Below are 72089 nucleotides of genomic sequence, written 5' to 3' on the forward strand. Positions count from 1 at the left end.
ATCCCGTCGCTTGAGACAATAAAGCTTAGTTCAATATTCAAAAATAAGACTGAATAAGAGGAAAGATAAAAAGATATAATCTCTCTCTGCCACAGCTTAGAAGAGAACGTACTGAAACCCAAACTGCAGATGCCTTATAACCTAAAGGCCTTGTTATTGGAATGGCTTGATAATTGGTGATGTAGGAGAAGTGCTGGTCCTTGCAATCTCATGGGTCTTCCTTCACCATAGGGCTCTGGGTTATGCCCTGTTGGCATATCTGGGTAAACTGAGAGTGCCTCCACTTGAAGGTAATTGAACTGCACCATCATAAACCAGATATATAAATGTAACATAAAAGACAGTCTGAGAATTGATGCCTGGGAGATGGGACTGTGGAACATAGACACAAGGCACCATATGAGCTGTATGGTGTGCAGGGTTAGAACAGCTGGCAACTTATGTAGTGTGGTTGTAGAGCTATTTCAGTACAGCTGTTGGTAGTAAAGTCTGAAGTGTACTTGTCTGAACAGCTCCTGTAGAGATTGATTTTTTTGTTTATCACTTTTCTAAGTGCAAAATTTACACATGAAATTAAAAAAAAATTACAGTAGTCTTTCTAATTGTGGTTGAATAGTCAAACTGCTAATAAGTGCATAATATAACTGTAAACAGATCACAAATCTGGAAACATATTCATTTCTGTTACCTTTGTTCTCATTCCAGGAAATACAAGGATTTGATAAGTTGACATTGATTTAATAGTCTGAAAACTGGAATCAATCTTTCTTTTCAGGCTTTTATTTTCCCTCCTGTTGCAAATTACAAACACATTTCTGCTTCCTGCAAGCTGTGCATGTATTTCCATGGCCATCTTGAAGACCTCTCTCCTTCCCACCCCCACTCCTGCTTAAGCAAGAAATGTCTTGTTAATTGTGGTTGCAAATCAATGTTTAGTGAAGGAAAAGAACACAATACAGTTAAGGAAATTCAGCGTCCCTGTATGTTCATTCTGCAGTGGCTGATTACTGGTGTGATGATGATGATCAGATGTTGCTTGAGAACTGAGATACAGTGATTGGTTTTGATAACCTGAAATTAACAACTGGATTTATAGCTTGTAAATATTCCTTGTGGTGAATTCTCGCATTGCTGGCATAATCCCCTCTTCCTGTACAGACCTCATTTATGAATCCCAAACCAGTGACATTATCCCCAGGATGTAAGACAAGACTCTCTCCTGTAATGTGCACTGCATTTACTGAGTAGTCAATAAAGTGGCAGTCTCAGACTTTTTATGTGGACCGATTAAATTGTATGCGACTGTGACAGTTAAATTTACACACACTGACCTACTTCTCAGTTATAAAACTGTAGGCTTTTACTTGCACAAGATTTCTCATACAGTGTTTCTCCACCATTTCCTCTTTTGTGGTAAAGAAAGATCTCTTATTTTGGGTTTTGTGATATGATACAGATACTCAGTGCCAGTTTGGTGCAATTTGCCTGTAAGATAGTGACAGGATTGCACTATTAAGAGGTGCCCTTCAACAATATTGAGTCAGAGTAATTGCACAGAAGGCACAAAAGGACATCCCTACACCATTGCAATGCTCCTTTTGGCCCTCTGTCAACCATGGACAGCTGGGATAAGCCAAGGCTCTTACACACTACTTCATCCCAGCCTTGTGGAAACGGCTCTGCTGGGCTGCGACTAGAAAAGGGCATGCAAAGATCAAGTGGACGTCATATGCAAGTCCACCAGCCCCTTTCATATCTCCTTTTCCCATCACCTGTCTCTGAGAGCATGGGAATCACATCATGCCAGAAACTCTTGAGTCTGACACAATTAAAAGAGAAAGGGAGCATATTCTTTCTTAACAGAATTATTCTGAAACATTGTAATTCAGTTTCATATTTTAATCAGCTGAAAAATACATTTAAATGTTTCTTCAGTTTTGGTTGCCACAGAAATCAGAAGTTCAAACACTGAAATAAAAGTGCTAAGCCATACAGAAATGAAGACATCTGTTCCATGGGCTCCTGAGATGATGAGGGGAAACAAGCAGCAGTGGTTGGCTTCTGGAAACATTTAAGCCAACACTCAGATCTTTAGTCCTGGACTTACAGTCCTTTATAAGTACTATACTTCAGTATACTTATACTTTAGTACTTGTAGTCCTCCTAACTTTGCTTACTGATGAGGAATGAACCTTTTTAGTCATGAAACTGAAAAGGTCTGACTGGTGCTTCTTTCCCAACAATAGACCCCTTTCTTATTTCTCTATAAATGTTTTTCACATCACCAGAGAAGCTATGCTTGCAAACTTGTTTAAAAATATTGGAGTGATTGGAGCTTTGTTGATGATCCTGAACTTTTTATGCTGCTGAAATTTCCAATTGTTCCTCATGGCACCACCAGAGTGCAAGGCAAATCAGTTTCAGCTTTGAGCTATGCCACATTGCGTTGTGCCAGACAGAACATGGTCGAGATGCAACTAATGTTAACTGGGAAGCATGAGGCTGGAAAAGTGCCTCCTTAGTATGCTACAGAAAGTGTGCTCTCTTTGGATTGCCAGGGACCTGCCGAGGGCTTCCTCTAAATATTTTTGATGTACTCTAAAGATTTCTCTAATGATTTTGATATACTAAAAGATGCTGGTTGCCAGGAGGCTGAATAATAGACAATTCTTCCAGGGAGAGATGGTCCTTGCCAAGTAGCATCCCTAACACTTGTTATCATACATACCTATGTGGCTATGCTAAACAGAAACCAAAGGCAGAATAAACTATACCTTTACTTTAAATAGGCTACAAACAGTTTTGGTAAGAGACGGGATTGGGTATCACAGAAGTAAGAGAAGTACAAACATTTCCATGTTTATTTATGGGATATTATGTCCAAGATGAAGGCAATAATTTGTTAAAATGTTCTTTCAAAAACATAAAGTGAACTAGATGATGTTTAAATTATTGCCCTTTGTGGGTGCCTGTTTTACTTGTTGAATATTTTACAAAGGTTATGTGCAAACCACTAAAAATTCAGGGAAGTGTCATTCTGTAATTAAAGACTGTTTACTCAGTAAAGTGCAAGTATGACTTCTGCTTGAATAGTCACTGAAGTTTGGACCATTGCAGGTCTCAAAGGTCTGATTGTTTTCAATACACGGTCAAAGCAACTTAGTGGAAGCTCTTCCTGAGCAGGGAGTATGGGATGAAATCTTTCATGCTTACTCTGTCCTCAAAGAGATTGTCCCATTTATTAAAATTGCAAAGTGTTATTAATATTTTTTTCTTAACTCCCTATGGCTGTTAAATACACAAATTGGCTTGTCATTGTTGTCACCAGGAAACGATGTAGCAGAAGCTTATTTTTATAGGGCTGAGGAGCCCACAGGTCTGACACACTCAGTGGACCTGCAAATTAGCATGATAATAGAATTTATAATCCGTTGAGGTAAATAGAAACCAAAGCCCACAGAGACATCTACAAGTGGTAAGACCGGTTTGCTAGCCAAAACAAAGTCTACTCCTGTTGTTCACGTTCTTGAAGAATTTGAATATTAGAAGATGTCTAGGACACAATAAGGTACATTTCCAGACAAGATAAATACAGGTGGAAATATAAGCTGAGAGTGAAGAGTAAGGCTACTGTATGAATTTTAGCACTAAAAAATTGAGTGAGTTGTGGGAGGCACACCCAGTTGGGATTCTGGTTTTCACAGGCTCTTTGCTTGTCAAACTTAATATCAAGTAAAATAACCTAATTTGACTTGGCAAAGGCAAATAGTACATAGACTTGATATCTGTGACAGAGGCTTTTCAAGTTTCTTATTAACAGTGTTTTCCTTGCTTTGGAAGAGATGGTTGAATAAGAAACAACTTTCCCTACTCTGACTCTTACTATTGAAAAGAACAAATCACAAGTAGCTCGTAAGCAAAGGAAATCCCTCTGTTCAGTCCATCTGCCAAAAAAGGACTTAACAGTGTGCTCAGTCTTAGGCATGAGCTTAAAGAAGGCCTGAGTAAGGGTGTGTCACATTTTTAGGGGTTTTGTTCCTGCTTTTTTCTGACCCGTGACCTCATCAAACATGCTGTGGGACTGTTTTTCAGGCAAAACATGTGCTTTTGCTCTCCTGGATCTATTTTTTCCCCCTCTCTCTTTATTGTGGATTGATGTGAAATCTGAATGTGAAAAGAGAACTAATTTACCCATTAGGAAATAATAATAATAACAACAACAATAATAATAACAACAACATTTCCAACAACATGACTGTTACCATTCTCCCTGATTAGGAAAAAAGCAGTAATAGGTTGTAGAAAGAGTAATGCAATTATTTTGGAGGAAAACTTTAGATCCCAGGCAGAAATGTATTAATGTGTTTGAGATGTGATATGTTATCTTTGGAAACAGAGCAGATTTTTAGCCACTGGTAAAGGAAACATTAGCTGGAGAGTGGTGATGGGGAATTAGTTAAAGCAAATTCCCAGAAGAGTATGGATCTATCTTCCTTCTCAATGTTCCAGTTTCTGAGATTTCCTTAGTCATATTCAGCACTGAAACATGGAGATACTGCTCTAACTGGAATGAATAAAAGCTTTATAGAGCTACTTTTGAATGTTTATTTGACAATCAGAGCCAAACAACAGGAGCGGTGTCAGCTCGCACTAAAACAATGATGCAAACAAATGTCACAAAAAGCTGTCTTCTCACACCTTATGAAACTTGGCAGATCTCTATCTCCCACACCTAGGAATAAACCATCCCTTTCTTTTTTCTTCCCAAAATGTGCTTCCTTTTGCTGTTACTGTTCCTGTCTATGTCCTCCTTTTTCTCTTCTCCTGCTGGTTTACAAATGGATTTATGCTCAGTATGTCAAGATGAGAAGACACTCAGCGTTTCCTTTTGAATCTCAACTTAGCATTTAGCTATATGGTTTGCATACTTTAATTTGCCTGATTCCTGCAACTTTTATCCTATTGATAATTGATAGACTGTTCCTTCCTTCCCAATTTCCTTTATTAGTTACATCAGGAAGTTTATTGGTGTTCCTTGCATGTAACTCAAGAAGACGGATAGCGCCACGCTTGTTTTCAGGCCTATGTAAATTAATACTGTCCAGAAGTCTAAAGGCAAAGATCAGCAAGCCTTAAAACCCGGAAGATATCTGGTTACATGCCAGAGGCCTCCTCTTCAAATGAAATGACAGGAATCTGGGGCTGAAGGACTTCCGTTCGCTCTTAATGAACTTGAGCGGCTCTAGCCTATAACCAGAAATGATACACAGACAAACAGCTCCTGAGACACATGTCATTCCTGTAGCTTGCAGTCTATTATTACTTTTATTCATTCCAGCGTCATCTTGCTACACTAAGGACCAATCACATAAAGCATGAATAATAAAGTACCCAAGAATGTTGTTACTAATGGCAGGCAGAAACTGTCTTTTTGCCAGAGTTGAAGCAGTCTGATCCCTTAAACCTGATGTGCTCTTTGGGTAGGTTCAGGTGATTTATATTTAAGAACAAAACTCAGGAGGATTCTTGGATTGACACAGCTTGATTTGAGAGATTCATGGGTGTCTCTTGATCACCAAATCCCAACATTTTCTCGTCATTCTTGCTTCATTTGAACTAAGGTGCTGGCATATGTATATCCACCTTTGTACAGATAACAAATAACCACAAGAGTTTGCAATGATTTACTATCTGCAGTCCTCTACCGATACACATGTGACTATAAATACCTTTATTGAGGAAAAATAAAGGGAATTTAAAGCCATAATGTAAAAACCAGTGTATGAGAAGGTACCCAATCAAAATGTGGGTGTGTGTAAGTCTCTCAGATGTAACAATTAAATGCTAACATGGTGTAATACAATAATATGGGCACACAGTGTTTCATTCCAGTGGCAATCCTAATTATAACACTACTTAGCACAGGAAATTGCCTGATGAACTACTCTGTCTGAAAAACTTAACAGAAAACCGTGCATATGCTTGCTTACCTGGTGAAATATAATGCAGAGCTGACTCCAAACAGCAAACCTCAAGATCTCCTTCTTTCCTCTAAACCTTCTCTTCCCTCCAAAACAGCACTCTGTAGAAACACTGCGAATTAGCAGCAGCATGAAAGTGAGGCAAGAGTCTGGTTACAAAAGCCAGTGGCATATGATAAAATGATGGCTCAATCAAACGGTCGTAACATGCTCAAAAACAGACTGGAAGGGCTGTGTTCCAGCAGCAGCAAAGAAAAGAGCCTGTCAACACTGTGTGTCTATTTGTCCATGTGAATATCGGCGGCTGTAAGTGAACTCCATGGCATGGACTTGCCAAAGTGTTATAAACTGAGAGCTCCCCTTCCTCACTGGTTTCTCAGGAAGCTTTTGAAGAGAAACAAGACACATATTTATGAATTAAAATGCCTTCAATTCCATCTGTCCCAAGAGGGAGATAAAGATCAATTTGATGTTCTGTGGTAAAAAAAAAAAAGAGGATTTTGTGCTTTTTTTGTTCCCTGAGAATGGACTGAAGAGGATTTTTCTCCAAAGGCTTTGCTTTGAATCTCTAATATGATGAAGTATTTCACTCTTCAAAGCATGTAGTTTTCCAGTTAGTAAATATCTGGAGGCACCCAGCCTGGGGCTTGGGACAATGTGATGCACGACTCAGATCTCCCTCTTGGTCAGTTCTTTATTCTCCTTGACACACTCTTGATTACAGACTGGAGAAGATCTTGATCATAACTAAAAACTCAGCTGCACAATAGGAAATTTAGGCACCAGTTCAGGAAAGTCCTTAACCATGTGCTTAAATTTGTTGCTTAATCACGGCCAAAAGAGCAGACAAAGAACTCAAGTAGAACAATACATAGACTTGAGAAAGTCTCTGCTGGGGTCTTTGGTCTCTTAACTGTGTGTGTACTCCTGTCATTCTATTGACCTTCAACATCTACAAAAAGGCAGTATGATTTACTGGAGCAAAGTTGTTTTACGAGGCTCAGTTGAGACTTGAAGTTCTTCCCAACAACAAACAAGTGCCGAGTCAGCAGCTGAACTCTTCTGCGGTAGGGGAGTCTGTGACTAGGGGACTGACAGTTTTATACTCCTAATACATCTAATCAAAAAAAGAACTATTTTACCTCAGTGTAAACTCTATTTACTGAACAATATCCGTAAATATCAGGTCCTATTCTCAATACTGCAATGCCTTCCCAAAACTCTTGCTTTCATTATCTGTAGCACCACTCTCTGTGTTTCTTTATACTTCCCACACTTGTTATAAATCTCCTAGCAACGATCTACTGATGTTTGATTCTAATTTGAGCACTCCAACCTATTGAAACACTTTTTTTTTGGTAGAAACAAAAACTGTTGGCACTGATCTACCATATCAACTCTTGAGGGTTACTTCTTTGACTTCGCAGTTGTACTGGCATCTTTCTGTTGATCTGATTGTGCCAGTAATAGACCATATTCATTTAATTGGAGAGATCAACCCATGGAAAATCCTCACTTACAGTGCCACAGAAGAATCACCCTTCAGTGTGGTAACTCCATGCATTGTCTTTTTTTAGTGGTGATGTGGAAACTGGGGAAATCTGGGATACTGTAAAATAGTAAAAGACAAGTACTCCAACTCAACCAAAATTAGGAAAGAATTTGTACCTTAAAGAACAAATAGGTGGGTCTAGAAACATTAAAATGGGTATTATACTGTCTTCTGATTTCAGTGATGGTACAAATCTTGGTTAGACAACTGAGGTCTAAATCTCCAGAAGAGATTCTCATCTTGATGCCACGACCTGCTTTCAGAAATGAACTACTAAAAAGTGATGAAAGGGAATGATTTTGCTTGTTAAGGACAGTTTTAAGCTTTTCTGACTTTTTTGTATACCTGTGAAATAAATGGAAATTAAGAACATGGTTAGATACAGATGAATTTGTGTGAATTTCATTTCTAGTAGTAATAAATGAAATGAAATGGAATGGAATATCCTTGCAAGTGATGGAGCATTCTGGATATGCCCATTCTGTCCTGTGCCTAATTATATTTTGTGTGTATACTAGTTCTTCTCTTTAATCATCTCTGTCTCCTCCTTGCCTCTGTTCCCAGTTGTCACAATTCAACTTCTTTAGCCTGCATCAGCCATGCTTAATATGTGCCATAGCTTTGTTTATGGATATACTTTACTAATTCTTATTTATTAAAATAATTGCCTTAATTAATCCTAATTGTTCATTGTTAATCACTCAGTAATACGCTTCCATTTGCTTGTACATACATTTTTGTATTAGTCATTATAAAAGCAAGACATAAAGCAAATGGTATAATTACTCACAAAAGACTGGGAACTCAACCAATAAAAATCAAAGGGGAGAAAATAAAATGCTTTCAACATTCTTATATAGTAACTGGGACATCCTGTGTCACAAATGACTTTATGAGCTGTCTGGAGGTGGGATTCCCTTCTAAAGCCCCAGGAGGCTAAGAAATGAAATAAGAAACCACCTTATGGCTGACATGAAGTTTCCAAATTTACCCTTGTCATTTGTCGGCAAGACCAGGAAAGGAGGTGAAAGATGTCAGCACCCTACTGAACTAAGATAGACTGCCTGGGAGAGCTTTGAAGGGAATGAAATTTGAGTAACAATATCAAACAATCTCAGAGTTTTATATTTTTTGTAAATCATTTTCTCTTGGAGAAAACCACCTACTAATGTTGGGCAAAAGCTCAAAAACTTGTTAATGTTGGTGCTTACCGAAAATCACGACGTGACTTGATCTGTTCGCGCTCACACTAGGTCAGTTCATGATCAGACAAGTGCAAGGGGGTGAGGAAAGAGGAAGCCTTGCTGAGAGCAACGGCAGTGCCATCACCCAGGTGGGTGGTTATCTCTTCTGTAATTCTATCTTCCCCCTAAAGTCAAATGTAAAATCAATACAAACCACTGTAGCACATGAAGGCTCTGCAGAGCTACAGAGAGAAGCTCTCAAGAAACGTGTCTCAAGGGCAGTCCTGGACTGGCAAAGATATTCTGATGGAAAAAATACAGACTCCCTTAGGCAGCTATGAGCTATCATATGTCCTCCATGCACACTGCCTCTACCTCCAATGAGAAAACTGGTTTGTTTTTCCCATTAGCTACAAAGCAGCTTTCACAACAGACAGAAATGGTCTGCTGCACTAACTAACCAAAGCAGTTAATTGTACAGGTCTTTCCATGTGAGCCCAAAAGGGTGAAGAAACTCCCCAAGTGCTTGTTCTACTTCACTGGCCTAAAGTGACTGAGGCACATGGACTTCAGGAAGCCATGCTACCGCTATCAACTGAGAGCCTGATCCCTGTTTATCTGTAACACACTGATCTTTCTGTAACTTTGTGATATTATAATTATCCTTAGTTAAATAGTATTCACAAATGATTTATTCGACAGTTGCAGTTCCCACAGTTCTAAAGCTTGTTGACTTGTTGGGTAAATTATTTGTGACTTATTCTGCTGGCAAAGTCCCAATAGTTTTGAGGAAGTTGTATTAACAAAGGTTTTATCCTGAATACGTAGATTTTCCTCTCTAGCTGACAAGGTTTAAATATCTATTGATGCAAGTACAGTCTCTTTTCTATAGGAAAAATGGTAGTTTAAAGTCAATGAAGCATTTCTCAGCTCACTTCCCTTCTCCAAACACTGACCCTGGCCAGGGAAAGGGTGTGTGCAAGAAGTATGAGCTTATTATCTCACAATTCCACTTATTTTTATCTTTGATTCTATTAGTTTTCCTAACAAAGACATGGTTAGTGGCAATTTTTAGTGGCTTCTGTGACCTGGGAATGTGACCTGCTACAAAAGTTGAACAAACTCCAACCCCTACCATTCTATGATTCTATGATACATCTGGAGTCATATAACAGAAGGGTTTTCTGTATTGTGTCTTCTCCTTCCCTTTTGGCAGAAGCTTGTTTGAATGGCCACTACAGGTTGGTGAAATCCTGCTGATCGGTCACAGGACAGAGATGTCCTATGGAATAAATGTGCCTGTGTGTGTGAAGTGCATGTGGAGTGGAGGTGATCCTGTAACGTGAATCTGCAGCTGAGAATGTGTCTCCTGAGGGCACTTTTCCCTGGAACCATCACACAGATCGAGCAACCACGCAAGGTCCCCAGAGGTGGAGTTGTAGCTGCACTCTGCAGAAGGCAGCGTACGACTGGGCAAGCCCACGGACTGGGCCCTAGAGTGGAGAAACGCTACAGACCCTTTGTGATATCTTCACAAGAAACAAACCAAAAGCCACTGCTCTCATTTAAATATTTAGTTTTAAGCTTCCATACTTCTTTATGGATGCTATATGATGGAGATCATGTCTCTGGAGTCTGTTAAAACCTGTAGCCCAACTACTGCTAAATATGTGAGATGAAGCAAAAGACAGGAAAGGAGAAATTTTAAAGGAGTGAACGAATGGCTGAATTAGTGATACAGCTCCTCCTACAAATCCTCACTTACAAGCTCAGCAGGTTTTTCCTGTTTATCCACTCAGTTTGTCCTGGAAAGGGACTGCCTACCTCCTTCTTCCTATTGCTGTTGCTATTAAGAGAGATTTTTGTAGTATACAAAAGCTCTGATTGTCCTCTCACTTATACTAATTTTGCAATTGTGTAAATCCATTGACCTGAGCAGAGTTATTTCTAATTGACACTAATATATGCTGGAGAAGAATCAGGTTTTAAATATCTTTGAAGGCAGACAAGCTTGGAAAAAAATAGTCTTATTTTTAAGCTCCATAGTCATGACAATGTCCTTTTGTGCCATGCTGTTCGTTTGTTATTTGAATTATATTTGTCAAGCATTCGTTCAGGTCAGATATTTGTATGTCCATTGTGTATTACCTTGTAAATTTAACTTAATTTGTTTGTAGTTTATAAATAACCTCACTTCAAAGTTATTTTAGAGGTTTTAAAGACCATGAAGCCAAAGCAAATGCATGTGAATGGCTCAAGTTCCTAAAGCTTCATTATCTTTCAGGATTTCCCTTACCATGAAATGAAATTAGTCGTTTATATCTTAGTGTGTGCTGTGATCATTTTGTTACCATGATGTGGCTAAACAAGAACTCTGTCAATGAGTTACAGTCATATGATTCTCCCCATAAATAAGTGTAATGCACAATTTCATAGGGATAGTCTCCAGTTTAGTCTCTTTTATGAAGTATTCAGTTAGCTAAGCTGTGTAAAGTACTTTGCCTAACCACCAAGATGAGTCATTGCAGTGTTATAATTGTTCTTTTCATGTGTTTCTTTTTGGTTGTTGCTATTAGGTCAATTGCTTACGTTTGGGCTTTTATAGCAATAGAGAGACCCTTCCCCTCTGAAATCCTTCTCTTTCTACTCCACCAATGTATCATTGGGCAAAAATAAACACTCAGTGGATTCAAAATTCAAACCACCTTTGAATTACCGAAGCAGCTTCCTGAAAATGATTCAACAGCTTATTTTTTGTGGATATTTTCATCAAAAACTTTTGGCCCCATTACTAGCTTGGCTTTGGGCAGGATTACAGTAGCTATTGCAGCATTTCTTTTTCACTGCATTGTGCGTGACAAGTAAGGATTTACAAGCCTGACCAATACAGTGGCCTTTGGCATACTTCGGAGGCTGTGATCTCCAAAGCAACATGCCAAAGCCTTTGCTCTGTAAAATCTTGTTAAGCAGATGTAGTTTACATATATATGTGTTATATGTATGCATTCTATGTATTGCAGTGAGTCAGCTTGAAAATGCAAATGAAAAATCAGAAGTACCAATACTGTGATCTGCACTTTAAAAGGAACATCTCTGTCTTGCTAAATTTGTGTCTAACAAGTACACATTTCTGTTAAGCTCTGAAGCCAGAAGGTTTCTACTGTAACACAACATCTATTGATGATGGATGCTCTCCCCTTGAAAAATAACATGGCTTACCTGGTGTGAACCTATTAGTGAGTTGACTTGCTGTCCACTGTAGTTAGAAGAGATTATGTTAAATGTGGCATCATCCCCTGGAAAAACATACAAGGGAACATTTGGTGCTGTTCCATCCCTGCGTTAACCCAGCTGAACATGCAGTTAGTCAGTACTGTACATAAGTTTAAAATAACAGTGCAAATTAGGTGCATAATTGCATCCATAAATTGTTGGAAAATCTGGCTTTTAAATTGCACATCATAAACAATTATAACCAACCGAGATTATTGCTGTCAGTTTACTTTGCCTAAACTGTATTTCTCTTTGTCCAGCATAAGAATCAAGGGATGCTCCCTAAACTTAGCAGGGAGGAGACTTCAGATCATTGAGTGTTTGGTCACAAAACACATCAGCAAGCTCTGGATGTTACTGCTGAAAGGAGTTGTGGGCCCTAAATCAGAAAAGACAGTTGAAGTTTGGGTAGATTGAGGCCATCAGCCCCAGCCTTAATAGTCTTAGTGTTGTTTTCTGGATTGGAAAGCCCCTGTATCGTGTAGTCCTGGAAGCTGGGAGGATGTACAAAGAAAAGGATATCTCTGTACCTTTGTTTGCATTGTATAAACACAGGATTTGGGCTAGATGGACCTTGGTCTGGCAATTACAGCTAGTTTTCTGGCCTGGTATATCTTTATGTTACATTGGATAACACTATTTCAGACTGACCTTGAAGTCATAAAAATCATCCTGATTACATTCAAATTGTAGTTATGATTATTTTTAATTTTTAATATACATATTTAGAAATGTGATTTATTATTACAAGTCCTATTATTGTTATTATCTCACAAACTTCAGAATCCGAATTTGACATAATGAGGAATAATTTCAGTGGGATTCTCCAACTCCAACTCAGTGCAGAATGCCAATGAAATAAGAATCCGTTTATAACTGCATTTTCACATCAGAATGGACAAAATGTCAGAATGGTGGTTCAAGATAGACAGTAATTAATCTAATCATCCACAAAAAAGTCACTTTGGAGGAAATGTAGCAGTGTGTGACAAGAATAGATAGCTCTGACCCCCAAGAGGTGTGATAGGGGATAGAAATAACATTAAAGCACACAACTCCAATTACTGTGATATTGTCTATCTTTTAATAATGAGAACATCACAACAGGGAGGTATATGAGCTTTTAATGACACTCAGTAAATGAGTCAGCTTGCAAAACAGCTGCATATCCTTTTGTACTCATAATGGCTTGACAACATTTTGTCCAGAGGGCTGTGAAATTTTCCTAGCCCAGCCCGTTAATCTCAAAAACAAATGTTGCTTTACAGTGAGAAAGCTGTACAAGCTGACTCTCCCTGCTTGTGCACTGTCATAGCCTGAGTCAAGAGCTGAGGCGAAGTTTGTCAGAGCCCTGAAGCAACAGTCACCCAATAAAACACATGAATCTCAATAGCTCTGGAAGCCAGGGTAATGCTTCTGAAAAGACACAGACTTGGTCAGATGTGGATCTGCTGGGGGGGAGGTTACTATTTGGCAGCTTGTGGACCCTCTGTGAAGTACCATCTAAAGCAAAATTCATGTTTAGGGTTTCAAGGCACTGTTCCACCTGCAGGATTGTGCAGTAATTTCCTTTCCACCCTCATTCACAGGTAACACTGACTCTAACACTGCATAATGGAGGGGAAAAAAAAAAAGAGATCTCATTTGCAGTTAATGTTACAGTTCTGATAGGCTTCAGACATTTAAATACATGCATTGCTAGACCTGGACTCCAAGGCAAAATAATGACTCACATGTATTAATGGGAAAGTCCAGAACATCATTGTCCTGGGTGTGTACAGAGTGATAGAAATTCTAATGTGCTTTAAAATGAAACTTGACCTACAACTATTCCAATCTCAGATCTGTACAAAGGCATTAATTGGACTTATTCAACTAATTACTTGTTATTAAACTAGTGTAGAGACTTGGACAAGCAATTATTTTCTGTAGATGACAACCTGAGTTTTGGCAATACTATCTGAACTGGGATAAAAGTTGTTAAACCTTCAGAAGCTGAGCCCACAGCAGCTGAGCCTATGAAGCCAAAAGGTTATGTCAATGCTTTCATGGTTTTTTCTATTGTTATGTAGGATGAAATTAAGGCAAAATGTTATGATATTGTATCAGACTTTGTGTGCATCTTCTATGTACAGAAGCCATGAGGTTTCAGCAGCCCATTCTAAGCTAAGCAGCAATAAGCAGACGTGTCACTTCGTAACCGAAATGCTGAAAGGAATTATAGCTCTAAGGGCTCTGGAAGCAAAAGGTTTAATTTGTCTAGGGAATAAAAAAAATAAGAAACCCCACACATTATTTTGAGCCTGTGATCAAGTCAGAAATTCTAACTTCTTATTCTAACGTGATCACTGTGGGTTGCTGACAGCACTCCCAGGCATGACATAAAGTCAGCGATTTTAGTTTGTGGAGAGATAACGCTCCTGCATGTCTTTGGGTGGCTATGACAACTCAGAGGGATGAGGATCAAACCTTTGTTCTGTTTTGAACATAGTCTTTTTGTCAAGGACAGGAAGAAATAAAGTTAAGTTCTCCTTTTTCCAGTGAACCAGTACTTAAAAGGAATGAAGTTTTGGCAACATCAGGGAAAGCCCATTGAGTTATGTGAGGCTTAAAAAGTCAAAGGACTTGGCTTTGGTTAGATCAATACTGTCCTTCTGACTGTTCTATAACTGATAAAAAATATAGTTAATTGCACAGATACAATCTTGAAGTGTCTCAAAGCAAAATCTTTAGCTAATTTTGCATATATAACACGGCGTTTCTTTTTCTTTTCCACGAAACATTTTGGTTCCATAGAATCAGCATCTTTCAGTGGAAGATTCTTTACCAGAAAATTATTTGTCTGCAATGAAATAGACCAGTTGCATCTGCTGGAGATAAACCCACGTGTTTCTGTAGCTCCACCCCTCTAGGTATTCGACTGTTTCTCAAACACACTACCTGTGAGGTCAGAAAATGATATTCTCATTTGATGGTGAGGAAACTGAGTCACAAAGGGGCTAGGTGATTTTCCCAAGGGGAACAGGAAGTGTACGAAAGGGGTATGAACCAAATCCTCGCTTCCCAAGCTCATTAACCTTGCTCTTCAAATGTAATGACTTCTTACTAAGTTGACTGAAAACAATCCCTGCCTCTCTAAGCCATGACTTTGCTGTGCATGAGGACCCGTGCTGTTCTGAACTTTGAAAAGCTTTGGAGGTCTCTGGCAGGAGTTTTGGATCATTAAAAAACACAAAAATGGGGACATTTAGAAGGTGAAAAGCTGTTTTTGCACTCTCTTTCCTTTTTTCCTTCTGGAGTCTAACAAGTTCCAAATGTTCTGGAGTGTCTATTTTTGTTCAGCTTTGGATTGAAAGTGTTGTTCTTGTACATTGCTACAGTAAAAGTGTTTACACAGAAAACAGTCTCGTCTGGAAAAGTAACAATTTGTTCACAGGATCATATAACATATTTGCCCAAATGGGCTCTTGGGAGTGAGAGCAACCAATCTGTCTTCTCTCTGCAATGAATTTGCAATCTCTGATTTCTCTTCTCACCCATGAAATCTTCATCCTGCTCTCAGCGCCAGCTATAGCCTGTCCTGCTCTTAACAGCAACAGTAATAAAGGAAAAATAAACTCTTTTTTAGTCTGTAAGGCTTTTTGAGAGCAGTGCAGGGCAAATAGCTCATTATGATTGCACATCAGCATCCTGAGAGGAATGCTGGCAGCCCAGGGAAAGAAGGAAGAATAAAAATCCCATCAGAGAAATATTTTTTTGCTCTGCATAATCCTTCTTTGCAACTCCTGAATTTAGACTTCTTTATTAAAGGGAATGAGCGCACATGCAGAGTTGTATGTGGTTTCCCTGTTTGTGCATCCAAGGTATGACACAATAAGGACAAATATCCGGAGGCAGGTTCAGAGACATGGAGTCTAGATCTTTAATTAATAGCTGGAGATCAATTGCATAATACCTGAGCAAATAGACACGTGCATTTATTATCTGAAAACAAGAACTCTGCAATTACGGTCATAAAGAAAACGTCAGAAAACAAGAAACAACAAATACCCATTGTGGAATTAATAAGAACAGTAGTTCCCCTCCAGTGGTCACTGAGTAAGCAAACATTCTGGTTAAATAAACTGAAATGGAGCATATCTGGGCAACACACTTATGTGCTGGGTCAAAGCAGAGGTTAAATAAAAATTTGTTTTAAAAAGACCCAAAAGAACACAATATGACTCCCTACCCCATGCACCACATGTTAAAAGGAGCAAAGAGGAGCGTTGGGTACTTTGATGAGTGCGCTACATACTTTGAAGTGGAGGAGCTGTATGGAAAGCAGGGAGCATTCGTGTTTACCCCAAGCTCCTAGCAACTTCCCTGCTCACAATTAATCTTTGGCACCGAGGATGTATCGGCACTCGTCAGCCAAACACAACTCACCCCTGCCAACACCATGGTGACAAGCTGACCCTTTCAGAACACATCAGCACTAGGCTTTCAAAAAGGGCAGATTTTCAAGGGCGATGTTTGCTTCATGTAAACCAGCCACCTGAGGTTTCTGAGGTGCTGATCCTTAATTGGTCATTACAATAAAAACATGGGAGTAATTCCATGTTAGACTGGTGCCTCAGCATGTAATCCCAATTTAGGTCAACTCATGACCAATAGATTTTTGCAGCTTGCATACTTGCATGTCTACTACATAGTTAGATGCATCCAGCCACTTTAGAATAATTATTGTTGCTACCTTTTAATATATAACACAAACCATTCTCTAGCAGTTGAGTGTGGTTGGAAAGATTTATAGCTCACATACTCACAGCTCTGTGGTGATTAATACGGACAGTGATTTTGGGGGCTGTACAAATAGCCTTGTATACTCATGTGAAAAGGAACCACGTATTGGATCTAGGTTCCCCCAGCAGGTAAGAGCAGGAATTATTCACAGAATTAAAAGGGGGTTTTGTCACTGTGAAAGAACGTCTATCCAATCTAAGGCTTAGGGCCTGCTGAGGCTGAAGGGAATCCAGCTGCACTCAGAAATGCTAACACAAATGATCAGCCCTGAAAGGAGTGGTACTTTATGCATCTTTTCCTCCAGATTATATACATAAACATTTTGCACAGTTTTACGGATACCGGTTTGAATCTCTTGTAACTCCTCCTGCCACATGTCTTTACATTTCCAATGTACCAAACTAATCCAGTAATTAACCATAAAAATAAATTACTTGTATAGATTATGTAACAATAACAAGGCAACATGAGTCACTTTTCCTTTGTTCTCACTCACTAGCGAGCAACAACATGGGCTCATTAAGTAGGTACCAGAAGTTCAATATGGAGAAAACTCAGATCTCAGGGCTAGATAATTTGGCCTCCATTTGTTTGCCTTTGTTCTCTTTTGTTTCCAGATTAAAAGGGCACCATGTACTTTTAGTTTCTTCAGGTAAAAAAAGACACCAGGGAGCTATTCCTTCATTGACAACTGTCCAGAGATGGGCTAGAGCCTACACGGTAGTTGCTTGCCTTGTATTTGCAGTTTAATTTGAATGGGCATAGCTAGAATTTCATTTGCCTCAGGACAATTAGGAAATGGACCCCACTGACACGAGATACTAAGACGATGAGATACTAAGTCAGCAATCCATTGCCACAAACATCTGAAAGCTTTCATGAGCAATCAGAGATTTGTTGTGGAAAGGGCACAATCTTGTGCTCTGTAGCCACAAAATCAGTGTAATGATGACTTCCAGATCCATGATGATCTGACTAGCTTGTGTCTACTTGGTACCTTTGGAGAATAGCACAGACCTTGGATCCTTAAACACAATCCTATATGCAGGCTGACAGAAATAGCTGCATAGACATTCATATAGCTGATCCTTCTGTTGAATGAGAGAAGGATGATTGGATGTCTTGAAGTGTTTCCAAGCACTTGTGGGGAACAACTATCCCGTTCCTAGATGAACACAAGAGTGCACAGCTTCAGGAAGACCCTGAACCACTCAAAGCCTGGGATATTTCTGGCCATGGATGAATGGCATTGGGGAGAAACACTGGTGGCATTTGGACCATGGGGCTGCAGTTTGGCATTGGGGAGTTTGACAGCAACACTAGTTTGGGCATTACCTCCTACCCTACCTCTTCTGTCCGATTCCTCTTCCATTCTATGTGTATCACCTTCCTCAGCTGTGCCAGCACAGATGGATCTGGTCATGGAAGCAGATGATGAAATACACTTGACTTAAGAAAAAAGTATAAAACCAAAACCTGTTGATTTATTCAGTCAAATATTTTCAGTTACTTGAGAGACACAACTGAGGAAGCAGCAAGGCAAACTGATGAGTGACTGAAGGCACAGAATGAGAAGAAAGGGTGTCTTAAGTCATGACTATCCATACTATCTTTTTTTTTGGGCAAATACATGGCCAGAGAAGCCCTAATGGGGGCTGATGCTCTGAACATCCTGAGTAAACCTGTGATTTTACTCCTATTTATATTTGTCTGCCTTTGGATGCTATGTCAAGGGTTGCTGAGAATCAGCCTACTAAAGCATGAAGTCTGTTTCAAAATGAAAATTCCCAACAATAAGCAATCCCAGAAAGCTCTCCTCAGTCTCACTGACTTAAAATAATTGAATGATTAGGGTTGGGGGTTTTAGTGTTTTGGTTTGGTTTGTTTGTTTGGTTTTTGGAGGTTTTTGTTCGTTTGTTTTATTTTTGTTGTTTCTTAAAAGAAAAACAAATAGGGAAGTGCTACAGTTTCCCTTTCAACCAAAATAAGAATTTGTTCTTATGTAGAGGTGAGAGAACGAGACAATTTTCAGATTAAACATCTGGATCTGCTTGTGGTAAAGATTTCAATGGTAGCTCCATAGTCACTGAAAATTCAGCCAGCAGTTCTTCGAACAGCTCATTATCAAAACGGCAGAAATCTTGTCAAGTTAGTTGATGCCATGGATTTTCCACCCTTAGGGGAATCTGATTTTCAAATGGCTTAATATTGCCTATCAAAATCAGGTCACCTGAAGACATCTTCATTTAATAATCTGGAAATTGAAGTGCGTCAAGTCATTAGTGGTACTGAAAACACTTGTGCTTTTAGTTGATTTGGACCTGAGTTTGAATATCCGAACTCCAAAAAAGAGACAGATTATCTGAAGGGTGTTCCTAACTCTAGTTTCTTTTATCTTTGTTTCATCTGCAGTTCCAGCTCTGTAAAATCACAGCTCTCTGAATCAGAATTGCTATATATTTTATATAAATGAAATGACATTAAGGTGCCAATTGGCTCCTGAGTCAAACCAGCTAGCAAAGAATTTAATTATATCCATTATTAAATGTTTGTACTCCACTGATCCAAGTTCTTAAAAACAACAATGATGAATTTACAGATTCCTATTACCATCTGTTGCACTCTCTCCAAGTCTGGCAGGGGGTGGAAACCTTGCCGAATTAAAAATATTGCTATTTAAAGTCTTCCATGTATTCATTTCCTTAGACATGTGAACTAGCTCAGTGGCAGAGCCAGCCTTATGGTTTCTGTAACTTTGCTGGCTGCTGAACTCAGAGCCATTCTAAACAACCCAGTGGATTCTCACAAAATCTATTTTTTTTAAGCTTTATCCCCAAACCACAGACCTAAGTGGATGATTTTTTTTTTTTTTCCCCCAAGGTTTGAAAAGCAGAATTGCAAAGAGTTAAGAGGTGGGAAGAGTTGACTTGCCAGAGTTTCTGGCTTCACTGCAGTCTAGAGTTGTTGCCTGGGCGATTGTGTTCATGGGAGGTCTTTAACTGGCAAAGCTGCCTGCTCAGTTTCACAGGCGCCACAGCTACTTCATTATTTCATCAAAGTTCATTATGTTGGGGAGGGTATCACCAATAAAATGAGATTACAAGTGTCTCCAACAAGCCCTTAAAGACATAATTCCTGGTTTTACCTTTTGCCACATCCCTGTCTGTGGTCCTATAATGCATGGAGAGATTCGCACCTATGATATGGACGATCCCACAGCTTAATTGAACCGAAAAACTCCTGGTGAATTTGATTCAATTTGTCTTGCGACAGAACCTGCCTTTGTTTTCTGTGGAGACAAAGTTCTTCATCTAAAAAAGAAATCAGAACAATTTAATCACATGTTGCTAGGGAGGTGGGAGTATTTGGGAGAAAAGAAATCAAGCCCTGTCTAGATCTAGAGCAAGACTGACCTATATTAAATGCTGATCAATGGTATTTAATGCTCAAATAATTTCCAGGGAGGATTCATTCCAATACAAGGTAGAATCAATAATCATAGGCCATTTATGGCTCTATGCTTGGTGAATCACATCTCCTCACTTTGCTTTATGACCCGCCAAGATCCGGTCCTGACACTCCTAGTATTTTTCTGCTTTTATGCCTGTTTGACCCAAGTTCCTAATACATTTGGTCTTGATGTGAAATTATGTGTATCCAAACAAAGAGGAAAACAGGTTCAGTGTGGGTCAATATTTTGGGCCTTGCTATCCTGCCCATACAAGTTTCAAGTGGTTATTCCTAGTAAACAGCAGTTGGGAAAAGAGGTAATGGGATGAAGCTGGAACACAAAAAGTTCCACTTAAAGATACGAAAAAACTATTTCAATGTGAGCAGTGGCACAGGCTGCCCAGAGAGGGTGTGGAGGCTCCTTTCTTGGAGGTCTTCAAGACCCACCTGGACATGTTCCTATGCAACCTGATCTAGGTGAAACTGCTTCTGCAGGGGGGTTGGACTGGATGATCTCTAAAGGTCCCTTCCAACCCCTACCATTCCGTGATTCTATGATATCTTTTAAAACATGGAATGGACAGCAGCACCACTAAAAACTTTCCACATCTTGCTGGGTTTTGCTTTGTTGTGAATATCTAGGGTCAGATAACTACTTCAATCTCCTCTTCGTTCTCAGAGGTGAATACTCCCAAGATGAATACTGAAATATTTACTTCCCTGATACAACACGTACATGAGCTATTTGTCTTGGAAGCTGGTCACTGCATCATCTATTTCAGGAAAAGCTTTTATAGATAAACTATAAACCAACAATTTGTCTCATTTTATACTTGAAATTAATGAGAAATGATGGACAACCTGACTATGCTGGATTTATTCTGCTTCAAGGTATCTCTGTGCATGTGCAGATGAGTAGATTGACTCTAGTGTTTCATTGACAAGGCTAAGAGCATGATTTTGCCTATTTCATGAACTAGATGAAAATTTTATCTAGTCAAAGATGTGTAGGACAAATCAGTTCATATGACCATATCAGCATTCTTCTACACTAGCTTTCAACATTATCTCCTAGAATTATGTAGAACAGTAATACATAAGGAAAAGCAACTTCAGATGTTGCTCTCTGAAAGAAACCCTAACAATTTATTAATCTAAATTGTGTTGTGCTTATAAATGACACGTTTACAATTAAATTTTATTCAAAACCCAGTTTGTTAGAGTAGGATTGTGCATCTGTTCTAGACAGATACAGATTTTCTACGCAGGCCTCCTTTCCTCTCCTTACAGTGCCTCAGACTTTCCAGGCCTTTCTGAGAATTCAGGCATATGTTGGACGATATTGGACAATTAATATATATCAGAAAGCACAGACAAACCTCTGCCCTCAAGGGCTCGTAGTCTCAAGGGCTCGATGTGCTTAAAGAAAGCCATATGAGCACACTGGAAAATAAGGTGCACCAACATTTCCAAGATGGCACATTTGTTCTGAATGCAAAGGCACATATCTTTCTTGGAATGAATGGGTTAACCACAGCTATTTCTGATTTCATTCTCACCGTTTCAACTCTGAAATGCATGTCCAGACAATAAGACTGAGAAGTGACAAAGAGGGAGTTGCAGACTGCTCCAGTGAATCCACCAGCTACAGGCATTGTTCAGGTGAAAATTAAAATTGGCATGAATTCCTGGGGCACTGAATCACTGTCCTTGTAGGCTTCGGTCTCTGCTTTGAATAATTTGTTTACTAATATTTGAAACACGTTGATATTTTTCCTTATGCTATTGGCCCTGGTGTTTTAACATCGCTGGATGTTCTTTGTTCTAGCGTGCACCCAAACTGCCACCATTACACATCTGTCAGAGAATGGAGATAGGGCAAGATATAATATCTTAGAGGTCAACTGGAAGCACAAAACACAAAAATAACACTACCCCAAAACATGGCCTTCTCAAGATGTGGTAAGACAGGTTTTTCCCCAAAGTATCTTACAGATATCTTTATCCCATACTCCACCACTGCTGTTGAACAGAGAGTGCTCTGTGAAGTCCACCAGCTGCTTGTGTTACCACTCATTATGTTTAGGACTGAACAATGAATCTTGTTTTACATGTTATACCAATAAGGAGAAGTGGAAGCCCTAGTGCTAGATCATCTGTTTGGGAAGGAGAAGGCTGGTTTTGGCCTGTTTTATGCCTCCTCTCTTCCGTTGTTTTACCATGTCCCCTGAATTCAGAGAACAAGGGAATAGAGAATTTATTTCTCAGATGCTGCCTTTCAGTATAATATCTCAGCTATGTGACTTCAGGAGATTTTGTAGAGAAGATGACACCCCATACACACATATACTTCAAAACTATTTGTGTACCTTGAAATCCAAGTACAGGACTGCTTGATTTCCCAAACTGAGGGCTCTGCTTTCTAAATATCTTGGCATTACCACTCTGTTCATTGCTATATGTTCATTTCTCACTCTGTTTTCTCAATGTATTTTTTTTTTGCACAGACTATAATTATTGCAGCCCAACTTCTTCTTTTTAATTTTGATCCTTTGTAAACCTAGTCATTATTCTGCCTCAGACTGGCTTCCCAAAATGTCAAGATCAAAATGGGGCATGAAAGCTTATGCAAGAGTGAGTCAGTGGAGCAATTTGAACCAATAAATATCAAAGCAGTCTCTAAGAAGCAAGCAATTCATTTGATACCACATCTTTCAACAAGTCTTTAGAGGATTTTCCTCTGCAGGGTTACACCCTGATATTTACGTCTTGATCTCTCCACTGTGCAAAAGTCGCAGTTTGCCTCATTAATGTGATGCTCTGTCAGGCAAGCATTTCTGTCTGCAAAACACATCAGATTACCCTCCATTCTTAGTGATCAGCAGTGATTTGCGGCGCTATCTGCTATCAAAATAAATATTCCAGACTTTTGTCTTGTACCACTGTCTCTGCAATGAGTGATATTTTATTAGTTAATTAATTAGTTAATGTCAGATACGAGCCAATATTCATTTTTTATGTCGCTGTAGGTAAATGAGTTGTCAAGACAAAAGCTTTGATATAAAACTGCCAGTATGACTTGCTGAGTATAATAGAGTGCAAAAACAATGAGTCTGTTTTCACAGATATGTCTTGCTGCTACTGCTTCTTTCCTCACTGCTCTCAATCTGATGAGTGTAACAACTCTTGCCTTTGATTTTTTGCCATGGACTCCTGCACCATTGTCTTTTTCTCTTACGTTATCCTGTTTTCTTGCCAAGGCTCTCTTTTACTTTACTCCTATCCAGGGACCTTTCAGTAAAAGCTAAGACCCCTTGAAGCAAAATTGTAGTACTGGAAAGTTCTGTCTCTTAGGAGTTACTCAAAATTTGAATTATTTCTGTCTACAAAAGGCCAAATTGAAACCCTGCTTAAATGTTACTTACTGGATGCAGGATGAAGATGGAAAAATACTATTTTATACATACTGGTCTCTGTTTATTAATAAATAGACCATTCACTCAGGGCATATCCTGAGCTTCATTTGCACATTAAATTCAATTTACCTCATCTGTTTTATTTTGTGTCTTACAGACTTTTAGTGTCTCTGCATGGTTTTTGATGTCTATGTCCGTTCATCTGTATTTTGAGGTTGTTTCAAAGAGAGCACATTTTAGTGACCCCTCCTAATTTATCTCTGCTTTAATTAGAAGACAATGTAAAATAGTATTAATTGTTTCCTGCTTGCACTTGGATTTTATGCAAGCAAATTACTCTAGATACACATGAGGTATTTTATAATCAAGAGCAAGAAGAATTATCCATGAGAAAATCTATTTCCTTAAGTGGAAATGTTTGAGAACTTCTGATCCAAGATCCCCTTTGCAGTAAATATGCTGTGATTTATCCCATCCAACACATTAGACCTAAATAGCTTTTGTACAAATGTTTGTTTAAAATGTAAACATTACCTGTTATCAGGAATTGTTGTAATCTTTTCCACACCAAATCCCAAATCTCATTTAATATGGGGTGGGTTTTTTTTTTGCTTTTTAAGGAAAGAAGCTCATTGTTTGCCTTCATATGCATGTGTTTCTCTCTGCTTTTCTTCCAGCTGTTGAACACATGGATTAATTTCAACTATATTTTACAGAAAGGTGGAAGGTTGCAAGGTATTGACCTCCAACAAGTACTGAGAAAATGGATAACCAAGAAGAGAAAAGAATCCTTGCTAATGCTCCACGGAGAGAAAAACTGTCAGTGTGAGCTTTCATATTCAGTAGACTTTAAGTTCTCATTCTTGGAAAATTAATTTTTTTCTTCATGCTTAGAGGACTTTTTGGTAAAAAAATATTCCAGCACTGTGAGGGTTTAGGTTTCATCTAGGGTAAAAGAATATTCAACATCCAGTTCAAGATTAAAGGTTGAAAAAGCCTTCCAACTTGGCTAACACTGAGTAACTCCTGGAAGCTGAACATGCCAGAACTTTAGGGACAAGTGTCCTAAAGACACCTACAAAGTGCAATTGTCAGAACACTGAATGCTTTTTCTTAATTTTTGTTCAATGCATACCTCACATCCCACCCAGTAATTAGTACTGACAGCTTCATATTGGTGCTTTTGTTTTCACTGTTTCTTTACCTGTGATGATATCACAAAAAGCAGATACATTTCATTCTCTCTGTTTTTTTTTTATTTATTTGGCTCTGGCCTGCAAATACTAATACAAAATCACTAATTGTAGAGAAAGAATCCAAGTACTTTGAAATACACTTGCTAACAAAAGAGTATTAATTTTTTAAAGCAGAAAAAAAATAGGAGAAACTGCTGTGGATTTCTTTGGGTGGAGAGAAGTTTCCACAATTCTGATAATAGTTGCCTGACTTTGCAGAAAATTGCAGGAGCAGAAATAATGTTGTTGCATTTTAGGAAAATCAGTCACTCCCAGTGAAGTGCAATGAAATTCTACCTGAGCTATTCTAAGTAAGGAAGACGTAGCATGGACATTTACTGTGCTCAGGAACTTTGCAGCTTTGTGATTAACTGAAATCAGGTAGCTTGATAAAGGTGGTTTTTCCTAATAAGGAAAATTTAAAGTTAGGAGTTAGTCCTACCATCTCTGAATCTGGAACAACCTGTTGCCCCAAAGTTGGCAATATTTCAGAGCACTCAGTGATGTACTCTATTTCATATAATTATGTGGAATGTCACAGAGATAGATGACCCAAATGGATATTTGTGCACCACAAATCATGGTGTTAAAAGAAGTACAGTTACATTGGCTTATCCTGGTAAACCTTATTCCTGCCACAGAGATGCTTCAGGACCTTTCCTGAGCATTTAAGGGAAAGAAAAATAGTTGTAGCAAAGCTTTCAGAGAAAAAACTCCAGCAGCCCCTGCCTTGACACTGGGATAGAGGATAACTTGATTTCTCCTGGCTGTGATGTTCAGAAGAGTTTTCAGAGAGAACTGAGTACCTCCCTGTATCCTGGACGGGCTGCAAAGCATCAGGACACCACCAGAGAACAGGCAACACTTGCTTGTCTTACTCTTTCTCCTTCACTAGATTTTTTTGAAGTTTCTTACATCTGACTTTCCTTTACAGGACTTGCTGTGAAAAACAGGGGAAATAATCCCTCTTGAAATCAGGAAGGCCCAATTAGGGAGACTGCATGGCCACTGTAATTTACAATAAATCCAAGACAGGAGAAGCAACAAATGTGGTCCAGCAAGAAAGTCTGAAGACAAGTGGCTATCTTTGCTCTTTTTTAAAGAAGGTATATGGGAAGTTCTGGGGTGACCCTCCTTTCATAAGTGCCAGATGCACTCAGAAAGACGTGTCATGAAAATGCTTTTCACTGTGAAATGATTAAAGTTGGAGCTTTCATATGAGCCTAGGTTCTTTCATTTTCTTGTGCTTGTTAAATCTTTCTCCCTTTAAATGCAGCACTTACTTTTTGATGGTAGAATTAATTTTCCAAAAACTTGCAAGGAAAACAGTTCATCTTATGGAACTTAAAGAAGGAATAGATTCTTCAATAAATTTTGCCTTCCACATCTGACTTTCCTTGTTCAGAAACATTTAATAGAACATTACAGACATTCCTCATTAAATTAAAATTCATAGAAATCTTATACAAGGGCTATATTTGAGTCCATTTTATGGGTTTAATGGTCATTTTTTTCCCATGTTTTTCTTAGTAACAGAAAGTTCCTTCTGTGGTAGAAGCTGCCAAAACAGCAAATACAGAGAATTCCCCAGAGGATGCCCCACAAATTCCACTTCTCAGACTGGCTGCCATTTCATATTGATCTCAGTCATGATGAAGTATTAATTTGTACACAGTTGAATGACCATGTTTTTTTTAAAAACATCTAATTCAAACAGTGATGAAGCCTTGGCAGCTCTTAACAAAGATGAATTCTTGCTTCACTCTCCTGTGAACCAGCTGTTGGCACTAGCTATATTACAGACAAGGAGAAAGATCTAGTTCATTTAAGTCAGGCTAGTAATGTCACAGAAAACTACACAGTTCATCTAATGATTTGTCGGTCTGTCTTAACAGTTAAACTTGTAGCTTTAACTTTCCAAATATAAACTAATTTCAGAACATCATTGCCCTGACAGCTAGGATCCTCTTCACTTACGACTAAGGTCACTCATAGGCAATTTATTCCCATTATTCTCATTATTTCTTGTCTTCACATTGTGCTTTACTTTAATAGTTACCCTTCCTGCTCTGTAATTTTATAAGGAACACTCATATCACCTCCCGGACTAAATCTTGCTTGATTTACTTTGATTAAGCAAGGAAAGCTCTTTTAGGCCTTTCTCATATTAAGAGACACTCTTTTCTCTGATTATCACAGTAAAATGAGAGCTATTCTAGCAACAGCAAATGTTCTCTTAAGAGAAAATGATAATCATATTTGATGATGACTCTAAAAAAGAGATACTTTCCACAAGTTTTTTTTGCTGAAAGTGGGCAGAGACAGGAATGATTGTATGGAATTCCCACACCATTAATATATATTTTCATTTTCTGCAAGTTTATCCTTAATTTTGACAATTTGGATTTTAACAGATTTACTTTTGTGATAGAGTGTAAGGCTATTAATATTACCTTAAATTGCTGTTTGATAAGGTTGGCTTTAACCCCAATTTAACAACTTTTTTTTTTTTCTTGTGAATAAGAATAATAAGGAATTGACATTTTGCCAATTAAACATTATAATCCTTTGAGATAAACCTTAAGGCAGCCTCGTTGTCTCAGGCATGGCAGAATCAATTGCAAGATTTGTGGATATCTGTTTAAGAACTTAAGTAGATGAATTATCATTGTCTACAAGTGATTTTCTAAATCAAACCTAAGAAGTGGAAGAAATTAATAATGATGTCTTATTAGTAACATGAGATCTATAGAGCTCATACTCTGTGAAGATAGGCCTTACTACTTTTGTCTGATGCAATGTGTTGTAACAGCAGGTCACATCAACAGGTATTACAGTGCCCCACTTTGAGACCAACTTCTTTCTATAGTAGCCAGCAGCTAAGAGGGGTGGTAGGTTATTTCTGTCCATAAACTCAAGTTTTGGATATTTGACAGGCAATATGTGAGTTAGGAACTCTCTGCCTCTGTGTCCTGTGGCTATCAGAGCACCTGTGCCAGGATCACCTACTGAACCTCTAGTGTGATAGACTCCTGACAATGATATTTCAGGTACGTATTTAAGTGATCTTGCCAATGAGGTCCTTGACTTAGAAATAGGAGAAGTGGGCTCTTTTTCTGAGATCTGTTTCTTCAGTCACCTTTTCTCAGTCTATTTAACATTTTTTGCCGTTGCAGGGCAGTGAGGGAAACCTGTCTCTCATTATCTAGTTGTACACTGGACACCACCGGAGCCTTGATCTCAGCTGGGGCCTCAGGCTCCACAGCAGTACAAATACTAATAGCACAGGGGAGTCCTTTGGTGAATATTTTTTGTTATAGATTTTGTAAGATGCATTAAGAACTCATTTTCTGATGGGTCTGTTTTACAAATTTTACCCATAAATCAAATAAATATGGCATTAGGGAACAGACTTTAACAACTAAACCACTGCAGTAGTCAGACAAGCATATGGCAAATACCCTGATGCTGCTCAGTTGTAGTAGGTGTCTGTATTAATACAATTAGAACAAAGCTTCTTTTTGACCTGCTTTGGTATGAACTGTTTGTGAGTAATATGACCTCAGTGTGTGCAAGAACATTAGTACAAAATTAATCATCAATAAATCACTCAGCAAATAATTCTCTCTCTCTCTGACATCCTGATTCCTAATTATCTTGCTGTCTTTCATTTACTAATGGCAGCTAAATCCTCAATCAATTGCTTAGTAGGGAACCTAGTGAGGGAAAAAAAAAACCTGTGGAAATAAACTGCAAAGAGAGTAAGGTGTGATAACCAAGAGTTTGAGAAAGGCTACACTAGAGAAAGGTTTTAGTGTCTTTTTCCCCTTCCTTTCACCCTTTACTTTCCTAGATTTCAGGGATTCTTTTCTTCACCGATCTGTTTCTTTGTCCAACTGTCCATAGAAAAAAGGTTTGTGGAATTTGTAGTGGCAGCAGTCAAAAAGCCCTTCATGGATCTTACTTTCTTCTTTGGAGTTCTTGAATTTGTATAAGCAATTGTTTTGGGAGGTTTACTTTTGAAAGTATTGAACTGGGAAGGAAGAGAGGCACTTGAAGAAAAGGTGGGGGAAGAATACTCAGGAGTAGTAGTTTTATGAGTGATGCTTCCTATGTCTTGTTTTTTCTGAATTCATATTACACTATGCCCTGAGGCACTATCACATCTGGCAGCTGCCAGCATGCCTACTTCTACCTCACCACTGGAACAGTGTTTACTGAAGCAAGGGGAAAATGCCCTAGTCGAAAGGCACACCAGAGAAGCAATGGTTTTACATTCTCTATTCTGTTCAGCTTTGCAGATTCCAGAATCCTGGAAACAAGATGTTGCACAATTAAAGCAGCTGTAACAAAAGTGGAGTCACTTTGGTTTGGGCCAAGCACAGACTCAATATCATTACAGTAATTTAAAAACTGCCCTAAAGATGAAGGGATTCCTTGCCTTCCAAATACAAATGTACTCTGTCTGCTTCCTACCTGTATGGTAGTAAAGGAGCCAAATGGATTTATTATACTAAAAAACCCACTTCTTTCTCCCCAGAAAGCACAGAACCACATCTTACATATATGTTTGTTTCCCCTTCAAAACTCCTAAGATGGTTGCTCTTGTTTCTGTTGGTTTCTAGGCACCTTTCCACCTCAATCTGCCTTGCCAAAACCATCAGATATCTCTGTCATGTGAACTAGGCAAAGAGCCAGCAGGTCAGAGCTTACACAATTTGTGGCGCCTACTTAAAGTGTCTGAGATTCTTACCAATCAGTCTGAACCTGGGGGCAAAGTGTAATTCTTTCCCTCTCACTCTTATTTATAAACTAACACAAAGGTAAAATATGACACTGGTGGATTGCTTTGGCTTTTCACTTTTCTGTATTGGGGAACTCAGAAAACTCCCGTGTCTCTGACTATTGGTTAATCTTTGCTTTGTGGTAAAGGCTCAAAGCAGTTTGTGTGACAACTGGTAAAAAAAAGCAGGTTGAGTTATCTCAAGAAATGGTGTGGTTAAAGCAGATTACAGTTGATGTGGACCTTACTCAGGCTTTAATTACTTCTTTCTCAGGCCACATTTTCATTGAGCTGAATATGGGGGTTCATCACCTAAGGATTTTTAGGCATAGTGCAATACAAACAGACTACATAGGATTTCATAGCAAATAGACACCTTCCCCCCACCACCCTGCCCCTAAGCATGAATGGTATTATAATGCTTTTATCAACCTGAATGTGGAAAAAATGAGTTGGTCAAAAAATGACCTGAGGAGAAGGAATTGAAAAAAAAAAAAAGCCATTCTTTTAGTTCCTATTGCATTTTCTTTCTCCTTAGCTGCAAGCTGCTGTCTCTTTACACATAGTTTTACTGTGCTTCTCCTGAGAACATTGTTGCACTATTTCTGGTACGACCCAAAAATACCCACACCCTCAGCCTGATTCTTGACCGTTTCGCCAGTTTGAATTTTTACACTTTCTCCCGTGCAATACCTATCAGCCTGTTCACTATTGGCTTGGAAGCATAATAAAGATGAGAGAATAACCCTTCTGCGTGCCATTTTCTTCCTCTTCTATTTGAGACCTCAGGGGGAGACTAAATGTAATGTGCTACCTGATTGTCTATAATCTCTCTATGGCAGGGGCTGTATGGATGATATTGTTTGTACAGTGCAATGCAAGAATTTGTCACTGGTGGTTTAATAAATGTTCCAGTCCCCAGGCATGTTCTAACTGGCTTTTGGTACAGGTGAAGTTGGCAGTTTGCTGGGGCAGCAGGTTGCTGAGTGGCCCTGGCCATGCTGCTCGCTTGCTTACCCACAGATGCCAGGACCTGGAGATGCATAAAAGCACTGAGAAACTGCTTGCCTCTTCTTCTGAAACACATGGCTTGAGTTTGCAGAGATTTTTGGTTTTTTCTTTACTCCCCAACCTACAACTGCCCTTTCCTCCAAGACAGAAGCTGCAGAGCCTCAGTCTGGTCTTCTCTCGTTATCCCAGAGACAGCAAAATTCAGTGTTGCTGCCAGGTTAGGGAACCCCGAGATGCCTCTGGGGTTTCATCACTCAAGTCTTTAGATTGCTCCCTTTCCTTCTGTCCTCACCTAAAACACATTGGGTAAAATGAATTCTCATCTAGCAACCACTTAATAATTGGAACTTCAGATGCTGTATCTTGCCATGTTCCTTTTATGTATGCTCAGTACATTTAATCATAAAAAGAAGTCATGTATGGAAAACACATGCCTACTGTGGGCAGGCCAGGACTACAGCTCTGAGTCAAATAAACTACCACAGATAAACCCCACAATTCCAGGAAACTTTTTCTTTAGGATACACACAGAACATATAAACAAATTTATAAGAATCAGTTGTGCTCTTTTGCTTCATTTCACGCTTCAGTTGTTTGGGTTTCTTTCACCCAGAAATGGATATTTCCCCTGGCTCCTAATAGTGTGGTTTATTGTCCAGTGATACATTTTTTTCTCTGCAGTATTAATTTGTATGCCAGAGCTGCATTAGCATTAGGACATGGGGTGAAAGCCACACCAGACTTGTAAATTATACTTTTTTTTCAGGCATCTGCAGGAAAGGATCACACTTCTCCAGTTTTCTAGGAACATATAACAGCTTTTATAACTGGAAAAAAATACAGAGAGCAAGCTAAAGTTGGACCTACACAAGCCAAATAAGGCCAAACACGGGGTCTGTGTGTCAGAGTAGCTGCCAGGATGGTGTCAAAAGGGAGTAGCTCTGCCATCACATATCGTGCAGAGGTGAAAGAGGAGTTTAGAGGGATTCTGAGAAAATAAAATGAGAAATGAAGCAGGTTGAAGCTCAGCACAGATGATTTACTTCATCCCTTCTCAGCAAGATTGTTGCTAGAAAACGCACAGCGGCATTAACATCTCTTCTTGCCAGCCCTTCTTCTGTTAGGGGCACCAGCTAAGCTGTGACTGAATACTTGAGTCTGGCCTCTCTTGCCATTCCTCCATCTTGGGATCAACTGGCTTGGAAATGATTTTCTTGTCTTGTGCAAAGGTACTGTACTGACATAGGCACCCTGGGGGATTTGTGAGGGATTTACAGTATAATTACTAAGGAGTAAAGGGTGACTGGTTGAAATACCAACTCAGTAAATGCCCATGACCACTGGATGAGACAGAAAGCTGCAGTATGTGAGGGCTGGCTCTATGTATTGTTTCTGGGCCACTCTTTCCCTCAAGGATGGTCAAATTAGGAGCATGAAGTTTTACCAGTGCAGCTACAAGAGTGTTTGGAGCCAACAGTGCAGGACCAGAGTTACATCATCTACTCATGTTTTTCTTACTCATGCTCATAAGTATGAGGAAATACTCTTGTTCAAACGAATATTTTGCATATCAATAACCTGCTTCATCTCCAAGGGCTCTGTATACATTCATTAAGTGCAATTCTTATCATGTGGATGCTCATGGAGAAGTTGGTAACTGAACTCAGAAGAATATGCCCAGGAGACCTGACCCCAGTGCTCTTTCTTAACCTGCAAATTACATTTTCCTTAAAAACAAATAAATGACCCTGAAAGTCCGTAAGAAGCTTTAGTTACAGAAAGAACAGCAAGAAGCACAGTCTTGGTTAGTGACATCACAAAACCCCATGCCTAGTCTGGAACTGTTAGAAATGTTCAAGTGCATGTATGGAAATATAACTGTAACCATGTGGCTTTGGGAAGTCATGGCATGCCCAGCCTATTACTTGCTTCAGTAGCTGGGTGCAACTAGTTCAACATTTTTAAAAACAGCAAGCTGGCTGGGAAACAAGGCTGAGTGAATTCCATTCTTCAATGTCGGATATTTCCTCTTTGCTGATATGATGATATCTGAGGCTGAAAGCCTGGAAAGTCTGGCAAATCGTGCTGGCAAACTGGCAAAGTATTACAGTACTCTTTTGATTCTGAATGCAGATACCTTGACAGTGTGAAAGTGTTTTAATCTTGGGGCACATAATACCTCAGTGCGTGAGGATGGGAAATCAGAAGAGAAAAAGGAAATAACTGAAGTCAGACACCTCTCTCTTTTGTTCCAGTTTTGCCGTTTTGATGGCTTGGAAGGGTTAGTAAAATTCCTTCCTTACAGGGCTGGCACAATTGTGATGCACAGTCTAGGAGAAGTGGGTGGAGAATTCCAAGTGAAAAACCAAAATCTGTGTGTATGGCAGATGATGTCACCATGGACTGAGACTCCCTGGGATAACATGCGTCCACCTGTTAGTGTTTCAGCTACTGACAAGACATGATACTATGACTGTAGTGTGGGTTTCCAAGGACTTCAGCTATGGTTCAGTTAAAACTTCAAAAAAAAAGAGTCTGCTTGTGTTAGAGTGCACATATGAAGACTATTTAGGATGATGACCTGTCATTGTTAACATTCCTGAAGAGTGCAGGTAAGAAAACTTGCTTATGTCTGAGGAGTCCAAGCCTGCAGTCAGCCATGTGTGTGAGGTTTATGCTCTCACATCCATTACCATTGTCAGTATTCACAAGCTCTTTGTCTCTATATGTTCCTAGATGTCTCCTTATAAAACAAAATTGCCATATTTATACAGCTTACAGTCCTGAGTACTTCCAGTTCTGCCGTTTCTAAGGCATGATGGTAAAACAGTTGTGACTTAAATAGCGACAAAGGTACATGCCATAAAATAGATACAGGCTTCAAACAAGTGATGTCTCTATGCCTTCTTAAACCAGTAATACGATAAAGAACACGATTACATAGGTATTACAGGAACTTCAAGAAGCTGAGAAACTAAGCCTTACCTTTCCACTCTCAAGGGAAAACCAGAATGTTTGTAATGATTTTAATGCTATGTCACAACTCCCTCACTATCCTCAATTAGAAGTATCGCCTTGGGGACAAAATAACAAAGTATGAAAACCATCTCCTGGGTCTGAAATCTCTAAATAAGGATTTGAAATACTTAAACAAAGACTCAAGATTGACATTATGACACCCTGCCAGTGTCTGATTTTTCTGACACCCGACTCACACTTAACGTGAGTTTAGATGTGAAAATAACTGAATGTAAATGTCACATTTAAATCCTAAATGAACAATCACAGAGCCTGGGCATTCAACTTTTTATGTAGGACCTGCATGATGATTCCAAAATCTTTCTTCTGATACCTGGCCAGTGAATCTTAACATGCTACTCCTTTGATGTTGTTGTCCACTGGCCTTGAGGACTTTCTCTTTATATTAGTGTTAGAGGTAGATTCCATTCTGATTCTTTCATCTTACAAAATAAGTCCTTATAAAATATATACATACACAAAGTATTCTAAACCAAACTGCTATAAAATATAGTTTTGGTCTTTTTTTTCCCCCTCTTTCTTGTTCTATTTAACCATGGAATTCAATCAAAGCTTGACAAATAAAAGCCTAGCTTCTTGATCAGTGCAAAATATGCTGATCCAGCATGACCTAGTAGCAGATCTCAAAATGAATATGCAATATTTCAAGCAATTTTCATGGTACAGGCTCCCTTCTTTAACGCAGGAAATCAGAAAAGAAGTAAAGAAGTGAAATGAAATGGTCCTTTCATAGAAAGTCTCCCATCTGAAAATTGTTTTAATTCAGGGCAGCCGTGGGTATAGTTTACATAATAAAAAGCAGTTTTACTAAAGTGTCTGTGGTTATACTAACCCAGTGTAGAGGTCCTGATCAAAGCTCCCTTGCAGCCAAAGTCATCAGCAACTCAACAGCATGCTTTCATGAAAAGGACTTTCTTCCTCAGCTGGGATGGCTCAGACCCACTCCCAAGAAAACCAAAGCTAAGCAGAAAAGAGGGTGTAAAATCAAGACACCTTTTCCACTGGTTCAGTATTATGTATTAAAGACAGGGACAGCTTGGACAGAGATACATGTTTAGGAAAATAACTGAGCCTCCACAACCAGCCAGAGTAATGGCTTGGCAGACCTGGTGTGAGCAGCCCTGAGATTGGGGACTGTCACTTGTCTGTTGAAAGCTCTGCTCTTGTACTTCCTTTACCTCACTTATCAGCTACAGGGAGAGATAATGCTCAAATGAAGTAGGCCTTGATCTCTGCCGAGTATATTTTCAGAGTCGAGGAAATAACCTGAGCATGCATTCTCCTAATCACAGAATTGATTAATTTCCCCCAAATTTAAACAAGTCAGCTTGTTTTCCCTTCTGTTGTTTCACCAGCTCTGCAGGCCTTGTAGAAAGGAGGGTGCAATAATGCAATCTTAAGTTACAGTTATATGAGAAAGAGAGACAAGGAGGAGCAGACTATTGAGTTTGCAGAGTGCTTCCCTAGGTGATCCAGGACTAAGCATATCTCACCCCACTAGGAGTCTTTTGGTTTTAGGTTGCCCCTTGGTTTTTTCATTTTCCCTCCCCCTCTTAGGTATGTCACTTCTAAACATCAACCAAATACTTCTATGGGCAGAAAATGAAGCCGCTACAGGCCTTGTTCTTTTGAACTAGGACCCAATTTGATTGGCGTCTCTTGACTTTTAGTAAACTGTGTGTTCTGAAGTGTGAGAGAGATCCCTGCAGCAATAATGTCCATATCAAATCATAATTAAAAACAGCAGTGAGGAATGTGCTGAGATTTGAACTGTAGACCTCCCAGGCCTAAAGCCCAAATTGCAAAACAGGACTTTAAAGGCTCATGGAAGCTTTAAACATCAGACATTTAATCACAACTAGTCTGTAGGGATGATTTCCAAGAAAAGAAACAAAATCGCACCACCACAGGGAATAATAACAAGATCTGAGCGTATGTTGTAGCAGAGAGACAGTTTCTTCACAAAGAGGTCACACGCTGTGCATCTCCTTTTCCATCTACCAATGACAGCTTGAACATTTTCAAAGACATCTACAGTGGGAATCATATGGAGCCAAACCTGGGGGAGAGGGAAGGAGGCTCTGAAGCAAGAGCACAGTGTGCTTGTGATCCAGTGGCAACTTGCCATGAGTAGGAGGGCTCCACCCAAAAGTATCAAAAATAAATTAACACACCTATCTTTTCTTAGACTTCTTGGAAGCTATACAGGTACTTCTGTCAGCCTCCCTACTACAAGATCCTGTTACCCCTAACAAGGTCAGTGAGAAGGTGAATGAATAAATGGGTTTAAGAAAGGTTGACTATGCTGGGTCAGGCCAATGAGCTGTCTAGCTCAGTATCCCGTCCCTAACAGCAGATAAAAAGGGAAGGCATAAGAAAAGGGTAAGAGTTAATGAAGCAATCCTGAGCCTCTTTGAAAGGAGATGTATTTAGCTCACCCATGAGACCAATGAGTTGAAGCAAATCTGAACTGAAAAAATACTTCAACTGCTATTTCTCTCATGATGCAAAATAGAAATTGAGCAACCTCAGATCGCACTGATGCCAAACCAAGGTTGATCTTACAGTGTGGGTTTTTGATATGTCGAAGACAAATTAGTTGGGCACTGGATGGAGTGTTGTCCCTAGGTTGTTTATGTGCCTCTAGGTTGTGTATCTGCTTCACTGATAGAGGAGAGGCACTGTCTGCACATCTTTCTGACCCACAATATTGAATAATTCCAGGTGCACTTCCTGATGAGTAAGTTGACCAGCATGAATCAGTCTTATACTTTATCTGTAGGTACAGGAGGCACATAGCTAAATACTGGCTTTATGTTAGTGAGCTGGAGGAGGACTTTCATTTCCATGCAGGTTGTTGGATATTTCTCATAGCCCCGCTTATGTGTCTGATGACCTTCAAAGTTCACTGTGACACTGAGCCTTTTTAAGTCCAATAGTTTACGAACAGATTACTCTAAGACTGCAATAATTTTATTGCTTGTTATGAAAAGGATTTGAGCTTTGTGGAATTTCTTAGTCTTTTCCTATGGCATCTTATTACTACTGATGCGGATAGATTCTTGGCTGCCACAACCATGTAGGCATATTAATGTCAATAGGTAGCCAAGCAAGCTGTTGAGGAGGAATATCAGAGATACTGGCATCTAGCAATGTGGGGATTTTTGGGGAGAGATTTGAACTTAAGATTGCTTAAGGCTGAAGTCTGTTGTAACAGGAAAGTTGTGATTCCCTACTATTTCTACCAGCAGAGGTGGGGGGTGAGGACTAGATTTGATCATCTCAGGAAGACTCTCTGGTGCTAGTATTTGTATTAACACTTAAATGCACTGATGTTCCTGTGTTTAAGAGAGCTAACTTCTAGACAATGGCAGAGTTTGGAAGAATAGGCAAGGTTAGCCTTGTGGGACTCTATTCAGTGTCTTGGTACATAAGATACAAGAGAGGCAACAGAAGTTACTTCCTACATTCTATGAAGTAACAGAATCTATAAGAAGTCAGAGATGGGGAAATTTCCCATTTAGCTGCTGCCTTTTAGTCATTGTCACACAAAGCTGATACTTTCCTCTTCACATATCACAGTTCTGGCTACCTACATTTGTTCAATGCCAGACTTCAATCACCTTTCAGACCCTGAAACCACCCTACACCAAAGGACACATTGAAATTGATACTAGAGGCAAAAAAAAAGGGACAGGCTTCTATGGGTGGAAGAAACCTTACTTTCTGGGATGTCCCAAAAAAGGAGAGATAGATTACACGTGGAAATTGAAACTCAGATCTGAAACCAAGCTATAACTAACCAAACATGCACATCCTGCAAAAGCAAGAAGTGTTAAACCAAAGGTGTTCTTACCCACGTTGTCTTTACTGGGCACTCAAACGTTCTCTGTCCTAGATTCGAGCACAGGGCTCAGTGCTACATCGGAACCAGAATGTGACTAAATGAAAAGCAAGCAAGATGTAGGAATTACAAAGCTGAGAAAATGGGAGAGATGGCTCATGGGTGTGATTGTGAGAGGCAAGGAGAGAAAATGGGCAGATGGGTGTAGCCACACGTATCTACTCAAGCTAATGATGTTAGGGTAATCAGCCTGAATGTCACTGTTCTGGGAAGTGGTTTGCAGGCTTGCTAAGGTTCCTGCTTTCAGCCTTTTGTCAGTGCTACTATTCAAGAACTTGTTTTGATTTCTGGGGTACTCAACATCACACACATTTGGCTTTGTGTAGGAAGGTAGCTTTCAGCTTGCACTTTGGATTCTCATATAATGATTGGAAAGAGATAGGAGAAGCAGCTGCCAAACGTTCCTTTAATACCTGAACTGGGAATCCTGTCCTACTGAGTGTTTGGACAAACACTGTGAAGGTATCAGAAGAGGTAGTACTAACACTGAAGGTCTCAAAAAAGTTTTGTGCATCAGTGAGGGGCAGATACTCTCCAGTGTGACCTTTTCACATCAGGGGAGGAATGCTACTGTTGGTACATGATATCCCCAAGCATACATGGGTCAAGAGACTGATGATAACATAATTATTATGCATTTAAAGCATCTAGAAGCCACAGCTGAGATCAAAGACAAAATCAGCTTTGCATTCCTACAGTAAAAATAAGAGCAAGGTGAGAAAGAGAAGGGTTATAACAGTGAGTGAACATGAAAATGGATCTCATATGTGGGTCTCGGCTATTCCAGACCAAGGTTCTGAGCAGATGGACCTCATCTTCAGCATTCTTTCTCTAGGGCTGTTGTCTTGCAAAGAGATGCTGATTCACCTAGGTCTGTACATATACATATTTTTCTCAGGAATTTCTTTTTGAGGATTTTAGGACCACTTAGTTTCCAGACTTTGTGCAGATTGGACATTTATATGCCTGTATAGTACTTGATGCACAGGATGGTTATATCCTCTATGCTCTTTTCCCACTTAATTGCATGTTATTCTGTCTAATAAATGCAGACCTTCCTGTTCCAATACGATGCAAAATAGCTTGAAATAGAAGTGCTCAAACTGACTCAAGCCACCTTAGATGCTAGGTGTTCTGCACTCCACCTCACCTGTTTGAGCTTGTGAGAAATGGGATTTATTTACCTCAGAAGAGCCACATGAATGTTTTGTGCTGATGTTTAAGTTAGTACTTTCAGGTCCAGCTTATTAGCTAGCAATGTGCTCTGCAGAACTCATCCTCTATCCCTGGAGGGAACCAGGACAGTAGGATGCCTTCTATACCACACCAATCTAAAAATAATCCACCAGAACAACAGGCAGCAGAACAACCTCTGCAAGATGTTTATGTCCTAAACATTTGGCCAATGTTCTTCCTAAGCTGCCACATTCCCCAGACTGTCTGAATCCCATCTATAGCTTCAAGAGTTTCCATCTAGTCTTCTGCAGAGTCCATGAATAACTGCCTTGTTATGTATATGCATGGTGGAAGGGTGGGGTGGAAAAAACTCTGGTAGGAGCCTGTCTCAAGCTTGCAGTAAATACTTACCCAACAGAAACGTCAATGAGATTTGGCAGCTGTGAGGAGGACTTCTGGAAATCGTTTCAGGTTCCTAGGAAGTGAAGGAGGCATTGGATAATGGGTGGGGACCTTTTTTCTTTCCCTTGCCATTTCTTGTCAGAGAAAGGGGAAGATCTAATTCCTCATTACTGATCTAAGGAAATCCCCTGTACCTAGAAACAATATCCTCTGCACCTAGTCTATGCTTATGCTGTCTTTAGAGAAGTCTCAGGAGGAACCCTGAGTAGCGTAACACCAGATCTGTCACTCTCCAACAGTTCCAGTAGCTGTGGGAATCATAGAGGCTGCTTGTCTAGGAATGCCAAGCAGAGAAAGGCAGAGAGCACAGTAAAAGCTGTCAGGGCATATCACTTTAAATCACTGAAATATTTCTGTCATTCTAACCCTTTTAACTTCTGTGTAACACAAACAGGGTAATACAATATTTTGTTTTTCTCTTCTTCACTGTATTCTGTTGTCTTCCTTGGCTCTGGCCCATGACTATTTACCTAGCAGCAAATAGAATTTGAGGATTAAGCCTCTCTCCTTAATTCATGGTAGATGACTCTTTCACTGCAATATATATATTTTACTCCACTGTTAAATTTATAAGCACTTGGTCTTGAAGCTACAGTTTACAAGGCACTGAGCATTCCCATCCCAGTGATAAAGGACGTCACTTAGTTTGGGCACTTGAATGGTAAAGTACTTAAAATTTACCAAATATAAAAGTTTCATTAAGTTTCACAGATATTTTTATTAACAAAAAAATCCTTCTATACGTCACCACTTGCTAACAGATACAAACACATGTGGTATCTGAGGTATATGAAGTAATTGTTCCCCTGCTCAGCACTGCATTTTCAGGCACAGAACCCAAGAGAGACGAGGACAGACAGGTCCCTTAGAGAACAAGAATGATCAGAAGTTTAGAAAACCCAACGTGAAGACAGAATGAAGAAACTAGGCTGGGCAGGGCAAGAGACAGCCAAATACCATGTCAAGGTAGTCTTTACGTACATAAAGAAGCAAGGAACCTATGGAAGCAGACTCTTAAATGTTTTGTATGTTCACTTGATGTTAGGCAGGAAGTTATGGACATAGATTTAAAATAAAAAAGGAGGGCATTGATTTCAGACATTGATGATCCTTCAGTACTGGATGAGATTCCATGAGTTGCCCAATTGATCTGTGTCACTGGAGAATTTTATGATTGTTTTGCTTGGTACCATGAAGTGCTATTCCCAGCCTGTGAGCTACAAAGAAGCCAAGCAGCCTCACCCTTCCCAAAAGCCACCTGCTCTGACAAGATGTGAAAGTGTGGGAAGCCTGGACCAGCTGTGTTGCAAGGGGCTGACTTGGGGCCATTTCCATCTTTACAATTCTATGATATATCAAGAGAGTGTGCAAAGAAAAGTCTCCATGAGGTGCATGACCTTTGTCAAGAATATGAACATGGCTAGAGGATGTTAACTGGTTATTTCTAAATAAGAAACTAAATCAGCACTTTTGGAATATTTGCTGTTGTACAGTAGCATATCTACCATGTAGCTATTGGTATCTTTGCTTATGATATTGTAGAAAAAGTATAGTGGACTTGCCATCACTTGCACAGCAACAAGAAGTCCAGCTGCACTAGCAGCAGCTCATTTTGAAAAGTAAATAAAACACTTAATTCCAACAATGACATCTTCAGCATTTTTAGATTTCGTATGGGATCAGCAGAGTCTCAATCAGTAGGTTATGTCAAGTGGGGTAAACTCTCTTAAACTCAGGACTGTTCAGCTTTTAATATCCACCCAGAGCTGAGAGCTTGGGAAAAGCTCCAGAGCCCACTGGGAAAGGGAACAAGAGCTCATCACCCTTCCTGCAGAACGTACAAATTGTGCCTGTGTGCAAGACTCTTCTATTACATATTGCCCAAAATACCTCATGGCCATGTCAGGGTGCCAGATTGGATGGATCCAGGAGGCTCCTGTACAGGCAAAGGAGCCGCAGTCACCTTGATACATCACTCAACTCGGGATGGCAAACTGAGTGAGGCAACCTCTTCTGTGCCTTGTAATAATCAACAGTATAATTTACACAGAGACTATGACATAAGGCAAAATTTGCACCAGCTTGGAATAATCTATAGGAAATATGTGGATTTCAATCAGCTGGATTGGCTGGAAATACTATTTTCATATTTTGTAAATACTCTGTGTAATTTATACATATTCTCTGTGTTTTATACATATTGCATTTGAAATAAAAAAGACAAGCTCCATAATCCAAAGGGCCATGAGCATATAACAGAAATTCTGTGAGTTCATGTCCTTTAGAAAGAACATTTTTAATACGTAAGTACTATGTCTATTTTTTTCTTCCTTGTTGCACTTTGCTGCTTTTTTGTCCTAACTCTTGCTGCTACAATTGTTGCTAGAGATGGATCTGAAACAATACACTTGGCCTTCTTCTCTAGTTAGGAAAAGTTGTTTGTCTGATAGTGGAATTACCTTTATGTGATGTTCCATTTGTGTATTGCATCATATTTTTGATGCCACCCTTGAAGGGTTTAAAGATTCTAAATGCTAGAAGAAGAAGAGAAAATAACAGAACACTATGCCTGCTGTGGAGCTCAGCTCTCACTCACACCTGCCCCAGATGGTGATGATCATAGCAAGGAGGCTAGACAAACGCTGAAAGTATTTTGTAGCTTGATGCAACTCTGAGGAGTCGAGTCTTTTTGCTCAGTAGCTCAACTCTTCTCAATACACGTCACAGCACTTAAGGAGCTACACAAATTTTCCCTGTGAAAGTTTACACCTGCCCTCTGGGTGGTAATAGTTTATAGCTCCTCTTGTTTTCCTCACAGCTTTTTTTATTTGCTTAAATGTTTATATGGTGCTTCCATCCTGTTTGAATCTACAACAGCTTGCTCTCACGTAAAGGGTGGAGACATCTCTCCAGACACTGATTCCTGTAAACTAATGGCTTTGATTATTTTAGATGAAAGAGACATTTATTATAAAACATCCCATACTGGGTGCAGCTATGTGGGTGGATTGTACACCCATGAAAAAAAGAGACAAGCACTGTATTAACTAGGCCCAACACAGCAGGGTTTGATGCTACATTAGCTCCATCTGTAGTCACCACTTTTAATTCTATCAAATATTACCCCTTGCAACACCTGCTGATAAGCTTTTTAAGGTAGATAAGAACAACCTGCTGCGTTTGGCCATTGCATAAGTGATAATGCTCTTGGCATGTAAACTGAATGGTCATCGTGCGTTGTGTGCACGAAGGCTGGGAAGGATTAAACCACCAAGTAAGTGCTCTGTAAATGTAATCCTTATTTGGAGCAACTGAATATTTTCTCTTGTTCCTCTCTTTCTTTTTTCCTTCTTGTCTCTCACTGGAGAACAGAATATGCAGATAATGCTGTCTACTATAGGCATTACTATGTGTGATCTTTTAGGGAGCTGTGGAGGAACAAACATAATCTGTAATAAAAGGACCTTCAGTAGAAACAGGAGCAGGATACTATGTCTAACAGCTAACTATATCTATCACATGCCTCTGACACAGAAGAAGGCTTTTTTTGTCAGTTTGATAATAAGGCAGTAAGACCTTGTCATGTTTTAATTTGTGTGAGCAGAATGTGTTTAGACTGGGTGAGGAGGATGTTTGGTTAAGCCACTTGTTAAGTTGGGTAAATCTGACATCAAAGAGTTTGATAAGGTATTTCTAAGATCTCTGTGACTTCAGTGATGTTAGTACAGAAATGATATAAAGATAAATGAACTGACAACCAACGAAATAGGTTACCCCCAAGCATATTGTAGAGTAGATCAATATATATGTCTCTAAATGATGTGAGCATGGTTAAAGGACATGGTTTCCCAGAGCTTTGTCTAGAACATTTAACAACTACCTGCTGGTCATTTTCTTCTACTGGGCAAGAGTGGTGTATGCAGGACAGATAATGGGCTGCAACTTGGACTCTGGTTGAGTTAATGTTACACAGAAATCAAGAGACTAGTTTAAATTAGCATGTGATGACTTGCAGTGCTGTCAGTGTAACTAGTTAGCAACAAACTTAGCAAAAACAGCATGTAATTAGACTCCTACTGAAACAGAAGGCCAATAAGAACCTTCAGCAGTGCAGCTCCACCAAGGAGTAGAGACTCGAAAGATCTAAGGACGGTCTAGGTTTCTGCCAGATCTGTGGGCTGCAGAGAAAAAACTCTGTCTCCACTCCAAAATAGCGAGAATACAGAAGCTCTGTAGTCTACAACTGCTGTGACCTTTGAATTTCTGTCATGTAGGGGAAGGCTGGTGCCCTAGATAACACAGACCCTTAGGAAGACACCCAGCACTTCACATCATGTAACATCGATGTGGGAAAGACTTTTTCCTGCACTTAGTGCAAGGAGAAAATGATGTGATTCAGAGCTTTAAGTTGTACCAGAAATAACTGTGTTATGAGACATTGCTAACAGAAATTTGTCAATGCTCTTTCCAGTAGACTGAAGGGTAATGTTACTCATGTGGGCATGCCAGTTAGGGTGTAAGGTTTCTTCTCTTTCTCACCAGCACAGGAGATGAATCACAGGGCTACTTTGCACAACTTCAAATAGTAGATTGCCCTTAGTCTCAAAGAATTCATCCCTGCTGCTTTCTACCACAGCAGAATGCAATTACTTTAGTGGAACAGGAGGACAATGGGGTCCCTCACCTTGAAGCATTAAGGAAGTTTGAATTCTGTTCCAGGTCAGCTCTTTTGTTGTGCTGAGTCAGAACTGCACTGACTTCTGTAGTTGTCATCCACCCTCCTCCAAGACCTGTACAAGAATCTCAGGCTTGGACATAAGCCAGCAGTCACCAAGATCTCTGAGGAGAATTTTTTTCACCTTGCTGATTTTAGACATAAAAGCAGCTGGATGGGCAACTTTTTTGGTGCTTTTAATTTTCTCATCAGATGAGCTTTGGGTGTAGGTTTCTACTCCTAAACTGTGTCTAGTTGGGGAATGAAGGTGATGCAAAATAAGACGGAGAGGAGTTGCTTTTCTAATCGGTAAAAGAGATTTTCTGCTCTGGAGTAAATCCTTCTATCTTTTCTTTACCAAGGACTCAATGCAACACATGGGCCAAACCTAGCTAATTAAATTCTATTTGTCTTAATGATCCTCTGGGCTCAGGAGATCCCTGATGATCATACTGAGATGACACCTGCCACTATTAAGTTCTGTTCCTCAAAACTCTGAGACAATCTCAGCAGATAAATGATATAACGTGTTCCCCATTATGGTATTACCATAAAGCCAGACAGCCTCATGTTTACCACATAAATAATTAGTTACCAAGTAAATCAGAAAAAAATAATCCCACAATCACCTTAAATTACCTGTCAAACATTTACCTCTGTTTGTCTTTTAGGGCACTTATTTTTTTTGCCGTGTGGTCCTGGTTTTTGATTAGTTTAACAACCCCCCTGCACTTTAACAGCAGAAGAAAAGAAGTGGTGATTATTACAGTTACTGCTCTTGCATTGCCTTGAAAGTCCATTCTAAAGAAGGCATTAGAGAAGGCTTTCTTGTGGCTGAGAGATCAGATTACCACAATTAAAGTAAAAAGGTGTGGTGCTATTTACTCTGCATGTTATGACACATGAAAGAAAGTGATTCAGGCAAGAAAAATAATTACACATTAATTTGTGTTTGGCAACTTTGTTTCATATACATGGCCCACAGAGCTTAGATAAAAAGCTATTTTGTCCAGTGTGCTCTCTGTGTAAGCTTGGAGGAGGGTTTATGCTGCTGTACTACATTTTATGAGGAGCTGTCTCTGTGTGTGTGTGGGGATGAGGAAATACATGGGGCTAACCCGGTACACTATCGCACTACTGTGAATGAATTTTTCATTATGAAGCCCCAAACTGACACTTAAGTTTCACTCAACTGAAAAATTGAACTGCAACCCAGAAACTCCCCCTAGGTTTGAAAAAATTCTTGCACATCTGAGGAGAATATGTAGAGTTTCTGAGTCAGTTCACAGAGCTGTAGATTTGAGCGTGAGTTAACTCTGAAGCTGCAACTTTGGAGATGCAATTTAGCTAAATTCATACAGGTTTCTATAAAACTAGGTGGGTATCTGCAGTGTGCTCCCAGCACAGCTTGAGAGGCAGTTCAGTCTTTGCAAGTGCATAGTATGCGTGCAATAAATCATGTGTGAACTCCTCTTGTGCCTTGAGAAAATATCCCCTTTATTATACTGGCAATAACACACAGGGAGGGAAGCTCAAAAATACCCAGGAGGGTTTCAGTGGTGTCACACCAGGTTTAGCAGTGCATTAGAAATGCAGGATGTTAGAAATGTAAAGGATAATGCAATCTGAACAGGACCAGCATGACTACAGTACAGCTTCCTTACTGTAAATAATTTCAGCAATAAATTCTTATAAAACAGTTTATTTTAGACAATGCAGTTTCTGTACCAGGCAGATATTAATTTTACAACAGTTATCTTGAATCAGCATCCCTGCAGGTTTTCATGAACTGATACACAGACATGGGTATCGGGTCTGTAAGCAGCACAGCAGTCTCTTTGTTAGAGAAACCACTCTCAAAATGGAGGAAACAGCAAAAGAAGCTTCAAAAAGGTCTTCTATCACATTTTCATTTCCACTTTCAGAGATATTATCTCTTTAAGATTGTATACTTCCATGACTTCAGGACAATCTAACACTAATGGGACAGTGACAGTAGCAGAAGATTTGGCCTTTGGGAGAATATACTCATATCCCTATATTAATAACTTATTTCAAGGAAGCAGAAGTTATTTATAACTGTAACAAATACATGAAATGTAAACTCACAAAGCTTCATTTTCCCACAAAGTAAGCTTTTTGCATAAATCATCATTACCCGTTGCAAAGAGACTGTTTTAATATTAATGAAGAGTTTGCTGGTTTTATATCAATATGTATGTTGGACTGATTGCCTGAGTATGGAAAGGGAACATATTTACATTAGTGCATAAGTTCAACTTTCTGAACATACAGGAAAAATCCAGCCAATGGAATTGCATTTGTTTGCTTCTATAAGTTTGTGGAACAATTTTTATAGACTGGTCTAAAATGGTATCATTTATTCTGTGTGCTGGTTGAAAATGATATTAATTTGACAATTGTTAATCGTTATCATTAATCTTCCAGACAAGAGACACTAACCTTTTTTACATAACACAAAGCTTTGATTCCAATGTGAGCTACAGTCTAGGGAATGCAGGATACTTTGGTAAAACGCTTTCATTGGCATGGCCCTGGGACAGCTGCGTTACTTGCAACTGGCACAGAGATGTTGGTGCCTTCTGTAAACTACAAGAGTTCCACATGATCTCTGGACACACTTCTCATTTGAATGTTGTAGGGGTTGATCTGGGCTCTGTATGGCAAGGGGAACACAAGCACAGCTTGTACCAAGTGAGACTGGACACATCTCCCTGACCTGTCTCCAGCAGAGGCTGGAAATATTAAGGGCAGAACATGTGAATAGGACAAGCAAGTGTTGATTGTTCCCCAGGATTTGCTCTCTGCCTCTGGCTGTTTGTGGCTTAGGGATATCTTGAGCCAGATTTGGCACCTGCCAAAGCGAGAGCTCTCAGAACATCAAACGTGCAGAAAGGCACTTTCATGTGTGTCAAGAGCAGGACAAAGTGTGTTTATGAAAGGCTGCTATGTGTCCATTTTGAACCACTAGCTACTTCTTAGAAGAATGAATGCAAATGTTTGTCTAAAAGCATAAACATGCAACTGGTACATCCATTTCTGAGTGCTTTTCAATGCTCTATTTACTGGCAGGTGTCAGCAGAAACACAATTAAGGTCTGGATAGTCCTGGATGGTAAATGGTACCTCTGCTAGGTGGCTTCAGTTGCTTAACATATACCTGCCCCAGGGGAACTGGAAGGTGGCCAGAGTTATTGACATGTTCATAAAATGTAGGTGCACCCTCCAAAGTCTCAGAAAAGCTTTCAAAACAGAAAATAGAAGTGTGGTGTTTCCATTGTGCTCCAGAAAACAAACCCTTCAGGAAGAAAAAGAAAAAAGGATGGAAACACATGAAACGTAAACTAGGTCCACTCAAAGTTAATGAAAGGAAAATCTTTTCCCATTTCAGTTAATGTCTTAAATTAGAATTTTGGTATAAAAGCTGGAAAACAGATGGAGAGGATATACTTTTTTAAAAAAAAATAATTTGTTAGTGAATTTGAGGCTCATGAATGAGGGTAACTAATAATAGCACCAGCCAGAGCAACACTTAGCGTGGACCGTAGTGGTTTCTCCACCATAGTCCTCTCGCTGCATTGCAGGAACCTGTCTGTGTGTCCTGCAGCCACATCTAGCACTTCTTGCTAGTCTAATTCAGACAGAAAACCGTTCCTGCTCCACTCTTTCTCCAACAGCCTTGACTGATTATTTCTTTTGTGTTTTGCTTCTCCCTTAGAATCCAGCACAGTCCATTTCTTACAGTCTGTATGGAAATCTTTCCCTCCACCCTGCCCAGTGTGATACAGCTTATCTTGAAAGCTTTATACTCTTCTCATCTTCTGGCCTTCCCAAGTTTTGCCCTGCTCTTTAGCTGAGGGCTACACTTATTTGGATTTTCCACTGGTCCTTCCACTGCTTTTGGTAAAACTCATCAAGCTGTACATTTGTAATTCCCACTAACAAAAGTAATAAAGAAAGGTTAGAAATCCTTGTCTTGGAATTGCCCAACAATTTCAGTTTTTCTTAAATGATTTTCTCTTTTTCTACAGCTTCATATGTATTTCTTCCTCTATTTTTTATCAACCATCTTGTTTGCATAGCTGCTCCACAGGATATTTGTCACAGCTGGCTTACAGCACACTCTGCTGATTTACAGCAGCAATTAATAATTTCATATCTGTTGGGAGGGGATGGATTTCTATCGTACAAGGATGAGTTGCAAATGATACCCACAAGTCTGAAAAATGCTGATGAGCATTTTTTCATCCTAATCAAAACACAGGGTTCATGCACAGGTGACAAGCTGGAGAGGAAGGTGTTGAGCAAGTGTGGAGGGCATCAGAGAGCTGCTCGTAATTCCCAAGTGGGAGTGGGACTGATGTTCTGTCATGACTCAGTGGTGTCTGTCCTTCCACCCGCTGGGCGAGATCCTCCCCTCCTGTTAGTCCAGCCGGCCCCGTTGGCACCCCAAGCTGGAACTGGCTGGCCCTGCTTGAGCTCTAATGCTGTGGGTGCTGCAGGTCAGCACCTCAGAAGCTGTGAGTAAAGCTGTGCAATTAAACTTGCAAAGCACCAGCCCACACTCTCAACAGTCCTTTCTGATTCTTAACTTTATGAGCAACCACACTGACAAACTATTGATTGGTAGGGAGAGGGAAGGGGAAAAAAAGACCAGGTTTGCTACTTTCACTAAAACTATTCCAGGCCAGTCTTGGTCTATATCCTTTGTATACTCACTCACAAAGGCAAATTTGAGCCAAGAGGAGTTGCTATCTGTCTCTGCAGACACCAAGCAGTGTCAGAATGAAAACAGGAGTTTGTACCAACACAAAGCAGCAAGAGACCCTTCTTTCAATCTGGCCCTTTATTGCACTTCTGGGTATTCACTCAGCTTAGAGACAGCACCAATTGTCTCAAGCAGTGGACTGTGAAAAGCCTGCAAACACCACAGAGGCATGCAGACCCCATAGATAATAGTAATCTTGGTTAGTAGATGCCCATAAATTGTTCCTGTCCCAAATACTGTTTGTTCCACTGTACCTGAGTGTTCCTTGGTAAACGTCTTGCTGAACTTTAGGCTTCCAGAGCTGTCTTCATCCTGACCTTGCCTGGCATTTAAACTCCTTTGCAGCTTAGCACATTTTTGAGCTTGCCCCATGTAGGATGCATGGCTTGTCCTTCTCAGCTAATCCAGCACCCTCTCCTCCTCTGAAGCTTTTATACAAATACCTGCTGCTTACCAACCTCAGTGTAGTGTATAAGAACCCTGAGCTTCCCATACTGCTATGTCTCCAAGCTCAGACTAGCTTCCATGTTGTCTGCTTTCTCAGGTGAGGTGAGTATCAGATGAGGACAGTCTTTGAGGTTTTTACTGCCCAGTGCTGAGCACACTGACAATATTCAAAATGTATTTTCCTAAGTATTCCTAGGTAGAAACTCGAAACTGCTGGAGGGACAGGCAAAGGAGGAAGAAGAAAAGTCACCCTGTGTTTTATTGAATGCTTTTAGTCATTAAAACTGACCATAAGCTGAAGGTACCTTGGATAAGAACTGAAATGTTGGCTTTGTACTCGCATATAGATCCCTTTAATAACCTGGATGTACACAATTGCCTTTCAACCTAGAGAATTATATAACACTTCACATGGTTTTGCAAGGAGTGTACCAGGGAGTATTTGAAAGGATCCGAGCCAAGAAGCTGTACAGACAGCAAGGCGTCTGTGTTGCCACTACAAAGTGGATGTTAATTACCTAAAACAATACATGTAATAGGCGAAGAGAAAAATGCTCTGCGCTGCCTTGCCATACCCACTCATCTAGTGCATCTCTAACTGCACAGTTATTTAGCCTGGAGGGATCATAATTAGCTGCTTCATAAATTAATAAGGGAAAGGAGGAGGCAAGGGGGAAAGCTACCAGTGCAAGAATGGTGGGAAACTTTAGATAGGATGTTTCTCGAAGAATGTCGTTAGCACGCATAATTGCTTCATTAAATAAAGACACATACAAATGCACAGGGATTCTCTGTCCCTCGAGAGAAGAGTTGCTCGATAGGCACTGTGTGGATCCTAGCTGAAGCACAACCTGTGCTCAGCATGCTGAAAATCTTCCCAAAGAACGTGGAAAAGTGATATCTGGCCAAATGTAATTCATGACCACACAGCACCTCTCGTCCAAGGCACTCAAATAGTGTTGTGAGCACCAGCTGGTGAAGTCTTGCATGGCTCATCATGAGCAAAATGAAGACATTTATCATTGCCCTATTCTACAGATGGGGAAACTGAGGCAGACAGTGACATGTCTTGCTCCAAGTCACTTGGCAGGTGAGGATCAGGCCAGCTGCACTAACCAAACACCGACTGGCTGTAATAAACCTATTGGACTCCCATTTACATTTGTTAATTACAAGTTCATAAAAACAATGGGTTTTATTTCCTCTATTATGCAAAGAATTTACAAGGTGGGAGAAGCATCTAGACCCATTTAGCTAATTAGCTGGTTCCAGGCTGACAGTTGGACACATTCATGCATCTTCATACACCATTACTACAAGTCTGTTTTGGAACTGAATCCTCTTAGGAGACAGTGGAAATATCTCCAAAACACAAGAGGAGGACACACGTTCTACCTGACCAGAAGCACTGCACCACATTCCTCTTCTTGTGAATTTTGCTCCACAGGCTTCTACACTTTTAATCTGTTAATCCACAGCAACTCATCTCTGTCCAGAGCCTGCCTTTACAGGCTGTTTCTGTGTATTTTTTCCTTTAAAAGCCAGGCTTTTTGAATCACAGGGAGGTAAGGGATGTGACTTGACTGTAGTCCAACAGTAAGTCTCAATGATTCAAAGTCAGAAGTGGAATTCAGCTCCCAGGCTTCAAGGAAAACTGGGCCAAAAGGAAACTCTGCTTTTCCCATTCTACGTTGGCCAGCAAGCTAAAAGTTAGGCAAATAGGAAGCATGTCCCACCCTGAGCAATATGGAGAGTGTGCTTTTAAAACTGCAGCTGGGTTTTTTTGGTGGTAACTACCTTTCTACAGGAATCTGTGGGATTTCAATAGAAAGGCATGTGGAGTATTTTGTATTTGATTTTTTAAGTATTCCCTGTACATGCTTATTTACATTCATCCTTACTAAACCCTTCCTTTTCATCTCCTGAGCTTCTTCCTCTTGCCTCAGAGCTGGGTTTGTTTTTTGCTGTTTTCAAGTATCTTTATTCTTTTCCTCCCTTTTTCTGGCCAAGGGTCTGGCAATTTCTCTAATGAAAACAGTTGCTCCCATCCAGAAGATATTTTTGTTTTACATTAAAGCCTTATGTTCTTTTTTTAATCCCACTCCTGTGTGTCCATTTTAGATTCTGCATCTCCTGCAGTCTTGCCTTATTTCCTTAGCTCACTACATGTTGCCCCACGATTAGGATGTTCTTGGCCTTCATGCTTGTATCCTTGCACTGACTTCTCAGTGTCTAACTGTGACTGTTCCTGAGTGCTTTTTCCTTTTTCTTCCTTCCCCTCTTCTTAGAGTCTCCTCTGCTTTCTCCATCCCACCTCAGGCTTCTCATCGTCCTTTAAAGCCAGGACGCATTCTCATGCTTTTACTTGCCCAGAGAAGTAACTTTCTTCCCAAGTTACTGAATTCAGTAATGCCATTTGCAAAGAACAGGATATACCAGCTTGTAGAATTAAATGCCCAGTTTCAGAAAAACTCTGAAAGTCTTACTCTACGTGACTGAATTACTGTCTGACTCTGCCAGCACCATGACTGGGTCTTGTCTAGCCCTTCACCATGGAGGAAGGCTAGAGAAAACCTTTCTAGCAACAACTGAGCTGGCAACAGCAAACCTTTCCCCTCCCTCCCCTTTTCTCATTATAAATTTCCATGGCACAATAAAGCATTTTCCAACCAAGACTAGTGCTGAACATATTGACAGAGCTAAATACATTGAGCCATTTAGATTTGGGGTTTTCTGGTCAGTTCGCTTACTAAAACTGTTGACTTTCAATGGCAAAGTTCCCACTAACTTCAGGGAGACTTGGATTTTACCCTGTTTGTGGTTAGAGCATCTGTGACCCTGCCTTGTGTAAAGTATATCATGATCGAGTTCTTACAGTAAACAAGTGGCAAAAATAGAGCAAACTTTCAAATCCTTCCATCTGCAACAATTAATTGTTAACTTCTTACAGTGCTATAAAGTGTATCCTTTTAAACACATTTTTGTACTCTTAATTAAGTGCAATTTTAAAATAAAGTATATACTTTTTACCCTGAGGATATTCAATCTCAGGCCTTTCACCCACTACAGAAGCACTGAAGAGAGGTTTATGATAAGCAGGAACTTTTAAAAGACTTATTCTGCAAGCCTGAATAGTTCCTTGACAGCAATGATAAGAAACCTATAGTTTTCTGGAGTTGGAAAATCTCCTGTATTAAATGCCTTGGAGTGGTTTAGGTCTAAGTACCTCAGATTCCTGACTTCAGGCCTCATCTTAATTTCACGCATTTAACTTAATTGATTTCAATGGGCTTATGATGACTTGCAGTGTGGTAGGTGGGTCAGGCCTCTCATTTCTATTTTGATTGTGCAGTGCGGTTCCATACGCATCCGGATAAATCCAGTTTTGTCTCCATGAGCGTGAGTCATTCACTGAGTGGTGAGAATGCAAGTTCTAGTCTTCTTCTGACGTACATGCAAGAAGTGAGCTTATGTGTCATAGATGCCATGGCATTACAGTTCTACAAAGGGCTCACCAGCACTAACGAAAAGCTGAGTGATCCTCCAAGGATCACCAGAGAACAAGAAATGACCTCTCACTAGCTGTGCCATAATCATACCTTCATCCTCTCTTTCTAGTGTTGCAGGCTGTTGCTGCTCATGGGAGGAGCTGGGTCTAGCTCTGGCCATGTCATCCTGATGTTCTCATCCTCATTAAAAGTGTCAGCTCAGGGACAAAACCAGTCACATGGAGATGTGTCATAAACTGCACCTGAATATTATTTCTGGAGCCCCCATAAGTAGGGAATTCAATTCACTCTCTAGTCAGGATTTCAAACTCCTTCAGCTGTGGTGGCTGATGGCCTAAACTCTACTCAAGTACAGCACATAGCAAGTGCTAGTTTTATCTCCAAAGTCATTAGCAGAGACATAGCTTTTTACTCCAACAACATCCCAAGTACCTGTGCAGCACTGACCTTATCACTTCAAAAATTACCCAGCAAGAAAAGCCTCTTGCAAGTATAAATTCAAGTGAAGTTCAGAACTATAAACCATGGTCATACTGGGAGTCAATTAAAACCCAAGCACTGCATACATGCAAGCATAAGAGTAATTAACTCTTCAAAGTTCCAAGTGCTGGTGTGTGGAGCAATTACAGTTGCTCTCGAGATAGCCATCTATAAGCATGGATCCCCCCCTGCTGAAAGTGGCCCTGAAATCAGGCAGATGGGCTTTAACTGCAGTGCTGCTGCTCTTTGGAGTTTTCAGTGAGCCCCCTCTGTCCTTGCCTTTTCTCTCCTTCACAACTCTGCTCTGTCAGACCCTCACAACATGCTGCAAAATGAACAATGCTGAGGTTTGCCATGAGGTCCCGTGCTGCCTGCTTGGGGACATCAAACGATGGAATGTTTCAACTTGTATTATCTAAGAGTGTTTTAAGGTCTATGAGTCAACTTGTGCCTGGCTCCTGCAGAGGCAGATAAACGAGGCAAACGTAGGAAGGACTGAGACCACAGCAAGGAGTTCTGCATTTAGGATGTTTGATTCAAGGGAGCACTAGTCCTGCACAGCCAAAGAGAAAGGGCTGCTATTGTCCTAGGATATTCCTCCTGCCTTTCCATAGCCCATCATGGGGCAGGAGAGCTGTGTATACAGCATTCATTTGGAGAGTGTGTTAGAGAGCAGGCTAATGCAAGGACTCTCACAGCACAGCAGTGCTATCAGCCTGAATATCAAATGTCTCTTTGCACCCTATATAGTGACTTGTTGCCTTTAAGATCAGAAAAAATAGTGCTCTTTGCATTTCACTGCTGCCTCTGCCTCCATATTTTCAAGCACTTTACAAAGCTGCTGAAGGAGTCTTCAACTCCCTCTCCCCACTAAATGTATGCCCTGTGCTGCTGACGCACAGAAAAGTTAATTGACTTAATTTAAGTCACACCACATCCTTGGCAGAGCTGTGAAAGGAACCTGGGAGACCTAGGGAGGGAACTTCTCTCCTCTGTCTGTGAAGTTTTAACAGCCATGCTGTCAGCTAGGAGACAGATTTTGTCAGCACAGAAGTGTCACTGGACTCTGCTAATAAACAGCTTTATGCAGTCTCCCTTACAAGGTCTGGTATATGACAGGACTTTGAATAGGGATGAAAAACATGGTGGGGAAAGGATTTCAGTAGTGCCAAGTGGCAGATTAGACATAGTGTGAGTACACTGCAACACATTAATTTTTATCCCAGATGAGTCCAGAGCTGCAGCACAGAACTTGGGTAATTCACGCAGTTAAGGGCTCTGTGTCCCTCCCTCAGACAATGTGGCAGTACCGAGTTTTGTCTTAAAAGTCAGATAGATAGACAGAAAAACAAAATGAGAGAGCCAAAAAAGGGAACTGATGAGTCTCCTGTCACGGAAAATGGAAAGCTCTGGTCTCATAAAATCTCTCATTAAAGAAGTTTAAAAAATGAGAATCTCAAGGCTAGAGAAGGCAGACTGAAACCTGAATCAAAACTTGAGCAAGCAGGACTTGAAAGGGAGCTTGTTTCTTTTCTTTTTAACCTTCTTTTTTTTTCCCCCCCCTCCTGGAGGGATCTTAAGTAAATAAAGCCTGGCACAAACCCTCCTTCTTAAGAAACATGTTCTGAAGAAGGATGAAATCAACAGGTTGAGGTGCTCTTTGCATCAGAATTAGCCAAATTAGATGAACTACAAACAGACTTGTCATACAGCTCCAAATCCTGTGCCGGCTATGTGACACCTGACATTCAGCAGCATCACACAAGGCTTTAAAGGGGAAATTAATTTCCTTTCTTTTCCTTTCTCAGCACCAGGAAACTGTCTCCTCTTCTCTTTTTTTTCCTGTTCTATTTTCTTCCTGTCGCCCAGATTTCTGACTCACGGCACACGGCCATGGCATTAGTCACAACCCGCTTCCTGTTTGCCAGATAAGCTCACAGGCTGGGGCTTCATGGTCAACAGCACAACCAGGTGGAGTGCAAGGTAGATGAGAACCAAGCACTAGCAATTGCCAGGCAGGCATAAAACTTGCTCATAACTGATTGTTTATCCTCAGAGGCATCTTTTTTTGTTGGTGGTGTTTTCTGTAAAGGAAGGGCATTGTTTTTAAGTTCTTTATGTTCATATATTTGTCTCTCCTGAGTTTTCCCAGACCAACACACCAAACATGTCTTTACTTGTCCTGCTCTGAGTGCAAATTTGATCATTAGCTTTTAAAGGTGAAACTCTTGCCTTGTTGCAAACCTATCAAGAACCAAGTGAGAGGACCATGCCAGATGAGGGGGAAAGATTTAAAACAACTTGCTGCAACCAAGGCACCTCACTCTTCTCTGTCTCACCATCTTCTCATGGCATATTTGCTCCACAAATGGCAGCACAAAGGGGAGACATACCCCCAGCTCAAGGAGTTTTACTCTCCAGCTTGCTTCAGCCTATGTTGTGGCTGTGCCTTTACCTATTGCCTCCTAAAAAGCAGATCCACCCGATGCCAGTTCAGCAGGTGAGATGCAGAGCCTTACACCTGCATCTTCGAGGAGCCTGCTTGGTTCAGAGAGACCCCTGGAATGGGCAGTAGTCAGAATTTCCCTAAAATGGATCCCTATATTCCCCATCCATCCCTGTGTTCCCCATCCATCCAGAATTTTATGGATGCCACATGAAGAGTTTACCGAAGTGGCCAGACCAGTTCACCCCCATCTTACTTCTTCAGTGCTGCCCTCTTTCCCACTCAGTTCCAACCTCGTATGCTGAAGAGGTGTGACTGCACCTCAGGCAGACATCCCTGCCTACCTCACGTGCAACTAACATGGAATCACAGCTCCATGAGCTCCTGCTGCTGACCGAGGAAGCCTACATTGAAATTGAGGATGTCACAGTTACCAATTACACAGACAGCAAAATTAAAGCTCACTCAGGAACAGGGCTGTAATTGCACCTCTGAATTGTGCTGTGAGCTATCCTGAGGCATGTGGGATAGATGTTGCCCCTGATTTATTGCTTGTGCTTGTTGATAGTAAGTTTGTAGTACTTCCTTTCCAACGTACGTTAGTTTTCTGAAGTGAATTGGAACATGTGTACCCACCCTTGGTAATGCAGCTAGCTCGGGGGGAGATAATGGTTGCCATCTTAAAGCAAACTGTACCAATAAGCAACCACCTTGGGTAAGAAGACAAGAAGATTTTTACCTAAAAGGAACTGCAGGAGGCAATTATGCAAATTGCAATTGGAACAGGATTACTCAGGCTAGAACCATTTACTTTAGCAAAGCGTGCCATGGGTTTTAAATGGTATGAGGCCAGGGGGAGTGGAGCTGGCCTTATCTGGGATTTGCCACTGCCTGTACCTGGGAGATGCCACTGCTGGCAACACAGCAGTCTCAATGCCACTGAGAGCACGAGTTGGCACCAACTCAGGCTCCACTAGACAGAGCAGCCATCCCCATCCTAATCTCCTCCTTCATCCTGCTAAGGGGACTGAAGGACAAAGCAGGCTTTGGCTTAGTGTGCAGGACAAGAAAGGCTATGGCAAGCAGCAGAAGAAAACCAGGTGGACTGCTGCTGAACCATCTGGGACTTGGTTGTTTGGAAGGAAGGTCTCAAGAGTGTTTACATGGCTGTGCACAGACATTGCAGGGCATTGCACCACTCAAGTCTATGCAAGTGCAAATGTGCTGCTGTATATAGAGAAATAGGCTACACCAGAAACCAGACTTCTTACCAGGAGGAAAACATGCTTGTGATTGTCATCTCTGGATGTTGTTCTTGATACAGCTCATTATTCCCGTAGCTGCCAACAAGGGTATTCAGCCATGCTGATGAACTCTCTTCTGAAACACTTTTGGGTTTTGAAGAGAAAAATGAAAACTAGTGAAAGGTGACTTCATAACTACCTTAAAATAGAAGGAATGCATAGCAACTCCTTAAGCTCATGAATATGTGCTTGTATGTGCTGAAAGTAATTGTTATCATCTTATGCGGTTAAAATTAGTCACCAGCAAGTTAAAACTAAGCATTACATCCAGGTTCATTGCTGAAATGCCCTTGCTACTGTGTAAAGTGCAGAACAAAAGAGCAAGTGTAGTATAAAATTCCCCCAGGGAGCTGTTGGGTTTTTTGATCAATTTTAACAGAGCAGGGAATTTCACACTCAGACATCAGTAAAGGTCAGTGAAACTTCACCTTTTGGTCTCAGCCAAAACCAGAAAAAGACAAAATTAAGATTTTTCACATCTCAAACTGCTAAAGACACTTGGGCTATTTAAGCCATTTATTACTGCCTCTGTAATCTGTGCTTCTGTGTTTTAAATCATTTTCCAGAAGTTACAGGGCTCAGTCCTTCGGGTACCTGTTGCAAAAGAGAGAACCTAATAATTAGAGAACAGGAAGAAGACTATATTTTTTTCCCTTTTGCTTCTCCAGGCCCTCCCACTTGTGTTCTTTGTAATCTTCAACAAATGACTAAGACTTAAGATTTTAGCTGTCATGTACTCCTGTGTTCATGAGCTGCCTGTGCAGCACTGAGCTGTGCACGTGATACCGGACATTTGCTTTCACATCCTCTGACAGATCTGAGTACACCTGGGGCTGAACACACTTTTTAAAATGGAGACTATAAAGTGTGCCTCTGCCAAAATTTTGCTAACTTAAAAGAGGTACAATTATACCTTACCTCTGCCCCGGGAAGGCGAGTTGCAAAGCTTGATTCTGCAGTGTTTTGAGTAGGATCCATCAAAAAGTGCCTGGATTCTGAATGGAAAACACTATAGGAGCTTTCCTAAACACTTTTGCTGTGAAAGAGTGATTTGCACACAATCAAGGCTTCTTAAACACATAAACTGTCTGCCCTAAGAAGTCTCCTTTAACCTACTAGTTTCATACGCTGTTCAGTAATGGACAAGCCAAACCCCTCAATTCTGAATTATGAATATTGGCAGAGACCCTGCTAATTATATACGGGTGCATGTCAGCTGGGATTAAAAAAGCACAAAACCCCACCACAAACATGATCCCTCTCAGTCCTCTCTTGACAGAAAACTTTGTCCTAAATGAGGAAAGCTTCCCCAACTTATTTAATGACTCCCACACAACCAGGGAAAATTATTGAGGTTTCGTGATGTTTCCTCCTGGTGTTCCCTCCACTGAAAACCAGTGTTTATGGTCTGAGGAGTTGACACTAGTTTTGTCTCTGGTGTCACCCTGCAATTTCAGCACCTACAATTCTATTAAAATGGGTAGCCACTGTACTGAGTTAGGATTAAAAAAAGAGAGAAAGAGAAAGCCTCCTTCTTAACCTGCCCAAGGAAAACTGAGATCCCTTGGGAAAGACCTCCACATCTCTGGATGCTGTCTGTGACACTGGAGTTGTGGCAAAGGTCTCCTAAGAGACGTACACATGAACCCAGCAGCTAAAGAAACATCCAGTGCAAAAATGGTCAGTGTGATGGAGAATTTCAGAGTGGTGGTATTGGTTTTGAAGCCAGTAATTTAAAGTTGTACTTTGGAATCGTATCTGTGAGAAAAATGTTATTCTCAATTTGAAAAAATAATCTTTGAATAGATAGGGCCAGGTTGGTGTAGTGCTAAATCTTCATGAATGTAGTTGTAAATTCTGTTTAATAAAACTTCAGAGGTGATCTCTTTTTATCAGCCTATCATCTGTAATTAAGGCATTTAATATTCAAATCCTTTGATGTCATGTCATCTTTGAAGCATAAATAAGAAGTTTGTCTCCATCTTGGAAATTAAGATAAGTGAGTTGGAAGGGCAAGTCCCCAAAGATACTTTTAAGAGCTATTTGGATATTTTAATAACTACTAAACCCCAACCCCTCCTACCCCCAACAATAATATTAAGAAAGCACATTGGTAGAAAGCTTAAAACAACGTTACAGCAAGTGAGCAATGCAACTTACATCTCAGCAGAGGAACCTGGATATAATCAGGTTTAGTACTACTTGTTGGGTTTTTTGGTCCGGGTGATTTGTTTGTACTGAGTACCTCAAAGCACTGAAATGAATTCCCAGCCACCCTCCCTATTGCTATCAGATAGAATATCGAGTCCTGGCACTGTGTGAAGCTGTGCTGAGGGCCTGATACACTAAGATATGGAGGACACCTCATGTTACACATCTTTCTCTGCCCCAATATTTAGTAAGGAAATCAGTGGGAATGTGGCAGCCATCTGGTGGGGCACCTGGCTCATTTGATGATTTTGGATGAAGCTCCAAACAGGATGCCTGCAAAAAAAGGGACCTTCTCTGTCCAGGCTTGGGCAAAGCAAGGGGTGAGTCTGGGATGATCATCAGGCAACCCTTATTCTCTCCTAACCTTGCACCAGTGAAGTAAATCTCACCTAGGTCAAATTGAAAATCTCTATCAGAAGACCCAGGTCTCCAAACCTCAGTCTACTTTTTATTCTCATGGCTTAGCCACATGATTATTCTTCACTTGCACTCAAAGGCACTAAAGGATGTACATTTTTTTCCTGCCATCACTCTTCCCTTCAAACTTGTCAGAAATATTTTGTTCATTCTTGTGGCATGAGGCCCACTTCTGCTCTCTCTATCCCTGTGTCGGTGTCCCTGGATCTCAGCCAGCTTAGATGTGAGCTCTCCTTGTAATTAAAATGTGCATGCATTGAAGTTTATTTTATTTCCCAGGTCTTACTGGTGGGTTAGATTGAGCAGCATATAGGAGAGGAATCACAAAAGTCCTGTTGTTTGTAGGGTCAGAATGGTGCACGAGAGGAAGACACAGAAATCCCAATAGTCACTAATAAGATTTGAGTGCAGTTTCCTTAGGCAAGGCTTGGAATATCTCTTCCTGGCTGCCAGCTCTGCAGATATCTAGGTCTTCCTTTGCTTCACTGCTCCATGACCAGTCAGAGTGTATGTGTCCCAGTACACTGGGTGACCAGCTCTCCTCTTCTTCCTCCATTGAAGTACAGCCTTCCTTTTTTGAATCATGCAGAATTCATCCAGACTGATGCAAATTTGATTCGTTATTTGCCATGAGAGTTTCAGAGAGAAACTGAAGCAGCAACATTTGCGTTTCAGGCCTTGCTCTGAGCTCTGCAATAGGACAGTGGTCTGCACAGACCCTCTTTCAGTCCTGGTTGCTCGTTTCTGACTAATCCCCCCCACCCCGCCCCATCATTCAAGCTTTGAATTTCCAGATGATGTAAACTGGTTCTTGGAGTTAAAAGTAAAACAACTAACATGCAGAACTTCTCATCCTGTGGGGATCTGTCCTCTTTTGAATGTTTTACAGCACTTAGCTAAATTTGTACATGACTATGCATTCCTCTCTTCTGAACAGAAGCCAACACGATTGATTCGAGTACTAATTAGCACTATCAATCACAGAAGACCAAAGCATGATCTTGCTGGAGTTCGTAGAGAAGCTCTGAACAGTAAATATATAAGGAAGAACAGGTCAAGTGCCAAAGAGATGACTAGACCTTGCCCTGCAGTAATTATATTCCAAAGGCACAAGTGAAGAAAAACAAAGTCAGACAAGACAGAACATATAAAGAGTGGGAAGTGGGTATTCGGGCTTGAATGTTTCTTGAAATAGGTGTTGTCTCAATGGCAGTTTGCTAAAAACAGTGTGGGAGCTTAGCTCATGGTAGCGTTCTTTTAGGCAGGCCATGAGGTGGGGTTGTGAAAGGCTGCCAAGATGGGTGGATGAAGGAAACAGAAGTATTGGTGACTGATTCTTGGGCAAGATTGTAACCAAATGGCAGATATTCTGTTTCCTCTAATCTCCTTTTGACACCTGTTTCTTCCTGGGCTGGATTAATCACCACTTGTTGGTTTAGAACAAGCTGCCCAGTTACCTACAAGTCTGGTTTTAATATGGCAGCTTCATCAGCTTTTCCCTGCCAGTTGTCTAAGGTAGTTTTGTTGGGCTGTAACTGATTGGATGAGCTTGTACCTCAGCATTTGCAGCCTCTTCTGTCTCAGCTGACAGCCTCTGGGACTTGAGCGGCTCAAGGGAATGTCTGGTGGAAAGCTCTACTAGTGACAGAGATTGCTCTGCTGCAAGAGCTGTATTTCACATTAAGCACCAGATGACTTTTCCATCTTTTTAGTAGCTCCTCTAAAGAGATTAACAACCCAAAACACACAAGTCCAGAGCCCCGTCTCAACAGACCCATGAAGCTCAAGAAAACTACCCAGCTCAAAAAGGCATCCTGTACTGTAGAGAACAATGTGTGGGTGACAGTTGAACTTACCAGTGTCTGCTCCATTTGTTTAAACAATTGCTGCATGGCTGGTTTTGCATTTACAAGTATTTAGGAAGTTTTGAGATTCCCAGACTATAAATGCTGGTACCTATTCCACCCTCTGCAGACTTGACCTAAGCTGTCATTTCATAGCACATCTAATGATCCAGGTGAGGGAAATGGTTTCTGCTGTTGTTCTGCTCCTTTGCTGTTTTTTTTTCTTCTGTGAGATGAAGAATCCGTGAGACACGGAGTCTTTCATGCTATGCTTCATCCACTTGAACCTTTCCTTCCCAGACTTCATATAAGAAAAAACCCAGATGTCTCAGGGAAAAAAAAAAAGCCCCCAAACCCCTAGCTTTACATGCACTTGGATCTTTCATTTTATAAAAACAGTCAAGCCACAACCACAAGATTTCACAGATAAGAGAAAAAATGTGGATTGTACTTAATTCAATATTATAAAGAAATGCTCTTACAGGGAGACTGCAAGCTGAGCCAAAGCCAGACCAAGACTGCTGACTGATCTGAAAAATGTGAATATTATTCACACTGGGACACCACATCTCATAATGCTCCATGTGTGCTATAGTATATAATTATGAAATGTTTGCATTAAGTAACTTGGGTGCCTAAATACAGATGTTCCTTATTGACATTAATTGGACTTGACATATCTTTGGCCTGCTTTATAACAGTCACCAAAGCATGCATTTCCACTTTACCGTACATATTCTAAAGGAGCTCTGTTCCATATCGAGCTTATTAACAGAGAAAAACATTAGTGCCTTAGCTATCTGTCATACATTTCGGGTAAAAATGCAATTGGTTTGCATTAGAGAGTGTAGTTGCTGGGGACTAACCACAAACATTAATTTCTGTTCTTTTTTGTTTTTATTCACAGCGAAATCTGTCCCCAAGTCTTAGAAAGTGTTTTTTTTCCCAAAACTGTCAATGCATTGTGGTGCCATTTGCTCTGCTCTTCTTACTGCCATATCTCAGATGTCAAGTTTCTGAGAAAGAAAAAAAGAAGGGAGAGAGAAAGTGAGAGGGAAAGAATGAAAGAGAAACAATGAAAGAGACAAAGAGAAAAGGGAAGAAAGAAAAAGAGAAGGTTTTTCTTTAGCTCCCATATAAAATATAAACAGCTTTTGCACTTGTTAGTTTAACTGTTCTACATTACTCAGCAGTGTGCCTCATTCCAGTATATGGAGAGAAACCCTAAATATTAAAGAAAAACAAGGGTGCTCATATTTGTGAGCCACCTGGACAGTTCAAAACAGGTTCTCTAAATGAGAACCTAAGAATGCCTACAGTTTCCTTTGAGATAATCTTTAGATGTGTCATGCAGTTGAGATCCAGATCTCTGATTCCTCAGAATCCTCATGGAACTCAAGTTTTAAACAAACCCTTCTAAAAAAAGCTTTCTTAGAAATGAAAGACAGGTTTGTTTTTGACATTTTTTTCTTAATTTGTAATAATTAACAGCTGGGCTACTAATGAGTGGGAGGTATTTAACTGGACGTTCATGCTTTTAATTGATTAATACAGAGATTAAAAGGCGTTTGAAGTTTGGTCTGGAATTCAGACATGAAAATTTATTCTCCTGATATTCAGGGAAACTTCTTATATTGTTCCAGGCAGTTCATGGACCAGGATAATAGCTTCTTTCAAAACAGGTATATGTAAAATCCTAGCTAAAATCGAGCAAAATGGAAATGAAAATACACAGAGCAAAGAGCCTGTGATTTCATTTAGTCAGATTCCTCCTATTTGGCCTTTTTTGAGCCAAACAGTGGAAGTATGTATGTTTCCTGAGTCAAATTCACCTTTTCTAAAGCATATAAATATTGTCTAAAAGACAAATACCTGTCTTTTACCTTAACATTGTAGGAAAACTTGTTGCTTTACAGGAGCTCTTTCCTTCTTAAAGAGTGATTTAGAGTTTTTATATTGACTAATGAATTTTGCCGTACTAAAGGAATAGCGCTGGTCTCTTTCACAGCAAAATGTCGTTTTCTCTCCTAAAACTGCTGGAGAAAAAAAGTACCAAAAAGCATTGCATTTTCTCTTTGTTGCTGCCATTGCCAATTAACACAATTCCAAGAACCTTCTGCTTGGAACCTTCTGCTTTTGATTTCTTCATAACAATTTAAACAAGACAAGCACGAGATGAAAAGGGAGCTTCCCAAGTATGTGCAAACACATTAAAAAGGGAAAAGTCCCATGGCAAATTTTCCACAGCACAAGTCATTGTTTTGAAATGTATTTCAAGACTAAGCATATCTGACCACATCCAAGGCAGGAATAGTACCATTTATAATGTCGCTGTGAAGAATACAGTCTTCAGATACGGCTAGAAATTCGTGATGGAGTACTAGTGTCAGAAAGTGGATTGTTCTTTTAAGTAAGAAACAGAAAAACTATGTAATATTAAGCATAGTCACTTCAAAATGCAGAAAGATAATCTGAGCAAACTCACATATGCTTGAAGTTGGCTGCTTTAACACCAAGGCGTTGACGTTTTTCACTTGTATTCAACTGGTGAGATATTGCTTGTGGCTGAGTGTGATATGTGTAATAAAACATTCCTTCTCTTTTCTATAGGCCATTCCGAAAGGAAAATAACTACCTGACAAAATAATCTAGAGATCAGAGGTCATTCCAGGAAGTTTTTGGCCAGGTATGTGCTTTGTGATGAACCGATGATCTGCCGAAGTTTGTCATTTATGATTTTGTCTTAAAAATGCTTTTTATATTCAGGTTTTTTTTAACCAAAGTGACAGTCCATAACTAGATATATACAAAGCTTCAAAATAATTTAGCACCTCTCCTGTTTGCAACCAACTACTGAATGTTAATGGCTCTGGAAAGCAAATGCTCTGCTCCAAGGTAATTCCGATTTTATTTACTCAAAGGCTGGCCTTCTCAGCCTATCTCTGTTAGTGGCAACAGGGCAGTTGCCCTATCTACAAGAACAAATAGTTCCACAGGTTATTGGTTTTTCAGCAGCACTAGCTATATAAAAATACACCTTATTTTCTCCAAGGCGTTTTCCTCTCCTCGAGGCTATTTTTAATTGCTTTTGCCTTAAAGACGGTAACACCTGGCAGAACAAATGAACACTTTTTCTTTCTGAATGTGGTCATATGGAGTTTTGAAGAGATACAGTTAAGATCTGAGAGAACACAGACAGTAATGTTATGACAACAATAGCACCGCTGCAATGGACAATCCTATTCATCTCTAATACCAACTGTGGACTCCAGATAGTCATTTTTATACAAGTCCATGAAGGTAAAAAGGTTCTTTAGGGCCGTGACGAGCTACTAACACATGAACAAAACACCTCAGCTCTGTTATGTGAGGCTGCAGTAAACTCGAGTTTACTTCCAGCACTAGCATATCTCATCAAGAAATATGAAACAAAGGAATTGGGAAACAAAACACGATCTTTGTCTTCCAATTCACGTATCCTTTCAAAGCACAGACTGATACACCTCCCCCTCAGTTTTGCATACATTCTGGGAAAACACCAGCAAATTTGAGTTAGGGGAGGCCTATTGCCAAAAATTCCTTCCAAGTTTTGAGACTAGGCCCAAAAGACTTTAATCACCTCAAATTCTCCATAATGGTCCGAGCAGTAGTACTGCTAAGCCCAGATGCAAGGTTCACCTCTCCTTGTCCCGTAGAAGAGGCACAGACTTGCAACACAGAGGTGCCAAGAATTGGGAAAATAATACACGTGAATTATAGCAAGATGAACTGGACCCATGGCTTTGAGAATGAAAACATATTGTAATTAAAAGATCAAAGGTAATCCAAATAAATCAACTCCCTTCCAAGGGCTAATGCCAGGAACAGGCTTCCCTTTCCATGATATCAGCAATCTTCTTGTACATGCCCATCCTAAGCTGTCAGTGCCCCGAAGGATGTTATGACTCGACCTTCATGCCACGTGGTGGGGCGGCATGGTGCAGAAGAAAGGATATTTCCTGCTTTTAACCTACCTCTGGCTCTTGGTGGTATTTCAGCATTTGTACTGGATTTTTCTTTTTTCCCTTAGCCATACAACTCACTGAGCACTCCAGGCAACTCGTACAGGCAGGTGGGGATTTGTCAGAATGTAGCAAAACACAAATAGCAAATTATAAGTTTTTAAGCCATAGAAGTCAAGTTATGACAACTTGTTGCCAGGAGTATTTGTACCAGTGGGTGTGCTGCTCGCTGTGCCCATTGTATTCCTTTATGTATTTGTTTTCATGAGAAAGATGGGCTTAAACATGGAAGTGCCTATCGAGCAAATAAAACCACACACCTTTCAGATGGTATCACTGTCATTACCATGATCTCCCCTTCAAAAGGTGATTTCCAAGGCAGACTTACATCTCTGATTTAAAATGTCTGATCAAACCTGCCCACCAGAAGGACTGACTGGAGGTAGTACAGGTGGAAACAAGCTCAGTGTGTGCTTTAGTGCCCAGAGTCAGGGAGGACGGAAAATTCGATTTTGGATAAACTTCATTTCACCTAGTTCCAAAATGCAGTAAGAAATGAGTTTATTCGTTGTTTCTGTTACTGCTTATCTTTATTCATGATAAAACTGCAATCAGAGGGTCTTGAAGATGAAGGTAGCAAGTTGAGCTGGTGCTAAAATGGTGTAGATTTTGCAGGGTACCTTTCAACTCTATATACTACTAGAGCTTTGCTTTCAAAGCTATCTGTATCGTACATTTATTATTATTACTGTACCACTGTTCTCAATATTGAACACTTTTTCCCTTTGCAAGAGTTCTGAGGCACTTGAGAAACAATGGGAGTGCCAAGAAGAGACTGTTTCTGTTTTGGAGAGAGCTTATATAGTAGAAATAGGACCACTCAAAGCTTGTCCATATATTGCCGGACAAGCCTAGAGAGACTGTATTTCCCAAAGAGATGAATCAATGCAGCTCTGCAGTGTTATAAATGAGGTCATGGCAGTCACCCAGAAGCTGCAATAAGCTCAGGATCTGAAATAAGGGCTTCTCATGCTCAGGAAATAGAAGAGGCAACCCACAAAGGTGTCTGTAGACAGACTCTCTACGGGACACCAGCTGGCGCATGACTCGACAAAATTATTCATTTTTTGGTCTGCTGTGAGTGATTTACTGCAAACTAACGGGATCCTGGAGCCCCTAATCACAACAAAAAGCAGGGGCACTTTGCACGTGGCTAGAGGCAGCTGCTGTAGCAGGATTTTTGCAGGCAAAACAGGGGTTGTCGTTAGGAGATGCAAGGTGTGATGCTGTCTCTGCTGTTTGCTGTTACAGAGCTGCCTGCTGTGCTTCACGTTGACACTGGTCACCCACTCGGGGCCTGTGCAGTTGGCTGAAAAGACTCCCAAAAAATTGCTCAGACAGCTTTGATCTTGAAACAGACAGTTCCCTTCAGTCCTATAGCCATTTGTCTTCCACTGCCAAGAAGGACAGTAAGGTTGTAGCACCAATTTTATGGGAAGATTGGGGTGGGAGCAGAGGCTTATGTTGGTAGCTGGAAGTAAAAGTCTGGGAGGCAGTAATTTTAAAGGATATTGAAGAGACTTTGTGTTTGCCTCTTCCTGAGTTTCAAGAAAAGAGGAGAAAAGCAATAGTATTCTGGCTTGTCCTACATTTTATTTGCAGAAGGAGCCACATCTGAAAGGAGTACAAGCTGCTACCTTGTTCAATGCAGTAGCTGTTAAAGGATCCTGGGGAAGGCTGGTGCAGAGTTGGAAGAAAATGACTATCATTATTTTTCTACATTATGACCCCATTAGACATTCCAGGCACAGGTCAAGTGCAGCAGTTTATCTTCACCCCAGGGAGGAGTCTGATCTGTTGTCTTTGATCTGTCCTGTGGTGATGAGTCTGATAATGTTTCCATCTGAGGGTATTAAAGCAAGTCAATAAATAGCAATGCAAAAAATTCCACTTCTGCCATAAACCAGAATAGGAGAAGGGGATGGAACCTTGAACTCCCTATTGTGTGGGTTTTTTCCCCCTTAAGAAGCAGTGATGGAGGCATTAAATATGATTTCCACTTAAAAACTCTCCACTCAGATACTCTGTCTTTTAAACATCATTATACTTGATCAAAGGAGTCCAAATAAGTACCATTAGTCAAGAGATCCTCATTTCCAAATGTTTCCTTGAAGTTTCTGCTGTTTGCTGAAGTTTTAAACTCTCAAGCCAGGGTCTGCATGTCAAACTACAGAGCAACAAATGAAATTGAGAGTAAAGGGCTGTCTGCAGATTGTATTCCTGATTTCAGTCTCAATTATAAACCACAGGCAATTCTATTTAATCCATGAAGAAAAGGGATACTTTTACTTTGACTGCCTTGGGAGCCGATCACAGGCAAACTGTGGCTCCCAGGTTCTCCGTTTGCCCCCATGCTAGGAGAAAAGGTGTTTGGACCAGATCTTCTCACAGTGGGATAGCTCTCCTTGGCTGACCAAGACATTGAGTGGAGGAGGCCAAAAATCACCTCTTGAACATAATGCAGCTCCCAGAGGACTGGGCACTCGGCTGACCCCTTGCAGAAGAGGAAGAGCCAGACAAAAAGGTTGCCTCTCCTTCCCTACTGTTAACATGGAGAAGATGATTAAATGTTTCTTTATATCTGCCCTTGCTCAGGCAAGAAGCCAGGAGAGCTAGACACACACAGGATATTACCAATGTGATAAAAGCACACTTAAAAAATCCCAATTTGTGTTAAAAGTAACATCAGTTGAGACAAAATGTTCTTGCAAGAGTAATTTTATTCCTCCCTCTACAAGAAGTTTCTGCTTCTGACTTCTTAGAATCGCTAAATTATGTGAAGCAATTTATGATTAATTTTATTGAAGACATTTTCCAGCCTCTGGATGTCTTCAGGACTGTAACTGTTTCTTTGATCTACCCGAACCTCTCAACTCCCAATCCAGGATGAAAGATGAACAGTTTTTACTGTTTCCACAGAAAAGGTTTCGTCTACTTTCATTCTTTAAAAACAATATTTTGGACTTGACGTTTCTAAATGAAAAGATTTAGTTCAGTGAGGCCATGTACTAGTGCATACCATGGGAGCTATAGCCTGAGTGGCCAGTTAGGTTACACGTGACAGTGAACTGAAGGAAGATTGTAGTATCTGACAGAAAATATAGTGTGTGTGTAAGAACGTGACCAAGTGAGGACAACGAACGTCCAAACCACAATGAGGTCTCATGATGCAGCATGTCTATTTAACCAAAACCTGGCTTTGCCTGAATAGTTCAGCTACCCAGAACTCCCCAAATTTCTGCTCCTCCCATCCATGTTCAGTGGTCATGGAGTACGAGCTTAGCACCTGAGCTGAGTTCCTTCACAATGACCAAACCAGGAGATAAGAGCAGACTTTCCATACTCCATGCAGTAGTCAGTGGAAAGCCAACAAGACTTAAATCCTGGCAGGAGTATCTCCCACTTCTGTTTTGTTTGTGTGAACACCAGGGAGAGTCAGAGACTGTTTTCTGCCATGACATTATAGTCAGCCCTTCTTAATTAATCTGCTTTTAATACAACATCTGAGCATGTTATGAGCAAGAGATATTTATTAAAGGAGAAAGCTGCCTTGTTTGAGCTTTGAATTTGTGATGGTGAAACATCCTAGGATTGATTCACAGTGTTTTGTGATGAATAAGTTCCTCCCAGCATCTCAAAAAAGCAAGGCAGACCAATAAGACAAGCAATTGCTTCAAGAATACAGTCACGGACAGCAACGTTACAACAGACGCAGGACTAGCTCGCTTCCACCTGGTAAAAGCTTGCTGTTATTATATTACTCTTATATAAAAAGCTGAACTTATTCTTTGTGAAACAGAATCCAAGAGGGAAAAATGGAAACAAATCTAGGGGAGCTACAGCAGCTCTTTCAACCTTATGGAGGTACACAAACCTCCAGCAAAAGACTGAACTCTCTCTAGGAAGGCAAATAAAACCTCTCATCAGCACATTTGCACAAAGTGGTGCAAAATGGAATAACACCAATTTCCTATTACACAATTTCTTTCTCACAAAACACTTAAACCTCATTTTTCCCTCCCTTTCTCCTGCAGTTCTGGACCTTGTGCAAAGGAAGTCTGGACATTATTACTATAAGTGTCTCCCTCAGGACTCAGACTTACAAACATTCTCTGATCCCATGTAAGCAGGATAATGTGTTGGGCTGTTTGTTTATGCCACACTGTAATTCATCCTTTGACAGAAACCAGTTTCTAGTGATTTTTTTTTCCCTCTCCTTGTCTGGGAATCAGACATCACCTGCAGGTTTCCCTGCATAATTAGATAACAGTAAGAGCAGAGTATTGGCCAGTAGCTGTGCCAAGATCACGGTCTCGATGAAAAGGCAACAGTTATTACCAGCACATGCAACTGCTGCCACAGAAAGTGAAGCTTGTGGTGTCCTTTGGGTAAAGATAGGTATCAACATTCATTTATCTCTATGCCAAAATGGCTATTGCAGTAGCTAAACCACACTGATGCTTCAATAGCCGACTGTGTCCATTGCTGATCAGGATCCTGTATCATCTCTCTATTTTCTGTTGATGGTGACTGCTTTTCCTATAACTTCCTTCTTCTCCTACTACTGTGAAAGATAGCTCTGACTGTAAACATCTTGTGTGGAAAAGGCAGAATTATGAGGCCCTTCTGAGTCAGCAAAGGCAACTCAGTGGTAAAAGCAATACTGAGAAGCAACAATTTGCTTACAAGGGCATTCCCACCTTAATTCTGAGAGCACTATGCTGACATTGGAAACCGTGAGAATTTGTAGGGAGGGAAAAAACATGCAAATAATACAAAGTGGTAACTAATATATTCATGTTTTGGGACTATGGTGAATGTCTGGCCCTAAAACTGGGATTCACAAGGGAATGAAGAGACAGAAAACATCTACATGCCTAAAGAAGCTGACAAGTGCTCATTGAGCTTCTCAGGGCTGCCTAAACATTGTGGAATTGTAACACTCATGGATTTCAACATGCGTCTAAATGCATGTAAAGCTCCTCTCACAGCTTTATCCAGCTGAAATTCAGACAATATAGACGGATAATTCACTTAGGTCTTTGGATTGCTCAAGATCATGGTACAAACTGGTAGAATGAGTAACGAAGCGTGTTTTCTTTTCTATCCTGATAACTGAAGCACTAAAAGATGTTACCCAAGTATAAAATCTTTCTGTTGTGCCCTAGGTAGGCAGGAGAAGTTAATTTATCTGCACCCAGGTCTCAGTGCTATACTTTTCCCAATTAACAATATATTTTGGGAGAAAAATGTGGGTTTTTTTTCCCCACCACCAGATTATTTTTTATTTTAACCACGCTGTACAATCATTCTTTATTTTTGGGTAATAGTTTTCTTTTTCATTTCTCAAAAGAAAAGTAATGGACAGCTTAAAAACACACCAGTGAAGTAATGTTTATCCCCGAGCATTATATTAACATTTCTTGAAGGACTGAGTGTTTGCAGTTCTCTGATAAACAGCCTTAGCCTTTCCCTTGGCAGTTAACAAAATGGCAATAAAGGTCTCCTTGGGTAATTGGTTGATAGGACCCAGAGCTCTTGCATTTACCAGTGCAACCCATCAGACAGAGCTTAGGGAATAGAGAGAGGTGGTTTGTTAAAAAGGATTCAATATTGCTATTGCAGCAGGCAGGATGGGAATGGCGTGCTCCCCCTGGGCTCAGAAGAAAGGTAGAAGTTCCTCATCAGCTCTGAGAGGTAGAGATTGTGAAAAGGGGATCCAGGCCCCAGGTTCAGCCTGGTGAGTTTGAAAACATTAAGATTTTCCTATCTCCATACATGGATTCAAATAAAAACTAACTCAGATCATTCCCAGGCAGAATATCAAGATTTCAGTCTGGAACCTGGAAAAGGCTAAGCTCAGATGACAGAGGCAAACCCAGATCTAGTTATCAGAGGAGAGGTCAGGCTGAAGCCTCTCTCTGTTTCATTTAACTAGATTGTGGTGATAGCCAAGTTCAAGCATCTTTGCGCTTCCTTTGATCTCGGGAGACCACATTCAGGAGCTACTGCATGAACTGCCTTGTGTTTCTTGATACAATTTGGATTGTACTGCTCAGCCCTCTGATGAATCCACAAAAAACCTCAGATTGGTGAACAAACTGCCACAGTCAAAGGAGCACCAAGAGAATCCCTCTGAAAATGCTGTTTAGTGGATTTTCCCACTAGATCGGATCTTCCTCCCTGACTTGGGTTGGAGAGTAAAACATCAAGGAGAACTTTTGTTCCTGCTGTAAATGGGCCTGTCTGGCTTCCACTAGTAAAGGCAAAACACTTCTCCATGGTATTTTAATCTTCTGGATATGCTATGGAGCAGTTGATGGCTATTAATTCTGTTTGTTCATATGCCCTTTCCTGCATGTGCCTCTGTAAACATATTCAGAGCTCATAAATTGTTAATTAGGAATAAAATAAAATAAATAAGGCAATAATCTGAACCTTCCGGTCCCTTTTGGCCCAGAGTATGTGCTTGCTGTTAACTATTTCCAGGCCATTCACAAACAAGTGAAAATTTACCAGAACAAGCGTCCTTATTCAAGCCTTTTTTTTTTTTTTTACGATGCAATGAAAAGAGAAACACAGCCCAGTAAATCATATAATTAACACAAGCTTGGTGC

The sequence above is a fragment of the Colius striatus genome, chromosome 9 (genome assembly GCF_028858725.1).
Source record: "Colius striatus isolate bColStr4 chromosome 9, bColStr4.1.hap1, whole genome shotgun sequence".
In the NCBI taxonomy this organism is placed as follows: Eukaryota; Metazoa; Chordata; class Aves; order Coliiformes; family Coliidae; genus Colius; species Colius striatus.